The following is a 69,334-nucleotide window of genomic DNA, read 5'->3' as shown; positions in this document are numbered from 1 at the left end:
GAAGTACAGCTGTCTTTTGGAAAATGTATGATTGTTTGGTACAAAAGCCTAGTCTGATTGAAATAGCCAGTTTGGGCCAATATGCAGTTATTTTTTCCTCAGAAAGTTGTTTATCTATGAAGACTTAAATTAAAAGACTAAAACCAGTTTAGACATTTGAAATGTCTATTTCTTTTTGTCATTTGTTTTTATGTAACGTTGTAGGCCTATGTCATGTTTTTTTTTTAATAATATTTAAAACAAAACGTAAATGTGTGCCACATGCTCTAACAGTTATTCAGCAGCACCTTGAGTTCTTGCATGACATTGTAAAACGTAGCGAACGCAAAGTAGGACTAACGTAGCCAATTAAACTGTTTTGTGAATCATCCACCTGCAATACATTTTTTAAGTAAATTGTCACAAGGCCTTAATATATTGTGCGTAACCATTCAACATTTTCGGCGCATCTTTAAAAATGTGTGAAGCAACACTGTGATTTCGACTACCCTAAAATATGAACCAGTCACAACAAAAGTTTTGCCGGGTGTGCGCAGCAGTCAATATATTCCTAGGCAGCGCACCACGAACCCGGAGGGCAATGGCCTCGCAGCAGTAACATTTATCCAATTTGGCTGCACTAACAGATTGACACGATAAATCCACACCAATTTACATTAAGATGCTATCATGACTAGCCAGAGGCCAATGGCAATATCCGCAACGAATACATTTCACAAGAGAGTATTCTGGTTAAATATACAGCCTCACCTCTTTGTTCTGTACGCAAGACAGTGGGTTGTTCATAGCATTTAACAGCTTGATAAAAAGGCAAAACCTACTATCAGGAAGTGTCAAAAGAACATACAGAAGAACACACACACACACACACACACACACACACACACACACACACACAGTGCCTTACGTCCATGTCAGGGCTGATGATAAATTAATGGCCTCGCAGTTGAAACCTATTTGCACCTACATTAGACGCCGACCCAACTGGGGATCACCATGCATATTTCACAGAAGAGTTCTCATACATCTCCGCCACTAGAAGCCTTGGGGCGCTGAAATTTGGTGCCGCTAGAAAGATTGAAAGAAACGGGTCCGATTCGGCTCAAGTACTTGGGGAGCAAAGCAAATGTTTAGCAAAGCACCTTCTGTCCAGGCGAATTAAACTATTCCCTCATGGCCTTCACACGATCACACCTGCATTCGGTTAAGTAGGGACAGGCACACCCGCTCTGACATTTTGCAGGAACACTCATGATTATGTTCATGGGTAGATGTTTGTATCATATACAGCATGTTTTTCACTAAGTTTACTTTTAAAGATCATGCAAGAGGCGTTTTTATTTGTTTTTTAAACAAATGGATTTAGGTTTATAAAAGGAATTGTGTCTCTTGCACTGGGCAGACTTCATTGCTTTAATTCCAAAATGCATCAAAATTACATTAAATAAAATATCATCATAAATAGTAGGCTACACCTACAATATTGTGACTTTTCTTGAACATTTTTTTTGGATATGTGGATATTATTTTACTATTATATATCATAGTTTATCATAGAGTATTTAATATTATTAGTTGTAGTTGTTTTCAATATTCCATGTTTGCGCATAGAACCAAAGGCCCGATTTCAACAAAAAAGTCCAGAACAAAACAGAACTATACATTATATCGTAATGTATCTTGTGTCATTTTTTTCAAATGCAAACCCATGAAATATCTTAATTTGACCAATTACCTATTAAAGAGTCATCCGCTTTTGGGACAGGGTTGAATTAATTACCCCGTTTTCCTAAGTTAAAGAATGGAAGGCTCTCCGTGGATAAATTAACATAGAAATGGGAATTATATCCTGAAAGAGAGGGATGTGTCAAGGATGACAATAATTAGACATACATAGTTTAACCCCTAGTATAGTACTTAAAAGTAAAAGGAGGAATAATAGCCCATACGAGATTTTATGGATTAGTTTATTAATTCCACAAACATGGAGCGCTGTAGGACAACTTGTAATTCACATGGATATAGCCTAAATACACCAATTTTGCCTCGAGCGGTTCCGGTTGGTTTGCTACTGGAAATTTTAAACGCTTCTGTATCGTAATACATTCTTAATCATGACCTGCAGCAATAAAAACCTCTCTTCAAAAATATATTCCCATAGCGATTGTAACTGGGGTTTATGGGTTATTACGTACTAAATGATGAAGTATGGCAATACAATTTAGTAAACAACATGGCACGGGATCTAAGCATCACTTTGTAATTCATATACCGGTGTAAATTTGATTATAGGCATAGTTGCTCTATATTATTATTATTATTATTATTATTACTATTTACCTATTATCATAATTATTTGCTGTTGTTATTCCACGTATGTGTATCCGTTATATTAACGAAACTAATTATAAAGGGTTTTAGTCTAGTCCACAATATACCAATTTATGAAAGTCATGACTATTAAATGGATTGCTCACTGCTGATATTTGAAGAGCGAATTTTAAATGTATCGCAATATCGTGGAGTATGCCGGCCTTTTCCGACTATAGCGTCTTTCATTTCTTAATAATGTAGGCAATCAGACCATTTATAATTTTTCTGCACAATTATGCATACACCTTATTCATAACAGAAAAAAAAACTGAATCACCCCAAAGCAAGAAACTGACGTATAAACTGCTTTATGTACTTTGTAAAGCAGACAAAAAAGAGTAGCTGATTAAGTTGATCTTAATTGCTTATCTATTTGCGTAAGTTGCACTGCCACATCAGTATATGAAAATTATGCAGAGGGGAATTCCAGCAAACATGACAGACCGACTGATACAATGTGACTTAATTGTTTCCTGCTCTACAGTTCATCTTGACCAGCAATCATGCAGCATTACGGCGTGAACGGCTACTCGCTCCACGCCATGAACTCGCTGAGCGCCATGTACAACCTTCACCAGCAGGCCGCGCAGCAGGCGCAGCACGCGCCCGACTACCGGCCCTCCGTGCACGCGCTCACCCTCGCCGAGAGGCTAGCTGGTAAGAATCTGTTGAACATCCTCACTGTGGTGCCTCCAGGAAATAGCGGTACACTTCAGAGGTCAAATGCATTTAGCGGCCCTGTGGAGAGTGTGTTATTTAGGTCTGAACAGCTTGTTTACTGGCAGGGGCCATAGTGCAAGCAGTCTCCTCAGGAATGTGTGTTATTTATTCGAGTTGAATTGAGTTTAAGATGAAGTAAGATTGCTTACAAAAACCTTTGAACACACAAAATGACTGCACACCCCTTCAATCCATACATAATATTTTGAATGCAATTGTGATTCATGTCTTATATTTCTTGTACTGTTTTTGCATCATTGAACATCTCTGAAAAGACACTGTGTCATGTGACTACAAATATTCATTCAATTTAATAATAAAAAAAAAAAAAAAAAAAATATATATATATATATATATATATATATACCACAACTGAAGAGCAGGCCTATGTGCATAATCTGCATCTGCATGCATCCTGTGCCATTTCCCCCTAATTAAACGGGCCATCTTTTTTGTCTTTCAACGGCTGTACATTTCAAGACATCATCCTGGAGGCCCGCTATGGCTCGCAGCACAGAAAGCAGCGTCGCAGTCGTACCGCCTTCACTGCCCAGCAGCTGGAGGCCCTGGAGAAGACCTTTCAGAAGACCCACTACCCAGACGTGGTAATGCGAGAGCGCCTGGCCATGTGCACAAACTTGCCCGAGGCTCGTGTGCAGGTAGGACCACTTCACCTCCCACACATAAGAGAGTGCTGAGTGAATTTACTTTGTTAACATATGATCCTGAACTGCTTAACAATGTCTTAAATAATAGAAAAATATGTTGTTGATATTGTTCCATGAGGTTTACTTAAGAAGTAAACAGGTATTATAGCCCTGACAGTATATATAGGGGTATCAGTGGCCACTACTAATTAACCAATCACTAATCTTTAATCGGATGAAATGCTTAGAATCTCCAAACTGCCAGGGAATCAGAGTCGGACTCAGACTTAATGGCAAGCACAATAGTGCAGTCATACACAACACAGGCTGTAATTTTATATGGAGGCTTAATTATGTCCTCTCATATTTCAACACATAATACAGGTGACGTAATTTAGGTGCTATTGCTGTTCATTTCCATAATCCGACAAACTATCCTTTTTCCAACAGGTGTGGTTCAAGAACCGGCGTGCCAAGTTCCGCAAGAAGCAACGCAGCCTGCAGAAAGAGCAGCTTCAGAAGCAGAAGGAGGCATCAGGAGAGGGGCAGCAGGAGGACGGCAAGGTGGAGCCTCCCTCCGCCACTGCCACCACGGCCACGGCCACCACCGCACTCCCCGAGTCCCACACCCCACCTCCCCTCTCCTGCCCCTCGTCCGTGTCCGAGGCCGAGCAGTCGATGCGGCCCCAGCCGTCCGAGCTGAGCGTGGAGGTGAACGTCACCTCCCCAGAGCAGTCGGGGAGTGAGTCGGCGGCGGAGGACAACATTGACCGGGAGGAGGAGCTCAAGTGCTTCAGGGAGGAGCCTAAGGGGGAAGTGATCCCGTTGCCCGGGAACCGGTCCCCCCCCTGTAAACACCTCAGCCCCAAGTCAGGTGAGTCTGCAGTCTTATGCTCCGGCAACATTTGCCAAAAAAGTCATTACCGCCCTACGATGCGGGATAACTTGTTGCGGCTTGTAAAAAAATAACAGGCTTGACTGAGTCTTCCCCTCTCTGTTGCAGACTCTCCTCTCGGCTCTCCTGCCATCCCGTCCTCCAGTGGTGTGAGCAGTGGGCTCGCCCAGAGCAACTCATACGCCTCGTCCCCCCTGAGCCTCTTCCGCCTGCAGGAGCAGTTCCGCCAACACATGGCCGCCACCAACAACCTGGTGCACTACCCATCCTTCGACATGGGCACCCCGTCCTCCTTACCCTACCTGGGCATGAATGTTAACATGGCGGCGCCGCTGGGCACGCTGCCTTGCCAGTCCTACTACCAGTCCCTCACCCAAGCCCAGCAGGTGTGGAACAACCCGCTCCTGCAAGCGTCCGGGACGCTGCCCAGCCTTAACAGCAAGACCACCAGCATCGAGAACCTGCGCCTAAGGGCCAAGCAGCACGCCGCCTCCCTGGGCTTGGACACCCTGCCCAACTGACTCCGAAGGGGGGACCCCTCCGCCTGCCTCTATTAAGTCAGAGGCAGAAGCAGCCTCGTAATCACCTCATTTCTGGAACCAAACACTCTCTCTGTCTCTGACCCCAGGGACAGCTGCTTGGGTCCAGGATCTACTTCTACTTCAACACAAAATATCCTCCAAATCGGCTGATCCCAGGTCAGCCTGAAGTATTGTCTAGACAAGCGCAATGCAGAAGGGGCATGGTTTCAAAACCCAAAGCACTCATCCTTCCATGTGGATAAACATAAACATACAAGACCAGCTTTCTTTTATGTGTACGTGCCACCACATCTGTCTTGAGTGGACTGTAAAACCATATCTAATATAACCATGTACCAAGGAGGAATGTGAAGAAAGAAGTTTATTTAAATGTGATTTAAAAAAAAAAAAAAAACAGTATTCTGTTTGGCTATAAAGGAATGTTCTGCTCAGAAATGTTGAGACTTAAAAAAAAACACAATGTTGTTCGTCCATGGATTCGAGTCATGTAAATAACTCTCACCGTTTGTTCACATCACCCTATTTAGTCAGTGGTCCTGTGTTACTTTTTGTACAAAAAAAAAAACAAAAACTGAAAAGAAGAAACTTTAAGAAGATTTAAGATATTTTTAAAAATGTCACTTTGTGATTGTGTCCAGAGGCAGTTATGTATAGGGAGTCCAGACTCGACAAAACACGGACATCAGTGTGGACATTGTGCACGTCGGAGGGAGGCCGTAGTCACAGCATCAAAACAAATAAGTGAAAACCATGTTATGTATTTTGTCATTGTAGATCGCAGACATGTATACCTTGATTGTTTAAATAAATGTGAGTAATTTATCTGTTAAATGCAAGGGAATAAACCACAGTAATAATGAATCCCAACGCCCACGTGTTAAATTCTTTAATTGACTCTAATTCATGGATTTCCCAGATTTTCCACACATTTAATTAACAATCTTAAGCAGCGCCTTTGAGCCTTTGAGATCATTCTCTAGATTAAGTCATCATCCACTGTGATGCAACATCCTGCGTACTGATATCAGCCGTGGGATTCAAATCTCTTGAGGACCCCATTACTGGTCCTTATTAAACTAAGCTCATCTCCAGAGGGGGATCTCATAATGATGCCATTCTTTACAAAAGGGGGGGGGGGGCATGTCTGAAAGGCCTCGGCCAGGGCACACACAGGTTTAACAGGCTGTGAAATGCCCGATGGAGTGCTCTGGCCCCTGCAGATGGCCTGGCCCTGGGAGAGCTCATGGCCGGCCAGACAGGGCGGCTACTGAAGGGGGACAAGCACTGTGGCGAGGAGAGGAGCAAACTACTGAGGCACAGCAGATCACACAGCTGGAGACTTTAGGTGTGTGAAATCACTGCCACAGCAGGGGGGGGCTGTGGCCTACAGCACTCAACAAACACACTCAGGCGCCGTGCGCACACACACACAGAGGCACAAAGACAGACAGACAGACAGACAGACAGACAGACACACATGCACACACACACACACACACACACACACACACACACACACACACACACACACACACACACCACACACAGTCAAAAGTAAAAGAGTGAAAAAATAAAAACAAATACAGCACTGAATGTATTTAAAGAGCATACTGATAAATTAAAATTGAAGAGCTATTTTCACGAAATAAATAAGACATAATGTATATGTAAGGAAACATACATTTGTTCAGTTAGTTATACAAACAATCAATATTACTGCTTTTCAATTTTCTTTAACTTGTGTTTCATTCTACAGACCATCTGAAATAACCACAATATCTGTTGTCAAATTTGATTATCACTGTCATGTAATTTTATCCCACCATTTAATCTGCAAATCAACATGGAGTCCAGCAGAAAATAATTCTTTTAAATTTCTATATGGAATGAAACATTCCTTGCAATGTGTTACAGTCCAAACAAAACAACTACACTCTTTCGTCATGACAACATTATGGCAATAGTTATCACACAGAATTTAGGATGAAGCAATTTCAGTCACACACAGAAAAAGATGTTACATTTCTTGCACTAGTAGTAATTATAGGGAGCATCACTCCAAAGCCAGAGCTTTTAAGATCAGACACATAACTCCATATCTAAATAGCCAGCTGTCCTTTCTCTTGACCACTGAATACACTTTACCATGCCAGGCTACATGGCACCCTAGGTAACGGGGCCGATATGTCTGGTGGAACATTTAACACTTATCTTCTTAGGTGGCAATGCAACTCTTCCTGTCCTTAATTAAAACCTCACCACAAAATCACCATTTTTTCCCACCGTAACTAACTCTCAGAATAAATAGACAGTGCACATTGTGCCTTTTACTTCGCAACATGCAGGCAGAGACAGAAACAAAGAGAGTATATAAGAAAGAGAAACAGAGAGAGAAGTGAGCAGTAAGATCCCTCTCAAAGTAGGGATACATTTCACAGCCATCATGCATGCTAACACACACACACACACACACACACACACACTTGCCACTTGTTCCTGTATGGTACGTATGGTGGCTAATCCTGAGTGAGATGACTCAAGCCCAGTGGCAGTCTCTACAGAGGGGCCGCCAGTCTTCCTCCTGCAACTCTCTCGCTCTTCCCCTCCCCTGTCACTTAGAGTTTGGCTGCACCGAAACAGAACGCTTTGCCATAAGAAGATTACCCAGGGTGGGGATACCGCTGGATTAAGTAAAATAGAATAGAGTGAGATAAAACTAAAGCTGGAGGAAAGGTCCTCACTGTTGCCAAAGTTCGGACACCTGTTTCTCCTGGCCACTAGCACCGCACCAAAGCCATCTTGACACTATTTATGTGGTCAGTGTTTTTTTTTCTCAAAAGAAGTATCAGTATGTTGGGCAGATGGACATAACCACCAGGGATATGCTGGAAAAAGAAGGGAAAATGCTAAATGCATTAATGAAGGATATTCAGCATGGTCATGGCAAGTGTCTACCTGAATGTGCGAGAAAAAAAAAAGAGTGTGAGAGAAGGAGAGAGGATGAGAGAGTGAGAGAGGATGAGAGTGAGAAAGTATGAGAGAGAAAGTGTGTGTGTGTGAGAGAGAGAGAGAGGATGAGAGAGTGAGAGATGGTGTGTGAGAGAAAAAGAGAGAGGATGAGAGATGGTGAGAGAGAGACAGAAAGTGTGTGTATGTGAGAGAGACAGAGAGAGAGGGAGGGAGACAGAGAGAGAGAGTGTGTGTGAATGAGTTAGAGTGTATTTGTCTATGGCGCTAAGCAGCTGAAGGTTTCCAGGCGCCCTTTGATGTGTATCTGGGCAATGCGCTCTTAAAGGGATTTTCCAAGTTGACAGCTTGGAGAATATGTGGAGGAATTGCGATGCCAGTGGGCTAAAAGAATGCTAGGGATGGGATTAGGATCATATTCTGGCAGCGCCTGTCACTTTATCAATGGGCTAAGGTTCCCTCTGTGACAGCTCTCCTTTGCTGCGCCGCTAAAACCTTTAGTGGGACCATAAAGAAGGGGTGAAAGAGGAGTGGGGCGGTTGCGGGGGGAGAGGAAAAAAAACAATGATTGAATGGTGTGCTATGATTTTTGTTCTAGGCTTGCTGAGAAAGCACTATGGAGGGAGGTCTGGAGAAATTAAAGGGGCAGTGCAGGGGTTTTTAACCCAGAGCCAGGTCAGAGGTGGGTGGGGCTGACACTTTGCCAGTCGCCCTCTCCTCTCCTCTCACCGACAACCAACACCCCCCCCTCCTCACACTAAAGGTTAACCCAAATCTCTTTTGTGGCCCACTGAACGTAAGCCTGCAGTGCAGTGCCAGTTTACACACCGATGTCTGGCTGTGTGTGTGTATGGAGGAGCGGCTGTGACTTATGCAGTTTGTGCACCTACGGAGCGGACAGGCACTGTAACATGTGCCATTTCATGACTGAGAGGCAGCGTGTGTATAATCCGCCAGAGCAAAATAAAGAAAGGTGGGCTGATCTAAGCACCTTTACAGTAAGGTGTAGTGTTTGAAGACATTCTACCCTAGTGTGCGCTGTTGATAGATCTCGCCGTGGGAGCTTATAGGGGTACATTATCGAACCCTGGTGAGTGTGTGTGTGTGTGTATGTGTGTGTGTGTGTGTGTGTGTGTGTGTGTTTTCTACCCTCTCACAAGGCTTAAGCGTTTTATTTAACTCTGCTGGGACCTGCTTATGTATCTGCTGAGCAAATCTAACATTAAGAGAGAGAGAGAGAGAAATGGGATGGGGTGGGGGGGGGGGGGTGTTGGGTGTGCGGATCGGGTTCGTCTCAGGGGGCCCTGGAGTCCCTGAAGGGAACTGGAGAGGCTGATCCCGTACTTCATATGCATGTCAATGAATCTAAAGCCCTGATTTTCACAGAGCATGCTGCGGATTAGCATGCTGACCCCACCATGTTGCACGGTCTGACATCTGAGATATGCCAATGGGTAACCAGGAGCCGGGTCAAGGTCGTCATCGCCACAGCCAACGCATCCCAGCGTCCCCCTGTTTCGCCTCGTCCAGCCGAGGCAGCTGGGTAATTGTGATTCGCTGGGAATTCGCTGGGGACTGACATTGCTAATGATGCATGGGGACCACTACCACTAACACCATTGTAGCAGACCAGGAGGAAGCACAAACTTAAACCACTTAATCCAAAATACCAGATTACTCCCTGCTTCAGCACTGGCAGACACATAATTGTCAAACTTTTATTCGACTTTCTAACTACCATTCACATTCATGAAGACTTCAGACAGGGAGAGAGGGAGAGAGAGAGAGAGAGAGAGAGAGAGAGAGAGAGAGAGAGAGAGAGAGAGAGAGAGAGAGAGAGAGAGAGGAGTGAGTGAGAGAGAGAGAGAGAGAGAGAGAGAGAGTGGGTGTCCCTCGCAACAAAGCTGTGAACAAATAACAGAGACTTTCCACAGACTTTTCTGAACTCTAAGCCTCCAGGATCCCTAAGAAGAGAAGCAGAGGCAACAAAAGAGACTGTTCGGCAACCAGAAAAGAGGTTTGCTCAGGACAGTAAGGAACACCATCCATATTTTGTCATCACATGGAAATCCAAAACGCTTCAGCAAAAAGCCTTGGATTTGAGAGGGTCTTATGCTAAATATGAGACCATAGGAAATGATAAATAACTGCAGCAGACCAGCATTCAATAGAGTAGAATAGGATTTACTGGTTGTGCACATGAGCTACGTGTGCTACAAGCATGTGGCACTGGGTAGTGTTAAAAGAAAAGTGATAAGATCGGTTGATATCCCCAAGGGTTGATTCTAACAAAATAACAAGCCTTCTTCACTTCACTTGAGTAATCTTTAGGTAATCAGCCTTTAACGAACCAAAACTTTCATTACTACTAGGACTCGCCACCTCAAGCGGATTGTGTCATGCCACCATTATTTGTCTTGTACTTAATGAACTATTTGGTTTTGGGGGATAAGAGTGGACGCGAGTGGAAGGTCGAGTGCTGTGTTGACACAGTGGACTACTGGGAAGGGCTGGAATGGAGACATGCTACACAGGTGTGATTAAATGGATTCATGATCTATGTCTTCTTGCCAACGCTATCTCCTCTTACCACACCACCCTTGATGGCTGAACATTTGAAAATACCTGGAGCAACTAAGTGAGAATGATAATTTGTCATTCTGATATAAAAGTTCTGAGCGAAGGCACATTTAATGCAAGTTTGAGGCTGTTTCTATGTGCTGTATTGATTGTTATCTTATTGTATCTCCGTGAAATACGCCCATCTCTTTCTTTAATTCATCTTCCTACACAATCAGCAGAAGTGAAGGCTTGGCTATGCCCAGTGCTGAGAGTGACTAGGAGACCTATAGCTGGGTTTGACACGAGGACCGTTTTCTCGCTCTCTCTCTCTCTCTTTCTCTCTCTCTCTCTCTCTCTTTCTCGCTCCACGTTCTCGCTGAAGCATCATCCTTCCTGGCTCTGCCGCCGACCTGTCTCTCCACTCCACTCACCTGAGCAAAACAATACTTTCACAGCGGACACAGGACATTCCCGATTGTTGGCCACAAGTTATATAATTCCAGGAATTACAGACTGGCATGCAAATGTTTAAATCCCCACACGACCCCCAACCCCACTCCTCTCTCTTTTTCTCCTTCTCCAGCGAAGTGGATGAGACGGGCTGTATCTGCATGCTTCACTCTGGCTCTTCAGCTTTTGTGAAACACTCTCCTTTCTCCCTCCCCCCCCCTCCGACTTGGGCGATAATCCTGACACGCACTGTCTGCATTTTTTACTGTACGTCTTTAAGCGCATTTGCACAGCATTTATCTCTCCAATGTAAACCAATTTGGTTATAAGGGCCGCGGGGCAAGTGAGCCAGCACGGGGAAGAAAGGAAACCTCAGACCTAGCAGATGCACAGTGGGAGTGCTGGTGACGCGGCGACGAGAGAGGGGGTGGGGGTGACCAGGGGGGCCACAAAAGAGAGACGAAGAAGCGCAGAAGTCTTGCAGGGGTGTGGGGGACTTGTCCAGAGGGTGCGCTTTTCATTTGAAAGGATAAGAGACGCCGAAGCCTCGGCAAAACCTGGATGAGGTAATTGTTGAGTCACAGAATCTCCGAAATCATCATTTTATCGCCTAATCCTGCCATACACAGACAGACTTTAATGCGTGAGCACACTCTCTCTCTCACACACACACATACACACACTCACAGCTGCAAAGTCCGCTGTGAGGAGGATGTAGCACAGTTTGTGACGGTATGCCTGGGTCCCTGTATCAGCGCTCTCTTAATCTCTGGCTTGAACAGGCGCCATGTCTTCATTTTGCGGCTTGAAGAACAGACCCCATCTCTTACCTTCTCCCATCCTCCCATTACAAACTCGCTCTCTATTTCTCTCTCTCTCTCTCTCTCTCTCTCTCTCTTCTTTCTCCTCCATCGAGGTGTAATGGCAGGTGAAATGGAGCAGATTTTCCAAAGCTGCCAGTGTTTTCTCTCCCTGATGTCCTCCTGAAAGTGGCTTCTCGGATGCATCAGGGAGGAAATGTCACTTTTATCATCTGGGGAGGCAGGAGTCTTGCTGTGACAAACGTTATTACCTTCAACCATTAGGACCTGGTGGCTCTGTGGCCCCTAAAATGACACATTAAGAGAGAATGATCCTAGTTTAGTTGAGGGGATATCTTCCTTTATGTGGTTGCTCGCAAGTCGGCTGTGAGTGCCTTGCAATGGCTTTTAAAGTGCCTTATCTTATGTCCTGAGGTGGAATGGAGGGTCCTGGTCTTTTATTAATGAGACGTTACATTGACAGAGCTGCCGGCGTGATGTCTACTTTGTGGATCCAGCAGGCGCATCTGCTGACTACGTCAACTCGTTTGACATCCTGTTTGACAACTTTCACCGAAATACAGACAAGCAAACTGCTCTCATTAGATGAGCACAGGAATGTTAAATGGGGTCACGAATTCACAATTATAAATTAGATCTACACTTATGAAGTAGACAGGTTCTTCAAGAACCTAGACCCTAGAAGGTTCTAAAAGATTCTCCTGTAGGGTACCTAGAATACCTACCCAGATGTGTTGCGCACCTAACCACTCTCAAGTCAGGTTATCCAACATGAGGTCTTTGATCCTATGAATCATGTTTTAATCTTGTGAAAATCATCTGTTAAGTTCTTGAATAAATCAAAGTCAGATATTTTTCAACAGAATCATGCTGCTATAAACCTTTTAGACCTTCCATAATTCCATGCCTAATTTACCATCCTATAAGGATAAATGGATCTCAATTAGCGAACAGCTCACAGAGGAACCGCTGAGTGTATGTGTGTGTGTGTGAGTCATATACAATGATGATTATTTGCAAACACCATGGTATTTTCAGACCAACAGGCCTGCAATTAGCTATAATTCCCACTCCCGCCACCTAAACATTTTCCATTCTCTATGCGCTTAAACTATTTGTAATACTGATATAGCAGTAATAACAGTAATTTTGATAATAAACTCAAGTCTATTCCACCATGCTGAAAGTGGTATATAGAATAGGCTATCTTGGCTAATATTGCGGCACATAGGAGCTAGGGAAAGAGAGGGTGCAAAAACAATGATAGCAGGAAAAAACACTTTGCCCTTAATGGTCTTCCATCCCATGGGAGTTGAGGAAAAAATGTAAATTTATGTAAAACCCAACGGAAACACATATTTACAATATGCCAGGGTAATCACTAGATGCCGGCATGGCAAACTGGGCTCGCCACTGTAAGCTATGTGTCATTAAGTCCAACTATGGCATCTCTAAACAGTTGCAGCGGTACGCCAGCCCTGCCAGCGGTACAGTAATCACTCACAAGCGCGCTGCAAATGATCTCCACTCATCTGTGGCACGGAAATGAAAGAGCGAGGAGCGCAAGGCGAGGAAAAATATCCTATTCTCGCCCGGCCCCCCATCGACAATCACGCCAAGACTCGCATTTCCTCTCCTCCCGCCACCGGGCGAAGTCAGAGCAAACGACGTGCGGGTCTTTTTCGTTTTCCAACCGGAGCTCGGGAGGTGGAGCCCTGCCTCCTCTTATCATTACGACACTGAGGAACACAATTGCTCCTGTTAATATTAGTATACCTATTCACGCTCCATTGACTGTGTCAGGCAGACAAGTAGCCTAGCGCACGAGAGGCGCTAAAGAGGGGGGGAGAGTGAGGAAAATAAGACATCATCTCTTATGAAAGCACCAGCCATAAATGAATAGCTTCGCAATGAACAGCCGGACGGAGGAAACTATTTAGAAAACATCAATTTATGTCGAATTAAGTTGTATGACCACCCCCCCTCCCCCAACTCCATTGTGAATATACAAAAAATACAGATAAAACACTAACATATGAACACAAAGATAGTAAAGTGTATGATTGTAATTATGACACTTATGTTATTTGACCATGGTTTTGTATTTATTAGTTCACTGTGAATTAAATGAAATTCAATTAGTTGAAATACAGAGGTCTTGTCAGAGGAGTGTTTTTTTTTTTTTTTTTTTCCCTGGCGATCACTAAATTAGTAGCCATAGGCCTATCAACCAAATGATACCTTAATTGATGCTGCAGCATTTCAATTTAAATATTTAAAGTATCACATTTGAGAGTACTGTATTATCTATCTGTTCATTATTTTAAATTTAAACATTTTCTCATGGCATGAGAAATGTTTTATCAATTAAATCAAAATCCTGCCCTATAATAGCTACAAAATAATTTGGAATGAAACAGAGTGCTATACAATGTGCGTTATGAGAGGTATCAATGTCAAGAAAAATAGGATAGTTTAAATAGGATAGTGTAAACTCTTACTCTTACAAACAATGCTTTGTTAAGAAAGATTTCTAGTATAAATATAACATGAAATTCATCAGTCTAAAGTGATAGGTCTTATTTACATGGTCCTCTTCTCATGTTAACCACTTCTTACATCTAGTTCTTATATCAGTCTAAATTTACTGTGTACAAAGTAATCATGGATTCAGTGTGACTGTTCTATAAGGCACTATAGCTGCAGTGGTGTGACTTCACTTCGTTCTCTCTTTAACTAGCTGTTCCACCTCTCTCATGAAGCGAAGACAGAGTTCCTCTTGCCAGGGGAGAGCCACACACTGCACTGCAACTGGAAGTCCTACGGCATCTCTCACAGCCTACACACACACACACACACAAAACAATTATAGAAGTCATCATAACATTTCATCATGTTAAAAAACTCAGATATCTGATACCAAAGGAATCTAGACTGAATAGGGACTCATGCTGAGGGACAGAACACCGGGTTGAAACCACTGGGGATGTGTTGCCACCTGGTGGCTATAACCGGAAGTGTCTATATTTCCCTTATTTCCCTTATTTTTATGCCAATGAACCCCAGTTCATCTGCAATATTGACATTAATTCAAAGTCTGGTATGCAACAATTTAAATCTAATTAATTTAAACTATTAGTAGGTTAATATTTGGCAAGGCTTCTAACCTGTTTTGCAACTGTCCCATGATGGCACCTATCATCGTTGAATCTAATCGTTCTAATGAAGCTGGCATAGACTTCTGTGTAAACATACTACATTTGTGTCCCCATTCCACCCCCCTAAAACCAACCTTGACAAAGAACTTGTCAAATGGGTCCCCAAAGTTGCCCTTATGGCTCTCGAGCTGGGCCTCGTCATCTGCCGTTACCATGGACACTGGCACCACTCCCGCGGGGAAATTCAGAAGGTTATACAGCGTCGTGTAGGAGAGAGCACCTGAGATAGAGCACAGGTACACATGAGGACAAAGATTTCAGTTATAAACAGAAAAATATGTTAAATCCCTTGTATTATTGTTTGGGTACTTCCCACAGCGGTCGGTGATTAAAAGAGTGAAAAAAAATATGGATGTCTGACATAAAAGGTTTTGGAACAGAATTACAAGTCTAAAGAGAACAATGGACATTTCTAAATCACTTGCTTTTGTGGTGTCTCAAAATCATTATTTTAAAGGGTCACCAATAGGTAACTGTGCTACAGTGGAGACACGCAACACTGAGTGCATGCCGTTGCTGGGCAAATGATCAATGTGTGGCATGAAAGCATGGTAGGTAAATATGCTTGTCTTTGGCCTGCTGTGTTGCAGTGATCTGGTCACAATAAGCTAATCTCTCAAGCAAGATAAGGAAATTAAGTAAAACACAGCTGGCATGCCAAGCTGTTAGACTGATATAAAAAAAGGATCTACTGGAGAGGTGAAAGGGGGAGAATTGGCCATACTGGTGAGCTTTCCACAGTAGTTGAAATTATAAGCTGGCCCAAGCATTGGAGTGAGCAGCACATCCATCTTCAGTCTCCGCCATTCAGACATGAACTCATGGGTGTAATCCTGAAAACACAGGACACACAGACTCAGTTCCTTGACAAAACCAAAAACCAGCCTGCCTGCCATTTTAGAAAAAAATGTGATCACGGAGGTAGCATTATTGTCATGGTGTAAAATAAATACATCCTTTTACCTCAACACTGGTGTGTTGTCTCCATAGATCTGCTACAGAGCTTTAGGAACAGAGACGTCAAAGATTAGACCTGACTGTGAACAACCTGACTCTAAAAAATGAAAACAAGTACAAGTGCATTTCCTAAAAGGCAGAGACAAATCCGCACCTGACTCCAGCCGTGCCACCCAAGCTGGCGGCAATGCGAGGGAACTAAAAGGAGGAAACAAATTATACAGATGACATTTTATTTTTTTTTGTAGTTAGAATTTGGTTCTTTTTTTTGTTTTGGTTGATTTTATTTTAATAACTCACAATTCCTATGAACACTAGGTGGGTTAACATGAATACTTTTAATCTGATTTGAATTGGAATAATGGCTCAATAGGAAAAAAATGACACATATAAACACCTTGATCGGAATAAAACTGCCTATCCAATTGGAATTTTAATCAGAATGAAAGGGGTGGTGTATTCCGTTCTTATTCTGATTGAACAGCCATGTTTACAGTCAATTGGGTTGCCCGCTGTAGCTTCACAAGTAAAAGCAAAGCAGCAATGGCTATTCCGATCAAAGATTATAAAGCGCTTGTCAGCACCTGATCAGACTAGAATGTACTCCACATAAACAAATTACATGAATTTTAATTCGGAAGAGTTTAATCGGAATGACAAAACAAACTGTCCATGTAAATGGGGCTACTGACTCCTTTGCAAGCTAAATTGCACATAGACAAATTATCCTTTAAAACCAAGATAATATAAAACTGTGCACTTGCAACCAAAGTTTATAACTTAGTGGTGGTATTCTGGATCAACCACAAAATGTGAAAAGTCAAAAGTTTCACATTTTGTGGTTGATCCAAATAACCACCACTTAGCTATAAACCTTGAATATGCACAAGATCTAACTTACAATTGGCCGGAGGATGACTGACAAGGTTTTCTTCAGCCAGCGTGGGAGACGGTATGGTATGATCTGGGGCAACAAACATGGGTCAACAGGTCCATCTTTCCTGCAATAATGAACCACAATCCCATGATCAATCAATCGAATCAATTAGGTAAAACACTCCATCATCTCATAAGAAAAGAAACACCAAAATAGAGTATAGGTCAATCCTGTCATAATGTGGTACTCACACACTACCAAGCAGTGTCTCAGCTCCATCAGCAAGAATGCCTTTCACCACCAGCTCATGCATAGCATAGACAATTTGTGGTGGAGTGAACGGCACAAACTGCAGAGAAATGAGAGTAGTGTAAGGTTTCTAAACTGGAATGATAATTTATTCCCATAATAGATTAAGGATTACAAATAAAGAAACACTTGGTTATATCTGTATTTACATGACAAGGACCTTTGATGGCTACTACAGAGGAGCAGAGACACTCCTTTTGACCAGTTAACTAAACAAACAATCTACCTTTTGATATAAATATAAAATATAAGTAGCTGAGTAGCCATCTTGCTACCTGCAACCTTATTGCAGCGTGTGAAAGCAGTAAAATCACAGTAAACATATAGTGTAAAATCATGTGTCCATCACATGAGTGGGTTTGTAATGGACTCTTTAGAGGACATCAGAGAGAGAGAGGGTGAGAGGGTGGAATAAACACTTATGGTAGGGTGCTCTGCTGACTGGGAGACGTACCGTGTGCCCTGCTCTTTCCAGCAACTCCTTAGTCTCCCTAAAGGCCCGTTTCATACTGGGCGAGGGCATTTGGTAGCCATCATTCTCATAGTAGCCAATCCGAAGCCGTTTGGTGCTTAAGTACACCTATGAGACACCAAGACAATAGCTTCAGTTGGATGCAAAAGAATATTTGTAACATGTTAATGCTATTGCAGATGACCTACAGGCTAAACATGATGCTGTATGCAAACTTATGAAAGCAGGTAAGGTGGCATGTATATAAAAAGAGACACAGACATTATAATCAGCTCTCACATGACATGCACACTATATGCTGTACAAACAAGTAAATCATATGGATGCAAAGAGCATTCATAACTGCCCCAATTACCCCCAATGCCCTAAATGCCCCAATACCCCCAACCCTGTAAATGAGGACCATTAAGGGGAGTTCTGCTGGTTCTGTTCAGAGCAGTACCTTCTCATTAAAGGGCATGGGTGGCACAGTGGGATCCAAGACAAACATGTCCTCACACAGCAAAGCCTTCATGCACAGGGCCAGACTGTCAACGTCTCTGGCCATGGGCCCAATGGCAGACAGCACTAAGCATAAACGAGTGGTTAGATAGCTATACAAATGGCCTGGTTGTATAGTTGTATGTGTTTTCCATAGTGAACTACTATTGCATGTTTGTATTATTTCTGTATGTAATATGGATTTTATTGTGCATGTTGGTGAATACATTTTGTAGAGTGACTGGAAGTCACTTTTGTAAGGCTCTCTACCAAATGACCATAAACTTGGGTTTAGGCGATTGTGTACAAACTGACCTGATTTCTGTCCACGGCAGACGGAACTTAGGCCACGTAGGCTGCACAACAGATAAAAGACTGGAATCACATGACGATCACACAAAACAATAAAAGCCCTGTGCCTCTGCCCAATGAAAATGTGATAACCACGTGAGCTAACACACATGCACACAATTACTCACAATGCACAATGATGCACCTACTCACACTAGTACACATCTACAGTATGTAGCTCATAAACATGTATACATTCTCTAACTTATCTTATGAATAAAAAAACATTAAATTTCAAATCTGGAGAGAATTGTAAAATGGGATGGGGAGGCAGGATTTGGAAGACTGAAAAGGGCTTGTGTCCAACAGTACTCTCACGAATGTCCAAACAGAAGACACCCACCTGATTCTGTTCGATGTTGGCTTGAGGCCACATATCCCACAGAACGAAGATGGGATGCGGATACTTCCTCCGATGTCTGTCCCGATTCCCAGGATGGAGCCGCCCCCTCCAATGAGTGCGCCCTCCCCCCCAGAAGAGCCACCTGGAGTCTTCTGAAGGTTACGGGGGTTAAGGCTCTGCCCATACAATGGATTACTGCAGTCATAGCTGAAACAAAGCAAGCAGGCAATATAGCAATTACAGAAGAGAGGACTGAAAATTGAGAAAGTCAGTATTATAACATCTTTTATTATACTTTTGAGGTGTGAGGTGTACACTTGGAAGTAACAAAGGTCACATAATTGCATACTGTTCAAGAAATATTACATAACTTTTAAACTTCATTTGACACTGCCATTGTAGCCGTGAATAAAAAAGAGAAAGGATAGAATAACTTGAAAGACGATAGAAAAACAAGTTTTCATCGATCATGTCTTGTGTTTTCACATATTCAAGGATTCATCACTATAACTCATTATTCTCAAAATAACTGCAATTCTAACCACTTTTGAGGGTTGCTGCAGCAAATCTGACACTAATGGCCACAACAATCACAACTGATTGTATTACTATTATTCCCATCCACTATTCTGATTCATTTAGGTATGTACATGCAGAACAAGAAGGTAGCACATTTGTGTAAAAAAACAGTGCACTCCTTCATGTGATAATGACCTACTTGAGAAGGCCTTGAGGGATGTTGGTCTTGACAAAGGGAATTGCTCCCTGTCTTTTCAGCACTGTCACCACCACACAGTCATCCTCAGCGGGGTCATCCACCTTACCAAGCACTCCACACGTGGAGTCATGACCCTGGCCAAAGACACATTACGGACATTAGAGCATGCTTCATTTTCATGAAGATATTAACAGTGCAATTCGAATTTTCACATCTGGCCCTTTCAAAATAGTAAAAATGCGTTGTTTAATGCAAAGTAGTATCCAATGGATTGGACATCTGAAATAGTATATTTTAAACATTTTCATTCCTCCTCGTTCCCACTAAACGGTCACTCCATATTCTGTTTCTTTTTCTCTGTAGCATTAGAGTAGAAAAACAGCAGAACATGCATCACTGAAGACAAACACTTTTTGTACTCCAGTGGTCAGTAGCACCCAGATTTTTCTAGGCACGGACAATTTGCTCCGCAATCCATTTTGTGCTGCACTGCAAAGCAAAACTATTGTAGGAGACTGCTGATACAGAGTTGATGCGAGGATAATGGATAGATTGGAGGGTTGGATCATTTTAGAGTGATTGATCCCCCAGACTGCAATTCTACAGCCTCATAGCATAGTGTGATGTTTACATCTGGATACCTGTAATGGTGCATTCACATGCTATACATTACTGGTGATGGACAATGATGGACATAGATGGACAGTTAGTGATAGACATTGATGTGTAACTGGAATTGATGTAAGAAAAGTACCATCATTCATTGTTAACTACTGAAAACCTATAAACGATTTCAGAGTCTGTTAGTTTGTTTTGAATAGTTCATAGGTCTATCTTCCTCTGCACATTTGTGTTGTAGAGAAAACAACATCAATGATTTTGTGCAGAATTGGTGATCGGATGTCAACTTTGAAGCCCCATCTTGGCATTATCAAAATAACAGAAATTCAAGAAATGCTTGCGCAACAAGTCTATTCATCAGAGGCTTAGTGAGGTTTCTACGCCATCTTGTCCTACTAAAAGTTCTGGAAAAACAGGCCTATTAAGAGGAAATGTAAATCTAGCATTTCGAGACATTACTTGAAGGGACATTTCTTTTGTGGTCCCAACATGCAAACCTGCTTTCAGAATTCTCTCATGTTGAACTGTTATTGCCTTTTCTGTAGCAACCTACCTTATATCCCACGTTATCTTTGATGCTGACAGGGACGCCATAAAGAAGGCCACCTCTGCAGTTCTCTATGTTCAATAATTGTTGCTGGCTCTCCAGTAGAAAATCTGTGGCACAATTCAGTCTCTTATTCACCTCCAGTGCCTGGGAATCAAAGTACAGTATTTAATGACTGAACACAGACATATGTTGAGGCTGAAAAAAACACCTTATGCAATATCCCTGTGTCTTAAGTAATACCAGTGAAGAGGATATTTCAGTTAATGATTTGCAAACTATGCAAGGTTAGTCAAAGTTGGGAACCAATCATACCAAACACAAGCAATGTGCCAGCTGAAGGCTACCATGCCTTACAAACCATGTAGACCACTATGCAAGAATAATAAAAACACTTCATGGGAAATTCAAAGAATAATTTAACCTGTTGAGGAGTACGGTCACAAATATGTGATCAGATGCAGGTGGGCCCCTGGGAGTACGATCACAAATATGTGATTAGAACGTTTTCGAAAAAGGTTCTATACCATAACGCAACAATTACCTTCAGGGACTTTTCTACCAATAACACTGAAACTAGAACGTTTGCGTAGAATTCTAGAAGGTGCCAGGAAAATAATTCACTCTCTGGGGAATGGCATTGTCTTAAAGAATTCACTCCTCAACAGGTTAAAGATAATCAAAAGATAATCAATAATATGTTACCTTTTCCATATATGCATGGAGAACTGCACGTGGGCTCAAAGAACCTTCTTGTAGTCTTTTTGTCAATTCTGTCATAGACAGTGAGACAATATGTGCATTTTCAGAATCAGACTTCTGAGGGCAATAGAAATCAGAAATAAATATTATGTATGTACTGTATCTCAATACACTTTCATTCAGGTGGCTATAGCCTCAAATGTCTCAGGTCCACTCTAATGCATACCTAGGTTACCTAGGAACTATACAGCACATACAAATAGCACTCTTAAACACTCTGTCTTCTGTACTAAGGTTACAGAGTCATTGGCTACTGCATTTGTTATAATGATTCTGACAGCTCTAAGAAAAGCATTCCTTACTGTGGTACTGAACTGCTGAACCACCTGCTCAGCTTGCTGGAGCGATGCATCTCGTCTTGATCTGGCTTTGCGAATTTTAAGTTTCATTCGCTGACTGTTGCAGTATCTCATGAAGAACAGCAGTAAAGCACCTCCGCCTGCTGTAGCGGCCAGAACTGATATACAAGTTGGATCCATTTCTGAAAGAGAAAGTTCCGTCCACTCCATTGTGACACCGTGCAAGTTGTATTTAGAGATCAGCTGTCCACTGCAAGTTTAGCGGGAGGTGGTGGTGGACAGCGGAAGTCCTAGCAGTCTCTCACACGTTGCCAGATAATGACAAAAATAATCTAAACAAATCAGACTCTGAGGAGACCACATATATTTTGTAATTAATATTGAATATGTCTGTTTTGAAGTCTATTTCACATCCTAACAAGATTGGAAATGTTTTCCTCCAGTCAGCGGTTTAAATGTAGATTGTTAAGCCTACATTCAAGCAGATAAACAGTTGCCAATAAATAGGCACAGAGCAGATGTTACATTATCCGAGCATATGTTATTATCTTTTGTGGGCAATTTTTTGTAGAATATTTTGTATTTTTGTATGCAAAATATGTCCTTTGTTTTTTTGGTTGATTACTTAGGCTTCAGATTTGTGGGTTCTTTGTTGTCTGAAGGTGATGATACATGGAGCAACTTTTTGGGCAATGTGGCTAACAACCACATAACCAGTTTGATGGTTTCAGATTGAGTGATCATGGCAATTTTCATATGATTAAAGTTCTCTAAAAAAGAAAAACAAAGTTCCCCAATATCAATGGGAATATGCCAGAACAACAATACTCAGGAACACTGCCTAGCAACATTGTTGCCTTGTGTATCATCAGTTTGAGAGGCTGCATTGGTGTTACATTGAATGTAGAGCTAGTTTGTTTATTTGCATTGTTTTTTCTGGGTCCAAACGGCTTATTTAAGTCATGTCTGGCAACCCCCTAAAACATGTCTCCAGTCCTGTTTGAATTCCACGCCTCTAGATGGCAGCTTACAATTAATTTCTAGACTAGAGAGAAGAAGAATTTTCGTCTCTTGAAGTGTCACACTGTCCTTCGACATATCGTAACAGCGGCTACTCTGGTCTCGTCGGGTTAGCAAGGGACGCAACAACTGCAATCATGGTCTATGAAGAGAAGATGATTTTGAATGGAGACCCAGATGAGGTAAGTGATTGACTTATTTATGTGGCGGCATATTTCCAGTTGACATTATTGCCATTGTACGGTCGGTTAACCACGAAACTGGAGGATTCCAGCTAACGTAACCTGATTAGCATTGCTATCTCGGGAGCTAATGTTAGCTAGATAGCAGGTTGTCAGTGAATTTTCTTGACGTCATGGACATGGATTCAATAAGCATTTTTATTCTGTAACATCTTAGTAACATAAAAATGAGCAAGATATCGCCACGACTAAGTTTTAGTAAATAAAGCTATTCTGTTAAGTAACAGTATGAGGTCTCAGGGTATATACCCAGGGTGTCTAACTTCTCCAAGAAGCTATCGCTGGTTAGCTAGCTAGCTTCTAGGTAGCTACATTGTCCTCGTGAAAACGTTAGACTCTAGAATAATCCTCTGATGTTCGCATACAATGTGGGACCTACTCTTTATGGTTTTCCATCGCAGGAAGGTTAAGAAGAACCTGGCGGGGTAACCTAAAGAGTGCTCTTTCATTCTTCAAGAAGTTGTAAAACAAAAATGTTGCTTGAAGAAGAGGTTAGCACTACTGTGGGAGCATTTCTACATCATTATTATTAGTAGCTGCTAGTCATCTGTGAACGTTGATTACAGGCGTGCGTTCTTCGAGTTAAATGTCTAAGCTGGTTAGCGATGTTTTCGCCAACACTCTTGATCCCAAAGATTCTAGAGCGCTACGAATCTTTGCTTGATATGTACATGTACGTGTGTCTGTCATCCCAAGTATAACTAAGTGCCAACACGAAGGTCAAGGATTCTATTATCATGGAGGATTAGCGCTGTAAATGACATGTGCTGCTGGATGTAAACATCTGTAATATATGCTAATGTTCCTCCTTTTATGTTCATATCTGTGTTAAAAGGAGGAGGAGGAAGAAGAGGAAGAGGAAGACATGGTGGTAAGTGTTACACTTATAAATTGTCATCCAGTGACCTTGTAAGAAAATCACCTATTAGGGCCATCTGAGTGGAACTCAACCATTATCCTTATCTGACCAGGACCCCCTAGACACCGTCAGGGAGAAATGTGAGCAGACTGCACACTGCGTCCACGCACGTGAACGGCTGGAGGCATGTGAAAACAGAGTGGCGTCACGGTCGACTGAGGAGGACTGCACAGAGGAACTGTTCGATTTCCTCCATGCTCGTGACCACTGTGTGAGTAGTTTGATGAACATTTTTGTTTTGAGATTATAATCTTGTTTTTTGTATGCTGCCTGCTGGCTTCTCTAATCCACTGAAGCTGTGGCATACTTATTATTGGTCTCAGGGATGCTCAACCCTGTGGGACAAGAAGTGCAAAGTAATGCTACACATTAAAGAAAGGGAAACAAAAATGGCAAATCTATAATGAGGTCAAATTGGTTTTAGTTCAAGACTAGTGGCTTTCATTATGAAATGTGATAGCATTTTATATTGACATCAAAAAACACCAAAAGATGAGTTTTGTTCAATTAAATAGCTTTTGGTGTTTACAAACTGAATCAGTGATTAATACATATTCTGAATAATGTTTGATTTTCTCTTGCTCTTTCTTTTCAGGTGGCACACAAGGTTTTCCATTCCGTGAAATAATCTCAACATCCCACTACTGCAAGTTGATGTCCATTTATCTAAGAAACAGATGCTTTGCTCACATTTATTATTGTACGGAAGCCTCCCTGTATAAATTATTTGTTGCCAGGGATGCTGTATTCATGTGAATATTGTGAATAAAATGTTATCTAATGTGATGCAGACTTCAGAGAATGATTGAAACTATCAGTGTTGGATAACCACAAATAAAGACAGTTAATTTTATTAAGCTCCACTGAAAGCATTTCATTACAGTTATTGGAGTCTCAAAAGGGCAGCTTTTGTCTCAACATGCCATTTCAGCATACTCTGATGACTTCTTTTTAAACAAGTGTATTTATAAACTGTGTCATCTCTGTGGTAATTGTTTTCAGGTTGTGTAGGGGGAGGTTTTTCATTTTGAAACTTATCAGGAAGGATTGTATCAAGATCTGAAATTAAGTTCCCCACTCTTGCTATGTTTACCTCAGGTCAAACTCTGTAAAGTCTTAGCATTTTCCAATAACTCATAGTTTGTTATTCCAATACCTTGAGTTATGTTGCCTAATCACAGAGCTGACCTAAAGACTTTGGCAGAATAAGTTAATTTGTGTAATTACCACTACATTATTGCTTAAGCTAGGCAGGTTAACTCCACCTGCCTCAGGTGGTGGTATTGTGCATGGCAATACTACACTGCTCCCAGTGTGGTGAGGCAGTGAGAATTAATGAAAAGCCCTTTCCCTTGCAAACTGATCAATAAAGATGACTTAAGCCTCCATATCTAGATATTGTCCTTTTCTCACATGAATATGAAATTAATCCTTATATTAAGAATTCATAAGTTCATGTGATGTTATTTGTAATGCCGTTCACCCCAAGTTGTGAAATTCAGGTGACTACTGCCTCTGTTGGCCCAATTAACTGCTATCCAGCCCATTGTTTGGAAATCTACAAAAAACATTTTAGACGTTGTCCCAGGTAAATAAGCTACTGAGTGGTTTGAAAATGTCTATCATATTACATAAAACATGGGTCTGATCTGTTTTGTTGAGGTCAGAAAATTACAAAAAAATAGATTTAGGCAACCGCATACCATGTCCATGTCTTGTACAAAAATATATATGTTTTAAAACCACCACATCACATCCTCACATTGTGTATGAGAAAAGGGGTCACAAAAAATAGATTTAGGCAACCGCATACCATGTCCATGGCATATATATGCAGTCTAGAAAAGGTACCTCATTAAGACAGGTCTATAAAAACAGACAAAGACAAATGAAAGTCAATCTGCAATGAAGAAGTATACTACTGCCATTATGCAGTGGTATGTCTAGATTTTTGCCAGTTTGTGTTTACCTGGGTCTGTACCTAGGTGTATGTGTGAGTTTTCACATGCAGTGAGACAATTCCCTGTGTGTGTGAATGTCTACAAACATTTGTGTGCCTGTGTGTGCATTTTAATATTTGTGTGAGTGTGAGTGTCTGCATGCATGTATGTGCTTGAGTGTGAGTGTTTGTGTGTGTTTAGAGCACCTACACCACAAACAGTGATCATAGGACACCAAGCAGGTATTAAAATATGAAAGTTGCAGTGCCCCCTATTGGTGTAATTGTAATAAATGGTGTGTGCAATGCAAATACTGTGCCAGTGATACGGCATGTTAAATTTCAGCAGCAGCAGTCATAATTAAGACATTCCAGGAGAAGCAATTTGCAGTGGAGTTTGGTAAGATGGTTAAAAAATCACAATCTCTCTACAGCCTAGCAAAAATGTTGATTTTAGCCTCCAGGATATTACATTGATTCACACATTCATCTTAAAGAAGATGAATTCCCTGAATTTGACAAAAAGTGTATTTGATTAGAGTTACAGACTGCACCTATAGTAAGCCCTTATGGAGGGTTTGACTTAGAGTTAACATATAGTGATGATGAAGACCATATTTATTTTGGTGTGATATGTGTAGTACATTTCCACAATGTGAGAATGCTCCTGAGTTCAAACTGGATTAGGGCTTGTCCAAACATGTCGATTTGACTGGCTCAGATGTTGTGGTGGTAAAGACTGGATTTGTCTTTGTGAGTTCAGGAGACACTGTTGCTATGGCACTCTGAGACGTAGGATGTGCATGTGAGACTGTTTGTCCGTTGAGTCCCAGCAGTGTGACACTGGCATTCCACAGTCGCTCAGACATTCTCTCATCAAGTGCCTGTGGGGCCGGATCCTTCTCAGTCATCACATCATAGTAACGGCCAGAAATACCCTCCAACTCCTTAGCAACGGCTAGGTAGACACTAGACTGAGCCCCAAGTGTGGGAGACTTCACAAACAAGTAGAAAAACGGTGCTGCACACACAAAACAGAAAAGCAATATGATGAAAAAACTAAACATCACACTCATACAGTATTTGTGTTATGTATAAACATGCTATGTCTCTTCTTTACACACATAGCTATTCTTCACTCACAAAGCACTGTGCTGGAAAGCTGTGACTGGTGCATGCCGGTGTGTCTCCCCAAGTCTGTGCCAACTACTCCTGGATGTAAGGCATTGACAGTAACACCAGTACCTACACAAAATAATGGAAAAGAAGATAACTGTTGTTTTGCTGTTCCCTCTCAAATATAACTGTATATTGACAAAGCAAATAAAAAATGCATACAAAAAAGTTAATACAATAGCTAGCTACACTGCAAAGCAAAGGGGTGCACTGGATTTCCAAACAAACAAAAGCATTGTTGCAAAACAAAATGCAGCAAAATAATAATATAATATAATTGTAATATTTTGATAATGCTGTTTTCATAATCATTGGAAGTCATAATTGACAATTCATAAATTTCATTAATTGCACAGCCCTGACACATACCCTCTAATCTCTTAGCAAGCTCTCGTGTGAAGAGTACAATAGCAAGTTTGCTCTGGCTGTATGCTTTCCTCGTGTCAAACTTTCGGCAGTCCCAGTTCAGGTCATCGAAGTCCACCTCCCCAGTGACATGAGCCACAGATGACAGGTTAATGATCCTGCTAGGGGTGGATGCTTTCAGCTTATCCAGTAGGAGATTGGTCAACAGGAAGTGACCTATGAAAGACGTGTAGCATATGCATAAATTTATGTATGTACATGTTTATGCTTCAGTGTGAGGAAAAATGCATGCTTGCCAATTTCCAATTTCACCAACCATCTTACCGAGATAGTTGACCCCAAACTGCATGTCAAATCCATCTTCTGTCTTCCATGCCGGACAGCGCATTACTCCTGCATTATTTATTAACACATCCACATGTTCCTCCTCTTAAAAAAACATAAGACACAGAGACATTAAACATATTTCACATCTATACTGATGAACAATTATGACCTATTTGCAATGCATTACTGGTAATATGCATCTGATCACTCTGCACAATATAATGTAGCGATTAACAATGTGAATCGCCACCACAAAAACTGAAGCTGCAAAGTTTGCACACACAACATTTGTGTCTCTGCCAAAAATGTTTGGCCATGACTGTACATGTATCAACATCACAATGAATCACTCATGGTGTGTTTAGTTATCAACATACGTCTCACCCTCCTTGATCTTTTGGACAAAAGCCTTTATAGATTTGATGGAGGCGAGGTCAATGTGTCTGGCATACACATGTTTGTTCAGTGTCTTTCCTCTGATCTCACGAGCTGCTGCTTCACACTTCTCCATGTCACGACATCCCATAATAATCCTGCCACCTGTTTACAAAGTTGACATGACAATATCAATATGAATTGCAATGTTAAATACTAAACTGCTTTTCAAACCTACTTGTACTATTGATTTCATGAAGTTTTGATGTTCTGATGCCCTCTGCAGGTTGAACCGGTTGAAAGGTGGTTGGAGAATAAATTCCCTTTAGGCCCTCCCCCTAACCCCCTTTGGGTTTATAAGCTTGTATACCCTTTGACAGGTGCAGCCATGCATCCTACTCACTGTGTCACAAGCAACCATGCATTAATGCTGGGAGAAACTGACGAAGCCAAGGGTACAAGGGGCCACACAAGACAAAGCTGCAACGTAAGTCTGCAAATTCTGCAAACTCATGTTCTTGTGTTCTGAGTCAGAAGGCGTGGAGAGACTTTCAGTCCAGCTGTTTCCTTATATGTAGGCTAGCGTTTAGTTTTATAGGGTTCTAATTCTGACTACAGGTCAATTCAATTGTAGTAATACTAGAGGCTACTTAAGCAAGCAGAGTTCCTAGATAAACTCTGGAACCAAATCCATCAGTGCATAAGCCATATGGACAGAACCCATATCATTTCCCCAGTCGTGCATGCAGGGTAGGCCTACCATAATCAGTTCTAATGGTCAGTCACTAGTGTTATCCCTAAAAGAGACCTAGGAGCCTTGCTTGCTTATTAACACAGTGGGTAGGACGCAACCCTGCAACCCTAGTGGCCACTGTATGCAAATTGTCCCTTGGGATAAATAAAGTTGAAGGAGGCATCACCACAATGTCTTTGCTATGTCAACCAACCCACCTCTCCTGGCCAACTCCCGGGCAGTCTCCTTGCCAATGCCTGTGTTAGCACCTGTGATGACAATGGTCTTCCCAGGGATCTTGGCTTTAGATGGACATGGACCCCCAGTAACATAATTCCTTAAGAAGAATTTAAAGGTCACCTTTCACAACCAAAGTCTGTGAAGTCATTTTTCTCAACCAAAACCACTATGTAAAATCAGACGACTTTAACTTAAAACTGACATGCTCAACCAGTTCATGTGCAGCAGCATCATCATCCTAAGGTGACTGTCAGAATCATGTTGACATTGTTTACTTACTGAAGGAGAACCGCACAGCCAAACGCCGTGCCAAACACTGACACGGGGAGAATGTATTTGCTCATATTACAGACAACACTAGCAGACCAATGGTTACGGGTTTGACAGTAATAGGTCAATGTTAAATAGTCCCACTGTAAGGCTTATAAAACTGATTTACCGCAATACTACTCCTACTGCCATGAGCACTTGCAGCAATTTCCGTCGTCTCTGGATGACGTAGAGTTGCATGTGCGCCGATGTATACGAGCAGTGGTTGATTGCTATGGTTTGGGAAGACTACCCCAAGTCAAGTCTGACTGATTGCAATGCTAAAGGGTTTAATAACATTTACTAGGAGTCTCATGTCTTACCATGGAGTGGACAACGTCGAAAGAACATTTACTTCTTGCCACCTACATCAGTTTATTAGGGCAGAGAAAAATGGTTTAGCTAGGTCTTTCTAAACTGGCTAGCTAACTCAGATTGTTAGCTAGCGAGAATCGCCGAATGAATAGGTTAGGTTGGACTAGTAAACTCTCTGGAAATTGGCTTCACAATGGCTAAAGTGGAAACAAGTGGAAAATCTGCAGCTGTTGAAAGCCTGGTTCAAACATGTATCAAACTTGTTTGTCAGCATATGTCTGTTCTTGAGGAAAGGATTTCGGGTAGGTGCCAATATGCAAAGCTATTGTGTGTCACATATACTTGGTTAACTACTACTGCAACAGTGATAACACGAGGAATTTAACACCCTTATAACCCTTATTTTGGACTCAATTCTATCTAGATTTACCGGCCAGCCTTCTTAAAGACATTCTTCCTCATCTTAACATCGTTTACCTCGACAGAATTGAGTCAGCAGTTCAAAGCAAAGGTGATTGATTTTTAGCATCATTTGTTTATTTAGAACAACGGTGATGTTAACGTTACTGTATTTGACACTAATGTGCCTGTGATCTTATATTTTCTTCTCTCCAAGGAATTTCCACGTCATTTGTGTGGGAATTCATATTCAAAGATCTGGTCAAGACTTGGCGTTGCAGACCAATGGTATGCTAGCAGCTACTAAAATTACCATTTGATACAGTCGACCTAACAACACTTTGGTTAAATTAGTGAATTAATTTACTAATTTACTTACTTCTGTTTTGTTTTTCTCACTTAAGGTTTCTCAGCCTTATTGTGACTGGAAGCAGAAATCCCTGGAGAGGCTCTTCCATGTAGCACTGTACACACACAACAGAGGGGACAAAAAGTATCTGTCAAACCTCAGTGAGCAGACTGTCCTCTCCATGACTGTCTCCTATGTCCAGACTCTGTCAGTCGTGTCCAGGAAGGTGTGCCGGCTAGCTTCTGTGGAGCTTAAGCCCATCTTATCTGAGCTAGAGAGAGGAGCAGGGTGTCTCAAGCTGCTAGATCGTTGGAGTCCATGGACTGGAGTGGAGAAAGACTTGCTGTACATCCTCCATCGCCTCCTCGACCACGGCTCTGTGAAGGACGTCGAGATGGGACGATGCTATGGTCTTGATCTTCAGAACTGGATTACCACCAGGTGTAGAAGACCTGAAGGAGTGGGACCACTCCATTTAAGCCAGGAGTCCGTTGAGCTGCCTGTTGCAGGCACCTCCTCCAGCATCCAGGTCACACAGCCCTGTGGTTCAGACGCCAGCTCCACTGGCCTCCAGCGCAGTGGCACTGCCATGGAGGAGGTGGCATGTAAACGTCGGAGGATTACTTGGCTCTGGGACATGCCCACGGAATTCCCCTGTGACACGTTTCTGCCTAAGTGTGGCCCCATATGCCCAAAAGGACAGATAAACTCGCTTGACATGCAAGTGACCCCCTTTGAAATCATTAATGTGGTGTCACCATCCCTACCCTTCTGGCGCTGTCTGCACACCCTTCATCTTCACAATGAGAGTATGTCATGAAAGTGTTCACAAACATATAGAAACAAAGTTTCATTCTGATAAGATATTTGTAGAAATATCAATCGATAGGGAAGCTGTGGCAAAAATGGTAGCATTTTTACCACATTTGGGTCCAAGTGCTTCCTGTCACTCTTCACTGTCCAATCGAAATAGAGACAAAAAGCCCCAAAAATATTCTTGTAAATTATGCAATTGACAATGTTGACAAGTCTTGCTGTTGATAGCCTGGTGGTGATAGACTTTTCAAGTCTTGTTGATAAGTCTGGTGCTTTTTTGCAGGACTGTTCAAGGACTCTGATCTGCAGGTGTTGGTGAATTCTCTCCAGATGTTGTGTAGCAAGCCAGGCTGCATCCTCCAAGATCTTTCCATGGCTGTTAACGACCACACGCCTGTTGATGCAGTTTTGGAGGCCTGCCCCTCACTTAGGTCTCTCTCTCTGGACGTCTTCCCTCCAGCACCAGGCTCATGCAACAAACTTATACCTATGAGGGCCCTGAAGCCACTAGAACCTAAAGGTATAGTAAGGCATATAATTATGTTATTAAAGGCCTTCAAGATTCTGGTTGTGTATGTTTTAAGTGCTCACTATAGATTACATGATCTCAAACAATTACAAACTTTCTTTTCACTTTAAATAAACAACTTTCATAACTGCTGGATATTCAAGATATTGTCTTTGTAGAAAATGTAACTTTCCTTAAAAAACCTTACTTTGATCTGAAGAGTGTATCTCTCTGTCCCTTTGACAGTGTTTTTATTGGAGAAGCTGTCAGTGAAATCTTCCCATGGAAAAGTTCAAGTAGATATGGAGGGCCTTCTGACTACACTGAGACAAACACCAAATCTCCGCAGTCTCCATGTGTCAGGGATCCACCCGGCTTCACCTATACTCAGCACACTGGCAGGTAAGCTTGTCTGAACCATGAACTTTATTCAGTACGCTTTTAAAATTTCAGTGAACTGCTCCTCACAGTCATCTAGCTATATGTTCTGTGTGTGCTCACAAATATCTGGTGCCTGTAGTCTTTGCTATGCACATTGCTTCAAGAGCATGAAAGGAAAGGGTGTAATTTGATCAGCCATTGAGCTCATATCAAAAATCTCAGTAAGGGACTGTTCGTTATTTATAAACGGGTCCACCGGAGGAAAATAGGGGAGGGTCATGTCTTTTTATTATTTATTAAGGGGAGGGTCACCTAACTTTTTTTTTTTTGTCTAGGAGGGGGGGGTCACCCATCTTTTGTATTAATGAAAACAGCAAAAAATCAAAGTGGCTTGTTTGATTGTTGATTTCTGTCGCCATATAATGTTCTCTTTCGTTCCATAGCTCTGTCAACATTGAACAATGAAAATAAGGAGATTTCGGGTTTCTCCGCATAAAATCTGATGGAAAATGTCAACATTAGTCCCCATTAACTTTTGAAGGGTTGGAGCAACAAAGTACCCTACTTTATTCACGCCTAACAGCCTATATCCATTTGGTCAACTTTATCCTGCCCTAAAAAAGCTCAATTTAACTTTGGTTTACTTGTAGTTTACCGTGTAGCCTAACTTTAAACAGTGTGCATGCCTAACATAAAGCATACTTGTGCTTCATTCATCCACACATCCAGCTCCTAACGTTTTGACAAGCATTTCTACCAATTGACCTTGTTCCTGCCCATCTCTAGCTTTGCTGTCTCCATCCTTTCTGTTTTTGTTGTTTGCAAAAAAATATATAGTAGGCCCTATTTATTGGTAATCAGCAACAAGTGCAATTTGTTAATCGCTGTCATTCTCTCTCCTGCCAACAAAAATGTGTTACGTTCCAAGTAGCAGTGCGTAATTCTGCTTCATAAAGTTGAACAAATACATTGGTCATATAAATAGCCAGTTTATGGTCTACAGTGTAAAGTTGGTAAGTTATGGTAGGCCAACTTGGAGTGAATATACAGGGGGAATTCTTTGTCTACTCGTAGGCTAGCTGAGTAGCCTGGCAGCATGGGCGGATTATGAACTTTCGGGCCCCTGGGCCCAGATGTATTAAGGGCCCCCCAGTAATTGTCGTATATGTGGGAGGGTTTTTGTTTTTTTTTTTTATTTGTTTGATGTGATTTCCTGTATTCTGGTGCATTTTGGGGATGGCCAATACTAAATTCAATCAGATTCATAGCCTACATCCTACATCCTGATTTGTTGATATTGAGGCAATGATTCCATGCGAAGGCTTGGGCTTCAGGGCCCCCTGACCCCTTGGGCCCCTGGGCCTGGGCCCGGTAGGCCCGTGCAGTAATCCATCCCTGCCTGGCAGGTGCACACGTAGACATAGCCTACGGCCGAACACTGCAAGCGCCAATCGTGCGCTCACGACAACCACGTCGTTAACTAAAATAAGCCTAGGTTAACATCACTCTGAGTTCGCATTCAAGCAAGCAAAACGATGATTTGAATACATCTGTTTCACTGGAAGGGCAAGGGGTAACAACAGGACAACACAGAGACAGGCCAGAATGCAGGACTAATGTTATGAGAGTATTACAGTAATATGGGATATTCTACGGGAAAATAATTAAAACGGCAAGACAGTGGGGAAAAGTTAAAATGATAAACCCGGAAAAAGTTGGCATGTTAGGTATTTTTCGGTCCCTGTGATTATTTGTGAAATTGTGCAAACGGCCTTTTCAAGTCATTTGAGAAGGAAGGAAGGTAGCAAGCTCCCAAATTGACGCTTGTCTGAGAAATTGAGTTTTGGATAATGTTCAGCTTAGGCAGCTTTACAATGACTGAGTAAGCCTAGAGACGAGTCCATAGCAACAAGTTCATGTGTTGAATTTGTTATTACCCAGTGTGCTTTGTTGAATGGTCTCAATGTTTTATTGTTTTATTTCATGTGAATACTAGAGGAGTAACTTATTTCAAGTAGGCTAATGCAGTTGCAGGAAGTGTGCATTTAGTTTCCATGCTTATTGTGTTTCCACAACAATGTTACAACAATGCTACTGAAATGGCCACCATCTTGGTGAAGTGCGATGTGTAAGATCAGAAAGCAGAGGTTGAATTTAGAATGGTAGCCTAAGCCGATGTGTTTTCATAGCGCTTAAAAGCGTGGGCGGAAGGTATCGACAATTAGCCGGGGAGGGTCATGTCTTATTTGAAAATACTGCTGGAGGGTCGTTGAAAATTTTCTGACAGGCAGGGGAGGGTCATGCAACTTTTGATTGAAGCACTCCAAATTCCTCCGGTGGCCCCGTTTATAAATAATGAACAGTCCCTAACGCTTCCCTTCTCAGTGTAATGACTGATTATTTATCTATGTGTTATTCTTGCCAAGTACTAAGTAATGATCTTTACTTTCCCACTTTTTAATGTGACCGTTGACACATACTGGATTGTTAGGTCAGGCCAAGAATATTGGTGTAGCCAGCCATCTTGAATACTTTAAACCTTAATTACAGTTAAGAACAAAATGATTCATACCACTGGCAAATATTGATTTAATATTGACCAATATGATTGTTCTGGCTGAAAATGACCACATGCCAAAAGTTCGTAAGACAATATGGGAGAAAAATGGATAAAAAAAGAAGCGTTTTCATCTTTTTAAAATTTTATGAAAAGTGGCTTGTCCAAAAATATTCATACCCTTTTTAAATAGTCAATGGAAACATCTTTATTTGCATTAACAGCTCTCAAAATGGTTCATATACAGTAGTACCTACCTAGCCTCTCCATGTCTCCATAATGATTCTAGACTGCATCTTATTAACAGCAGTCAGTGTTTTGAGGTAGGAACGATTGTTTGCCATCACTCTGGCCTTGTGCTCACTTAGAGTGGCCCAGCCAGACTCCAGACCTCAATCCGTCAAAAAAGTGAGCGCAAGGCCAGAGTGATGGAAAAGAATCGTTCCTGCCTTAAATCCCGGATTGCTGCTAAAAAGGTGCGATGTACAATCATTGTGGAGACATTGAGAGGCTTGGTAGGTATAAGAACCAGTTTGAAAGCTGTGAAAGATGATTTAAAGATGTTTCCATTATGATTTAAAGATGTTTCAAAGATTATTTAAAAAAGGGTATGAGGGTATGAATAGTTTGACATGGCATTTTTCATAACAATTAAAAAAAAAAGGTGAAAATGCTTTCTACCACATTGTCTTACAACTTTTTGACATCGTCATTTTCAGTCAGAACAAGCATAATGATAAAGACAAAATCAACATTAGATCAATATTAGATCAATATGAGGGGTATGAATCATTTTGTTAACTGTATATTTTGTGCATTCTCATTTTTTAGAGTCAAATAAAACCTTGAAGTCACTTACATTGGATGACATCAATTTGGCCAGCTGTCATTGTGAAATTCTTCATCTCTTGGAGAACTCTTTGCTGCAAGGTAATTTTTGGTTAAAAGAAGTTTGGGAAGATTGGTAGTAACAAATTAAACTACTTTATTGCTGAATACTGCTGATGACAACATTTGACATAATGTTTGTTCATAACCACAGACATATGCTTGAAAGACTGTCAGCTACTTGACAAATGCACTACGAATGAAGACTTTCTTGTGCCCTTTGTGAAGACACTCAAGGGGCTGTGTTCTCTACAGTCTCTTGCACTGCCTGAAAATCGACTGGGTAAGATGTCAGCCCCTACTTGATCCTGACCAGAATCACTTAATGTCAGTAATACAATAAACTAAAGATGTTTTCATCCAACAGCCAAAAGTGTGAAAGATTTAGCAGAACTATTCTCAGGAAACTCTCCAAGCAGTATACTGAAACTGGATCTCAGGTAAGACAGACAGACATTATTGTATATTTTAAAAATATTATCAATCGTATCATAATAATAATCTGATTTTCACTGAGATTTTTTTTTTTACTGTTAACGAGTGCATATAGTGGCAAATTACTTTTCTTTGGGTTTCCTATTGATGTTGAAAGGGTTTTATATACAGTATATCTTTACACAGCTCAAATTACATCTTGCCTGCTGACCTGCTTGAGTTCAGCACCTTACTAAGTTTACATAAGAGGTCCCACCACCCCAGTTCGAGACTGATTCTGGACCTCCGGTTAAACCCATTGGACCGGGATCAGGATGTGAAGGAGCGAGCGCTGAGGTCTCTCATTCCCTTCTGCCACATACTCACAGACAGCTGGGACTCCAGGTCCACCATGGCAGATCACATTAGTATGATGTAACCAGGGCCACTGTGCTGTGGCCAAACCGAGTCTACAGCAGACGTGGAAGTTGGAACGGTGCACATTTTCAGCATCTAATTTTTGTACGTGTTTGAAGAAAACATGAATAAATCATTTTTACTTGGATTGTCATTTATGGAAGAGCAGTGCATCATTTAGTTATTGGAGTCCTAAGAATTTGGATGTTGTGTGTTTGGAAATGAACCCATTACAAAGTTCATGCAGTTTAAGATGTAAAAGGTTAAATTGGAAGTCTTGTGCACCCACAATTAATGATTTAGTCCTGTAATGCTTTGTTTAAAATTCAGGTGGTAAAACAACAAATAACAAAACCTACTGTATGATCGTAAGCACACTTTATCCATAACTACTCTAGTTATCACAATAACATTTTTAATATATGCATTTAACAATGAAATATTTACAGAAAAAGACACATGAATGCTGAGCATTCACACAATAAATACACAAAAAATTCAATGGAAAACAGCACAAATAATAAAAATAAAAAAAACGAATGTACAAGCGCAAAACAAGTAACTTAAGTACATGTCAAAACCTCAAGTCAATTTCTGGGGCGCCAGCAGCCTCGGAAATATTTGTGGTTTGGAATTTATACATACTGAGGTTGGTATAAGTAATCCACTTTTGTTCTGGCTGAGGCATGGCCCTGCTTCCCCTAAACAACCGCATTACCCATAATGCACATAGTGTCTCTCCAACAGCAGTCGATAGGAGTTTACAGATTCCTTTCAGAGAGAATTGGGGTTTGTGGTTTAACCTCTTTGTCTCACAGTAAGTGGGTCACACCACTCCTCTTTGGTCCTCGTGAGAGCGCTGGTGGAAGGCGAAGGAGACGGCCGCGTCCCAGGCGGCCGAGAGCATCGAGTCCTTCAGGCCCCTCTTGTCCGAGCAGTGCTGCCAGAGGGACAGGTCACTAGTGCAGTCTGCGTCCTCCGGGGGAGGCCGCACCTGGCGCCCGTTTACGCAGCGCTTGCAGCGGAACCTGAGGAGATGATCATATCATTGCTCAGCAAAGCTCGGCCATGAATCAATGGATAACTCCCTAATAATGCAACAGGATAAATGCCAGAGAGGTCTAAAAGGTATTTACTTAAATACATATAAAAGTATTTAATGGTCATGTGTGTGCATTGTTCCCTTAAATATGTGGTAGAAAAGGAATGGGGACTGCTGAAATGGGTCATTTAAAGGCAAAATGCCATTGCAGATGTGTCTTTTTTGTTATATAACATGTTTAAGGGACAAGTTATTTTGACTGTTCAAGGTCATCCAGTGATAAGACAACTACTGACATCTCTAAATGGCCAAATCAGAAATAATTTAGACTATAACTTTTGTTAACCAAAGTAAACCACTAAATTCATATTTCATTTTGAGTTATTAAGTCAGATTAACAGTTTATGGTACTGTTGTGACTCGTACACCTTAGGTGACCAGTTAAGCAACATGAAAAGCATTTTAAATCATTACTTTAAATCGCGACAATAATAGGTCCCTACCGGTCATGCGTGTCGCTGGTGGTCTCCTCGTTGAGGGAAAAGAGCTCTCGCAGCTCTCCAAGGGAGAAGTGTCTCTCCACGTCCTGCTCCTCGTCCACCACACAGCTGCTAAGGGCCTTCTTATGGGCCTGCCTCTGCAGGATCTTCTCCTCAATAGTACCCGTCTGTGTGAGCACACACACACACACACACACACACGCACACAAAATGCAGGCAAAGACCTCTATGAATGCTGGAAAATTAAAAAAAGGATAGTCAGTCAGAGTATTCATAAAGTTTTTTAACTCACGGAAAGCAGCCTGTAGATGAAGCAGGTCTTCTTCTGCCCATCCCTCCACACACGGGCCATGGCCTGTTCGTCATTGGCTGGATTCCAGTCGGGGTCGAACATCACCAGCCGGTTGGCTCCAATCAGATTGAGGCCACATCCTCCTGCCTTGCTGCTCAGCATGAAGATGAACTCGGGATTCTGAGGGAGGGGGAGATGTGAGTGAAGGAAGGACTTCAGGAGGAAAGGCTTTTACTTTTACTTCATTCAGGCATGACAGAAAGGATGATCAAGATACTTACAGAAGGACTGTTGAACCTCTCCACTATCTTTGCCCGTTTCTTGATAGACATGGTTCCGTCCAGGCGAACATAGAGGTATCTAAAGTACAAAGACATTTTTTCAATGCTGATGTACAAAGCAAATGACACACAACCAAACAAGAAACATCTAAAGAAAAAGTCTGAAGAGTAGCCATGAGACAGGTGCGAATTTCTCCCACCTTCGAGTTCGACATAACTTCTCGAAAAGGTCCAGAGTTTGGGTGTAGTTGGAGACCAGTACCACTTTATCGCTTGTTGTACTTTTTGTCATCGCAAGTATGTAATCCAGCACCAGCATTTTCCCTGCAAGAAAAACGATTACATCATCAGTGTTTAAGCATTTGTTATGGACAATGCATGAAAGGCCTGTTTAAAAATAAGTAAAAGCCACAGGTATTTCACAAAGTGACCAAGCATCCCTTGCACTCAGGTATTTTCAACAAAATCTTAACATCAGTCAGATCACTACTAGGACCTACAACAGACTACAGCAGCCATGAGCCAGAATGTTTTACCATGACATTAAAAACTCATGTCAGTCAAAAAGGCTAACACTGCAAAAAGGTTTACCAGAGAGCTGCGGCTCCACAGCCTTTGTGCTGTAGCCAGATGGGAAGAGATCCAGGGCCCCCTCAAAGCCCTCCTCTCCCTCCACACACTTGTCATAGATGAGAGAAGGATCTAAGAACAACAGAGGGAAAATACACTAAAGTATGTTCCGTTGGGCTGATCAATAGTTCAAAATGAAGCACATACATATTATAAAAAAATAGACAAAGAGAGTGAGTGAGTGTGTGTGTGTGTGTATATGTATATATGTATGTATGTGTGTGTGTGTGACACTGTTGTGTAAGTGTGAGCACTCACGGTTGCAGAGTTTCTTGAGCGAGGTGATGGAGGAGAGGGAGGAGACACTGATCTTGCCCCCCTGAAGGCTTTCCACAGGCTTGGCCTGCCGCAGGAAGCGCTTGTACAGCTCACTCTGCAGAGGGGTGAGTCTACAGGTACACAGGACACAGGACGTGTTAAAAAACACAACCCAATCCCAACCCAAGTGTCAGGGTCACGCCCCCACTTATGACTACCGGTATATACCAAAATGTTTTGCTTCTGCTCTTCATTTGTAGATGTAACTTTTATCAACTTGTACCATACATTCAACTTGTACCATACATTCAAAGGCATATTTTTCCAAATGAATTAGATTTGCAATGTACACCAGTCATACCTGCAACAGACAACCTGCTCTATCTTCACTGGGAGATATTTGGAGAGTATGTCTGAAGTCCTTCTAATCAGGCATCTGAAAAACACACAAAAAAAATCAAATCAAGCCATATTTCCCAGACTCGAGGACTCACTATAGCTCCAGAGGGGAAAAAATATGCTATTCTTCATTAAAGCAGGAAAGACCCTTGTTCAGCCAAAAGGAGAGAAGACTGACCTGTTCACAATGCTAATAAGCTCTTTGAGTTTCTCCTCTCCAGTGGCCCTATCCTTATCGCTGGCGTCTGCATCACGACCCTTCAGGATGGGAAGCTCAAAGCGCTTCTTAAATTCCTGCGCAGTGCCTGAGTGTGCCAGAGGAGCAGGGAATACATGAGAAACAACACCAAAGACTGCAAAGAATGGGAGGGTCAAAGGTCACTAGTATTTGCCAAAGTTGGCTCCAGACTCAAACACACAATGATTACTTACCAAGGATTCCGGCATTGACAAAGTGCACCAGGCTGAAATATTCTAGCAGGTCGTTCTGAATGGGAGTGCCAGATATGAGCACTCGTCTCTGGGAATTCATGGCATTCAGTGCCTGGTAGGTCTGGTTGTCTGAGTTCTTCAGTCGGTGACCCTAACAATAAATCAAGCAACCGTTGAGGTGATGCTGAGCATTTACAGTTAAGGCTGTAATTATTTATACCCACGATGCCAATTTTGTATTTAATTTGATTTCTTAATTGAACAAGAAAACACAAAACACAGGTTTTTTCATTTACATATGCTGAGCATGTTAATGTAGTAGAGGAAACTGAAGTATGGAGCTGTTTATCCAGTGTAGTAAGCAGGGGAAACTAGCTTACCTCATCGCATATGACCAGGCCGACTTTTCCCTTGTGCAGGACTGCAGCGTGCAGACGGAACGTTTCATATGAAATGATAAGGATCGGAGAAGGCACCCTCAAGCCATGCTGTGCATTGAAGCGCTCTACCAAAGTAAAAGTAAAAGTCACATTTACACACAAAACACATTAGAGGCCACTAAGGGCCAACCAGCACAGTCTGCAAATCTTTGCTGGTGACTTACCTAGTTTGCGATCAATCTCATCTTTTGAGCCGCCATCAATAGCCAGCGGCTGAACACGTCCTCCCAGCCATTTGCCGACTTCATTGTACCAGTTGCGCACCAAGCTAGAGGGAGAGACCACGATGGCCTTGTCTATCTCTGGTTTACAGTCTGGGCTCTGACGCAGCAGTGTCCACAAGAGGGTGATGCACTGCAGAGTCTTGCCCAGACCCATCTCATCCGCCATGATGCAGCCAAATGAGTCAGGGATACGTCTCCCTGTCACGCAGTCCCAAAGGAACTTTACACCCTGTTAGATCAAGCAAAACGGTATATGTTCATATTTAAAATGTGTCTGAAAATGTCCTGAAAGCCTTGAATGTCCTGAAATGGCCTTAAATGTGAAAATCAGCCATGACAAATGTTTACCTCTCGCTGATGAGGCCTCAGTACTTTGCCAAGCACTGGATCCACAACAACGTGAACAGGAAGTTTGTCTCTGCAGAGAACACATATGAAATAACAACTTACGTCACTGTCATCATAACTACTAAATGTCCTTACATTTAGGATGCTCATCTCTCTCTCAAACTTTTAAAGACAAAACACAAAGAGATCAACATAGATGTGTGATACAAACAAGAGAAGAGCAATAACTCACTTGTCAGCTTTGATCATGTCATGGGCACTCAGAACCGGTGGCTCATAAAGAACCAGTGCGTCCACCTCAAATGGGTCATGAAGAGCCTTCCTGACCCCAGCCCGCTTCAGGCCCAGAGCTCGTATTCCCAGTGCACCTGCAAAGATGCCACTGAATGACCTCTCAATGCTGATAATACATCAGGTGAAAATTCACATTGAGCTGAACTGAACTGTACAGTGAGGGTGTATTGCAAGTACCTGTGTAGTTGGCTATGGGAATTTTGAATGGCCTTGAAAGGATGCTGCGAATAAAGGCCTCCTGCAATAATCAACAAAAAATGTAAGGTATTGTGTTAAGTGCCTGCACACTGCCCCAACAAATGCCAACAAACACCAAGTGTCAGAGTGCAACATCAGTCTGTGTTTGTTGGATGGACTTGTTTGAGTTTGACATGTCAAAAAGTAATTCTTGTCAAATTATTGTCTGTGATGTGTGAAGACGGAAGTTGGTTATTGGTCATTTTAACGACTGCAGTCAACATGTTGAGGTTTGTTGAACATTGTCTGGGCTGTGTCCAAGCCCCTTTCAAAAAAGGACTAGCGAATCCGATCATGAAGAAATCATACAGAATACCACATTTGGACAACTTACGTGCTGACCGCTGTCCACACATACTGGTCGATTGGTTAACTGTGTGAGAGGTTTTCTGTATGGGGAGATTAAGTTCTCTCGGCAGTCCGGATCTCCCTTTCTTCTCTTCCTTGTCTGCAATGGAACAAATCATTCTGCTCACTGTCATTGTCTAGTGAAGAATGACGTGTAGCTGTGCTACAGAAAGCAAACTTGCAGTGTGTTTAACTTGTCGCCAACACACTTACTGTTACCTGTTCAGGATTCCAGTCCTCGTCGTCGTCGGAATCACCACTTCTTCTTTTGGCAACTTGACTTGGTGCTAAGCTTCTTCTCTACAAGACAATGATCATCACTAAAACTCCTGATCAAGCTGACTTGATGTGATGAGTAACGACTGATTTTATAGTTTTACCAGCTATGCTAACTTTGAAATGTAAATGTAAAATGTAAATCAGGTTTATAGGCCAAGTAACATCATGCAAATTAAATAACAACGTAAAATGCCCACTTACCATATTCTCTGATTATGAACTGAGACACACTGAGCGAGACACAAAAACAGAACTTAAAATGTTTTGTCGCAAAGCTTTATGTCCAAATGGGATGTTAGCTAGCTGGTTACCAAGCTTGTCTTAACATAAATTAGCTAACGTTAGTTGGGTTAACTAACGTTAACTCTACAAACATTGCCTATGTAGTCGACCATGCCTCTTAAAATAACCATAAACACAGCAACACAAAACAACGTTGCAATTCTTCGTTATACACGATGAGAGAGGCAAAGAATAACTATACAACATATCAGGAGATTAGCACATCGCCTTCTGTTTACAAAACGCTGTTGAATCTGCCGCGCGCAAACCTGGTTACGGAAACTTTGATGGCTCAAAAGACATTTCGCGAAGTGCCATTACAATGTTACATTGTTACATCAACCTTTTCCTCTTTTCGTAAGCTACTAGTAGATTCACCGTTACAATACAATGTAACGTTTACAATGTGCTGTGTAAGCTATTTATCAAATATGGCAATATTTTTTTCACGTGTTTAGTCAATAGACTGTATAAAATAGGCTTAGTCCCCAAAAATATTAAAGAGACGTAGAGTCTCTTATTGACCAACAGGGGGCACACACAGATAAGATGTTCCATAGCCGTATAGAATCATATTACTGTAATATAGTAAAAGTAAGTAAGTAAGTAAAATGTATTTGAATAGCACATTTATACATAGCTTGTACTGACCAAAGTAAATAATAAATAAATAAAGTAAATAAAAAATAAAATAAAATAAAATATATACAAATAAAATACACATACATCTACACATTTAACAAGGAACAGCAGGGCACAAAAAGCAAGCATAGTATGTTAGAGGGCAGAGAAGGCCAGAGGGTACAGGTGGGTTTTGAGCCTTGAATTAAAAGCAGTGATGGAGGGGACAGTTCTTATATCAGGTGGCAACTGATTCCACAAGCGTGGAGCAGCGACTGCAAAGGCTCTGTCGCCTTTAATGCTTACGGCTCTGAGATATTACCAAGCTTTATTGTAGGCCTATTGGAGTGCATTTTCTTTTGACAAACGTGAGCAACAAATACCTATGTTACCTAGCCAAGTCAATACATTTATGACTCTATGATCAGCTACTTACATGTAGAATTCAGAATTACTTGTTAAGTGCATTACAACATGTTATTTGTCATATATTAATATGAAGTTTTATTGCACCTCATTGACCTTAAGTAAAAAAAAATTCTGTGCATTTGCACGTTTTTAGTGACTGGACAATAGCCTAAGGTACTGCAGCTAGATAGGTTTTAAACCGTGATCATCTGTGTGAATAGACATCTGTGTCACGCTTGTGTTGTGCTGTGCAGCAGTTAATGTTTCAGTTTCTAAAAGGCTGATGGAGATTGCCCATTCAGACTGCTGATAAAGCTCACAGTTTCCATAAACCAACAGGGGTTTCCCAGCAACAACATTTCTCTATATGGACCAAGGCCATGGAATGCTGAGAGATGTGATGGGCGTTGATGCAATCAAGAGGTAACCCTCGTCCTGCCCCGCAGTGGTGTTGCAATGTTAGGCCAGCACATTGTGGTCCTGCAAAAGACACCCCCACAAGATGTTGAGCATGCAGGTGAAAGTGCTCACAATGAGAGCCAGTGGCACGATACGCTTCAACACTCTGGCCCTTATCTCATCTCTCATCATCGGGACTAAATTCCATCAGTGTCATAACCTTCCATATATAAAGCACTGCGTGCGATGGGGAGATATGAAGTCCTCAAGTGGCCCATGCAGTGATCAGGTCTGATTGTGAGGATGTGGGTTTTTTTGGTCACCCTAAATTTTAAAACAGTGATCCCTCATTGTTGCTGTCCAAGTGTGGCCAGATGTGAACGCCCATCCTCTGGCAAAACTTGGATCAGTGTATGTGTGTGTGTGGAGGTAGGTCTCCGCGACTCATTCAGGGCTTGGTTGTTTTGTTTAACCTCACTTGTAACAATAATCTATGTGCTTGGGAGGCCCAGGGCTTTGTGCAGGCCATCCTTCACCCTCCATAGAGAAGCCCTTGAAGCAGATGTTTGGTCACCTGTGCCATGGGACAGTGTTGATAAACAGTCTCTGAGGCAGAAGATCGGAATCAAGTGCTAATGCCCTCTCTCCACACCAAGCCCCTTCTCTTGTCTGTGCTTTGTATAAACAGTGTATCACATTCAGCTCAGGGCCTGGACGGGTAGGATAGTGTCGTGAAGCGTCACCAGAGTCTCTGTCTGCCCTCCCAGGTGAGAGGGGTGCCTTATCTGACAGGCTCCGACAAAAGAAAATACTGCAATCAGAGTTTGATGGTGTGCGGATAAGAGAACAAAACGGGGCTTATGTGGTAGTTTACAGAGACGTGCAGAACCGCGTGTGAGCTTCGCGCTTCAGAGAAGGCTCTGTGTGGGAACTCCTTTCTTCAACGGGCCACATCTATAGAGGAGCATGTTAAACCTATGGCACATTCCAAACCCCATGTCAAACTAAATAAAGACATACCCACTCATGTTTTGATGGTGGACCATTGATTTATTGTTAAGAAACAAGAAGTCTGTGGTTGATTGGAAATTCACTACGTGATGTGATAAGAAACAACATACAAGGCTACTGTTCTCAACACGTTTTGAAGAAGGCTTTATTTGCTGGTCATTTTTAAATAGCTTGCTTTAGACATTTCTCGGGAGGGAAACAGCAATGTATCATAGTGTATATATGTGTGTATATATATACACACACACACACACACTTTGGAAGACTTAAATGGAACCTCTATTGGTCTCTTTGACAACATGACACCTCAAGGCATGGCTAGTTAATGTAACATGCTTATGATATGCATGTACCCCATATTTCTCATTCGTTATGCTTTTATAGATGGATACAAACACACACTCGATTTGTCTCTCAGGATATTTTAGTGTGTATTCTACAACAAGACCTTGGTGTCCTATTCCCTAGTCATCTGTCAGTAAATATAGGCTTTCAGTCATGTTTCTATGTGTCTACCAGCTATTCTTGTTAATTTGTTAACCACACAACCTACCTCTTTCTACCTGTTCATTCATAAAATCTGTTTTGAAGTATTTCCTTTGAACACTGATCTTTTTAATAAAACTTTATTCCTTTATAGGAGAAAATAGTATAAAAATAGAGTTCATAGAGAACTTTCACAACAGTGAAATGATAACAACAACACCAATAATAATAATAATAACAATAATAATAATGAACACTGGAGTTATGAGGTTGTGAATGACATTTAACTGTGGAACAACAAGGCTCCTTGTGATGGTAAAGCACTAACTCAGATTAGACATGGCCCTCGGTTGGGCTGAGGTGTTTGGTCCCTGATGACAGGGATGTCAGGCACAGTTTCTCCACCCTTGGCTTTGTGCTTTGGCACTGTGGGAGAGTGGCAGAGCTGGAAGAGACCTAGCCAGTGATATTTGCACCATGTTAACTTTCTATTAAGAGCCCAGTAAGAACAGGAAAGAGACTGTGGAAAGTGTATAAAGCAGACCCAGGTGTGCTGTTTGTGAATGCTATTGATGGATGTGAAGTTGAATGAATCATTGTCCCTCTGTGAATGTTTCGGAAGTGTTGCTTTATAAGGATCTTGCTCCATTAAAAAAAAGAATAACAAATCTTACATGGCCATTTCATAAATAATAGACATCTGATGTTTGTAAGAACAAGTCCAATACAAAAACCATAATAAATAAATAACTTAACAGCAATAAATACTTCCCCCGGTTGCATAATAAGGCGAAGAGATGCATAGCATCTAATGGGGGAGCTATCTTATCAAGAATGACAGACTTATTTACATGAGAGAAAAAAATAAAACTTGAACCACCCTCAGGGCTGAAGACTGGATACGCCTAATGCAGCAGACCTATGCGAGCCTCCTCCCGTGTATACGAAAAGGAGCCTCACAGTAAACAAGTGTATACACTCAATCAGAACAAGCACAGCCTAGCCTCTAAGCCTTGGAGCAAGGCACAGCTCCAAAAGAATGAATATACATAGGTTTCCATATGTTTCAATGAAATCGTTCACAAAATGGATTGTCTTTTTTGTACTCTTCAATGAAAGGGAAATCTCCACCCGATCTCCTAATACATAAAAAATATGAGGTCAATATGTATCTAAGTGATATTATGGTCAACAATGAGTTACAGTAAAGCGTCCTGAGAAATAAACTGAATATACACAGACAAACATACACAAGATTAACCAATAAAAAAAAGACATTGTAAATATTAAGTGAAAGTTCATGGAAACCACAACAGTCACAGATTTGCCTAGCTATTTTTTGATGATGCAAACAGCAACAGGTCAAACAGTTACTGGGTAACCAGTTAAACTCCAGAGAGGGGTAACAATTTGACCTTGCATGTTTTTGCCCCCCTTTTATTCTCATGCAACATCACTAGTCAAGTGTTACTGCTTTTGGAGTATTATGGGCTATTAATGTTAAATTGAATACTAGCTCAAGCACACACATGCTTAAAATAGAGATGAGGCCTTGAACATGGAAGAGATATTATAATCTCTGCAAAGATATGCAGCCCCAGAGCTAGTACATTTCCTTGTGGTTTACAAGACGTCCAGGGACCTTTTTAAAACCCCTCTGTTACCCACATGTACCTCACTTCAAATAAACCTTCAGAGAAAGAGGTTCAAGATCATTACTGACAAACTGCTCCCCACTGAGAACCTCTAATAAATCACGTGTTGAAAGGCTGTCAACAAGATTGTTTACGGACATGTAAACTAGTGGTGTCAAATAATGCAAAGTGTCTCGCAGAATTCATCACTTGAAAGCAAATAAACCCTGCATAACCCTTTTCCGGGGTGACTTGAAACAAAATTAGCCTTTTGATGTAAACTGCTCTCATGCTCAGAGATTGCTGCACAAAAGGAATAAGATCAAAGCCCAATGGGAGTAAATGTTCTAAATGGTTAAAGTTTTCATTGAAGTTTGAATGGAGAAAATCACAGTAATTGCAGTCTCTGTGTGCTTGGCATTATGTAGCCCGAAATGATAGTCCCCTTGACCGATTAAGATAACTAGTGACAGTTAGCTTAGGCCATACACATGTGCCACTTAGTGTTTCTGTCTGTCACTGTATTGATAGGGCTAATCTTCAGATTATGCCAAAAGTGACTGGTCATTTCATTGACATGCTATGATAAAAGTAAGCAAGAAGAAACTATATAAACAAATACAAAGAAAGAGACACGAGTCAGTTCAATAACGGGGCGGGGCGGGATTAACCTCCGACATGTCTACAGGAAAGGTAGACTAACTCTTGGCTTCTTTGTGTCATGGCCTCTTGTGACCTATTAGTGACCAAGCTGCCATTGAAGGAAATATACAGATGGAACCACACCAAATAATTCTTGGTCTGATAAATGCAATTACCCCAACTTTGCTTCATTTTAATGTTTCAAATGTAAAAGTTGTTGGTCTTCAAATTCAATGTCTGCATGCCCGCAGTTTTTCTCTCCTTGTTTAACTTAATGGCAGCGGACATGTCAGGAACAAGAGAATCATTTTGTAGCTCTATGTCATGCTAAAGGCACATGAAGACTGTCAAAAACAAACAAACAAAGTGATGACCAATGTCCTATACCAGAGCTCCGTGTTCACACAGCCGGTTACTCTGTGTTACCTTCCCTTTCAGGCTGAAGGCCTTATGACGCGTGAAGGCCCGGGCCTGTGGTCGAACAGAAAGCCTTTGGGTGTCATTATGGCTAGCAGCATTGTTTCCTTTATGTCCACATTGCCTCGCGCGGCATCACCACTCAACCTGAGTGCGATGCCCCCATGTTTGGAGAATCAGGGACTTTCACGTCGCACCCCATCACGTCAATGAGACAGTGGACTTCCCTAATGTCCGCACCGCGTTCCACGCCATCTGTCTAGTCATCTCAGACCTCCCGTTCTCCAGTTTCCTCTTGTTTCTGGAGCTTCTGATTCCGATAACTTCCGATTAGCCGGTCATCCGGCTGCCTGTCTCTCCCTCTCCCTCTCATCACACACAACTGCAGTTGGCGGCGGACAGGTGCTTGATGGTCCTCCAGGAGGTCTGCCTGTCCATGAAGGACACCGTCTCGTACTGAGTGGGCCGACAGCATGGGTCGGAGCCCACCATGTGGCTCGGTATGCTGCCGTTCTTCATCAGGGTTTTAAGGGCCAGGTCATAGTTCTTGCGTGCGCTTAAGCACGTGCCAACGCAGTACTTGAAGACCACAATCTCGTCCGAGTCGTAGGCGAAGTCCAGGTCACGCACCTTCACCTCCTTCCTCTCCATGCGGCAGTCTGAACTCTCTTTGCTTTTCCCCCTCCGGCCTTTTTCCCCCTTCCCCCTTTGCTTTTGGCCCTTTTCCTTCTTGCGGCGGTTCTTCTGCGGACGCTGGGATGTCGTGTCGGAGGGGGAACGCTGCCATCGTCTTTGGTGATCCTCGGCCTCCTCCAGAAGTGAGGGACTTTCTGCAAGACACCAGACACATGGGAAAATTATTATGAGAAACATACACAAGCCTTTTAGAAAGAACATCAACAGTTAAGCATATACAGAAAACCATTTACAGTATTCAGACAGAAGAAGCAATGCAATTTTCTTGTTTGTAAACAAATTTATTGTTTCCCTTTGAAAAAAAAAAACGGTTTGTCCCAGGGGAATCTTTAACAGGTTAAGGATATGCCACATTTCTATGGAAACATTTACTTCATGAACATAAACACTGCCTCCAAAAGTATGAGTCAAAATGTTCCTCAGGCAAAAGAGGTTATAATTGGCTCACCTTAACATCGATTTTTGCTTTGTTAAAACTTGCCATGCTGTTTGTGATGTGCGTCTTACAATTACAGAAATATTCCAAAGGGATTTAGGTAATGGTACCAATCTGATGGTGTTATTAGCAACTCAGTTTCTGATGTACATAGTAAAAAGTAACCATTTACTGTCAGCAGAAGATAGGGAGTGACTATATTGTATTCTTGAGGTAATGTTATCTATTGATATCATTAAGTGTTGTCATAAGTGATACTGACTGAAAAAGTCTGACAACAAACAGATGGGTAAGGTCAGAAAAGGTCAGAAAAGAGCGAGGAATTTCAACTTTGAAACATTGTTTTAAGAAGTATTTTAACCTCGTCTGATGGAGGACGACACTCTGGCCATCTGCAAGTAATAGCCAGCCCTGATACATGTGAATATATAGTAATGCCAAGGTTACTGACTATCAATAGCTTTTGTGGGTGTCAACATAACCCTAACAATGTCAAGACATGAAGTAATTGGTGCAGTTTGAGATCACTTTCTCATGACATCCGAAACTTTGACACTAAATTACCAGTACATATTTCCCAGTGGATTTCCAAAACATTAGAATTTTTATGGGAAACTTCCCATAAATTCTCCTCTCTTTACAAGATAAAGTCCGCTAGCTTGGACCTCTTCGCATCCTTGATCCGGTCCGTGGTGCTGCAGGGGAGGCAACGAGAGAAAGGCAGAAAGGACATGCTTTGGGATAAGGGTCCAGCTCGGTAACCCTATATCAGATCTCTTTACATCTGTTTTGAGGCCCGGATCAGTATTCCGGGTCCCAGTGTGTGATACACCTCTCAAGCGCGGTATTGGGGGGCTCCAGGGAAGCCGAGTGAAATGAATATCGGGCTGATGATTGTTTCCATCCATGCATGGACTGGGAGGTCAGACTGCTCCCCTCACCAAGGCCATCTTTTCGCTCTCACGAGCAGAGCCGACCTGGTACTCGTCCAGGAGTTAAATTCGTTGTATGGGAGTGACAATCTGTGTTTTATGGCGGTCAGCAGCCAGGGCTCAGGCTTGATTTAGACATTATTGTTTTCATGGGGCAAAGGGGAGGCCCGAGTGCATTCAATTTATTTGATTTTTGATTGCCAATGTCCCTCAAAACAACAATACTCTCTCCCTGGATCTCAGAAGTATTAAAACACTTAGTGAAACTCAAATATAAACACACACACACACACACACACACACACACACACACACACACACACACACACACACACACACACACACACACACACACACAGACACACACACACAGACACACACACAGACACACACATACAGGATGTGGGCCTTGGAACAGTGAGTGATCCATATTTAGCTCTACTTGACAACTATTAGCTCTGCTGAAGAGATGCTTTGTTGTTGGACTGACTATCTGCACACTCACCAAATAGCGTGGCCCAGGAAGTGCGGTCATCAGTCTCCTCCTCTTCCTGTGCCTGCGGGTCATTGGCTGGATGCCATGCCATTCTCTCTGAGCTTCTTTGCACGGCTGGCAAAGACTCCTTTCTGTCCCTCCCAGCAACAGATCCATCAACTAGGGCTAGCAGGGAGGCTAGCACCCATAACGTCACCTGAAAAGATGGGGAACAAATCAAATCAACATATAGTGCATAAGTACAAATGTATATTTATGTGAAAACACAACTCACTGACTGCAGGAAATGGACATTAGAATTACCCAAACTTAGAGAAATACATTTGAGACAAATAAATAGCCTACAACTCATTCACAAATTTAAGATACTAAAACAGATGCCAAACATGTGTAAACAAGTACGACACTAGTGTACACAAATGCAACACAGACACTTACATATACGTTCCCCAGTAAATCCCCTGAGCACCCAAACACACACACACACACACCCACACCCACACATACAGATGGAAGTTACTTGTTTTACACCCATTGCAGTATCTCAAAACACGACCATTCACAAAGGCCGCCAGCATTTCATGGCTTTTTGCAGCAGCTTGGAAATGACTGAACAGTCTTGTCGACACTCCCAAACTGAGCCTCGAGGCCAACTTAAATCCAACCAGCTTTCTTGCAAATTTCCACCAGAAGTTTTCAAACCTCCCTCCCTCTCCCTCCCTCTCCATCTCTCTCTCTCTCTCTCCCTCTCTCTCTCTCTCTCTCTCTCTCTCTCTCTCTCTCTCTCTCTCTCTCTCTCAACGATGTGCCCCTGCCTGTTTGCTTGCGGCTCCCTCACATCTGATTTGCAGCGTGCATTACATAATACCTACAGGGTGCCGCGTCTGGACTCAGAGCCGTGGAGAGAAAAATGATCCCTGCTGGCCCACCACTGAGGTGGACACACAACATGGAAACAACTCGCGTTCACTCCGCACCGGGGGTCCCGGCACCCCATGTCCCCTGACACCCGGGGGCCTCCACTGCCCCATGGCAGCTAGGGCCAACACCTTCGCCTCTTTAATTACTTAATCGACACCTGAAACCCTGGATGGCTACAGGCAAGTAAATATTTTAAGGGTGCTTATTAGCTGAGCGTCTTCCAGACAGCAACACCAAGGGTAGATCGGATTGTGTGTGTGTGTGTGTGTGTGTGTGTGTGTGTGTGTGTGTGTGTGTGTGTGTGTGTGTGTGTGTGTGTGTGTGTGTGTGTGTGTGAATGTGTGTGTGTGAATGTGTGTGTGTGTGTGTGTGTGTGTGTGTGTGTGTGTGCACGTGTGCGTGTGTGTATTTTATGTGGGTGTGTGTATGTGTATGTGGGTGTGTGTGTGTGTGTGTGAGGTGGCGTATTCGTCATGAGACAGCAATGCAGTTGCATGGCTGACACCTTTCACTACTGATCAGGCTTTCATGGAAACGAGTAGTGTGTTTGACAGGCCTGTTCACAACACGTGTTGTCATAACAGAGATGTTGACACAGTGGGTTGGATGCTCACTCACCCTCCATGTTCTCAGGTGACACTGGGCAGATGACATTGAAGGAACCTCCTGCCTCCGCCACCTTTTGCCATCTGGAAAAGAGCAAAAGAATAACGTCAACACACAACCTTAATAAAGCCACATCCATCAAAAAAAAAAAAAATCTACCTCAAAATCCAACATAAAAAACTCAACTAAGTGCTGTGTTCACAGAGATGAAAAGGGAAGTGTAGGGCTTGGAACTGAGTCTTGAAATGGAAGTGTAGGGCTTGGAACTGAGTCTTGAAATGGACCGTGTGAACTGACGACGTAAACTGAAGTCCTCCACCACTGCCACAGCAGCCTAGTTGAACCGAGTCCAAGCGCCCACTTTGTCTGAGCCCATGGGACATGGCCACAGGTATGCAGGGCCACTGTGGATCTCTCAGTGCCAGCGGCGCGGTGGCAGCGACATTCGCCCGCTCACTCGTTCGGTGTTGGTTGACATGGCATGCCTGAGCGTGGCATGATCACCCTCACACGTCTCCCTCGGCTCGGTGCAGCCTCGACTCAGTCGTGCTCGCGTCTGTCTGCCCTGCGCTGAGGACAGCCCAAAGGGACAGAGGCCAGGTAAGTGTGTGGTAAGGCTGAGTGTGGCCGGACAAAGTTCACTAAAAGGACCTTGTGTTCCACGGCCCATTTGTCTGGTGTGTTTCACACACCATGTGTTCCAAGATGGAGGAGGAGGTACGCTAAAAACCTTATCGCCCAACTTCCCAGCATGGTCTCAGAGAGAGATGAAAAACAGACCTAAGTAATATAGTTTTATTAGCACTCCTCAACCCGTCGTAGGGTCCAGTTCTCAGACAAGGTACACTGCCTTTTAGTGACTTCTACAACGGTCCTTTGTCACATTGTTAGATAGCAGCCAGATAAAGAAATTCTACTTCCTTTACAAACTAACAATAGATAACGGAACAGACACTTGAGCTGTGTAATTACATTCCAGGGAAGGCTTAAAATACACAAATATGCTACTCGCTGTTGGGACCAATTCAAAGGTAACTGCCATAAAGCAATTAAACAATATTCTACCCCTCCGGAGCAGCTATAAATAGAAACATAAATCAAAGGTGAGACAAGGAGATGTTTTATCTCGTGCCTGAAATATCTTTTTCAATTGCCTATGCTTCTAAAAATATCCCCATCCCAGGCCCTTACCTACATATAGCACCTTGACACAGTGCCTCGCACAGTTTGGCTGCCATGCGGGCGGATTGAACAGTACAAAGGTTAGAAGACGACTGGTGTATTATTACACAACACAAAGAGGCTACCGCCACAAGCCGTGCATGTAATCAATACCCTGTGATTGGCATGTAAATTAGGACGCCCGAGATGAAAAACCACTAAAAGTGCAATCAACACAAAAGGCCAGCAGTGGAGAGAGGATCTGGCAGAGGAGGAGGTGGAGGAGGAGGAGGAGGAGGAGGAGGAGGATGAGAGCGGTGAAGCGTGAGGGAACAGTATTCCTGGGGCCTGGACTGGCACACTGGTGTAATAGTACACGAGGCCAGGACTATGTGTGGCTTCCCCGCCATGCCATCCTGTATGCTAAATTAAAGTTGTAAAGCATCCTAAACTCCTCTGGACCAAAATGGAGTCTGGACACCGGGACACGTCTGATGAAAGGAGGCTTGCAGGTGCCATCCCCCCAGAGAGGCCACACACTAACACATACATACACACACACACACACACACACACTAAAAATACACACACATACACACACCGACACACACACACACACACACACACACACACACACACACACACACACACACACACACACACTACACACCCACACATTACATACACAATCACACTAAACACCACACCCACACACACTCACAAACATGCATGCATCTACACATACACACAAGGATGGAGTGGTGTTTGTGACTGCAGTTTCCTTTGTCGTAAAAGTGTAATGAATCAGTGGGGGGAAGGCAGTGAGAAGAATCACAGGTCAACCTGGATGCCACATATGCCAGTGTGTTCAGAATTCATCCCTCTAACAGGCGACACAACTCTATTACAGCATTGCTGCCCACCATGAGTAGCATTGTCTGCGGCTCATAAACAAATACTTCTCTGCCCAAGCCTTGACCTGAGCTTAAGATGGGGTGGATTGGAGTCATGCCAGAGGTTTAAACCCATTGCCTGGAAATGTTCTGCATGTCAAAACCAATGCACTGCCACCTTTGACTCCCCCCCCCCCCCAAACCCCCGCTGCAGGATGGCATTGGGCGAGAAGCAGAATCTATCTCATTAGTTTGATCCTTTCACCAGAGCTCTTGACACACAAGGAGAACCACGCGCAGACACAGATTAGACTGCTGGACGGGGCAAAGAAACTGCCTTTTCTTTCCAGAAGAAAGGAACGTCCCTTGTGCGCAGCCCAGCTGCACGGCCATAAATGTCTTTTTCTGGTTATCATTTAATTGAGTCAGTGTGGTGTTTACACAATAATTCCGCCACTGGGATGTTGTAACAAATAAAAAGGCAAAATAGCCAACCGTCCTGGCTGGTCAGACACTGCACGGTGCATGAAGTATGTGAGAACAATATGTTTATGTTTAAAGTGTATGTTTGTAAGAACCGTAATGCATTGACAACAAATCCTCTGCCAAAAAGCCAAATGCTCCAAATAGCTATCTTGTTTATTCACCAGTCCGCCAACGCCATGTACTAACCAGCAGTATAGCATTTACTGGTTGTATATAGTAGAATATACATGCAAACAGGCAGTACATCTGGATTACATGTCCCAAAGACACTGGAAAAGGGTGACATGGGGTTTTGTTCTGCATGCTCAACAAGCTGAGGTCTTGCAGCTAGAGTTATGTGTTTTCCAGGTTTCTACAACAACCAACCCCACTACACAGAACTATGACTTTGAGAAGCAACACATGAGTCAAAACCTTTTTCTCAGATATGCTGTGGTCTGCTCCATATGATATACTTATGATATACTTCTGAATTTCATCCCAATCTGATTATTCAGCTTCCCTCCATCCTCGCCTGGCTAAACTGTTCTTGATAAAAACGCTTTTTTATATCCCTTTGTTATCATTGCACAGTAGATGAACATTATATCAACAGCAGATCATCAGGCAGGACACCCAGTGTAGAGGTTAAAAATGACTGATGCCCCATCCCAATGTGCCACTGCTGGCTTCAAAGAGATCGGATGTGTGCTAAAGTACCAGGTCACCTCATGGCCGAACGGAGGGCCATGTGAGTCCGGCCTAACAGGAAGCTGCAGTCGATAGGAACCCCTGTAACCGGGTTGTCATGGTTCACAATTGAGGATTAGGATTGTTTTGCCACTTCCCCCCCGTTTAAAACTAGCAATTAGCGAGAGTATCCTTAATCTCCGCTGTCACAGTGAATGGGAACTTGTCAAAGCATGTTTACACAGAGAGACGGGTGCCAGTTTTAATGATATGACCAAAGAAAGTGAAAGAGAGTCAAGCTCGGGCACCAGGAAACCATACATAGCAGCCTGGAGGAATAGAGAGCCTCGGATCAAGGCAAGTGGAACGGCCGTTTGCTGACTTGTGTCAATCTCAGGAAAAAGGCACACTACTTCCACTCACATGAATCTGCAGCCAAATTCAATACAAACAGAGAAAGATGTATATCGGCACACTGATTGCACTGATACTGATATGGGCCCACTGTTGTGGCCACCTTTCACCAGTTGTGATTCGTTTCACTGTCTCTCTGGGACCTATTGTCAGTACTGTGACTTATCCCAGCCACTCTGCTGACGCGAGAAGACGCAGATGCACATTCGTACAATAATAGGTTGTTTATCCAGATGGTCTATCTGCCTGGGTCAAATCATGTACCTTTTTTTTTGTCTGGTTTCATGTGAATTCTGGACAGAAATGGCATTAATGAGAGCCATGGAGTTTTAGTACAGGGGAGCAACTGAGGACATGTTTCCACAGCGCTACACTATACGTCTGTTTCTCTCACAGAGAAACTCAGGCAGTGTTACACTCACTCACTCATGGGCCACTGCGGCCACAGAGCACTGCCACTCAGTCCACTTCTGTTAAACTGCAATCCCATTTTTGAAACTTGAATATGTCACTCATCAGCAAAGGCTGGAAGATGTTAAATCCCCCCTCAGTGCTTGTTGAAAACTCCTGTAATCTGTTCACTAAGGCGAGTGACGTCAGTTAGGTTATTTTGACAGAGCCACTGAGTTTAACAAGATACATTTTTCACCAAATGTTGTTGTGTGACATTCAAGACACTGCAGAAAGAAATTTGGCCTCCAGTGACCAACACTAGTTGGGAGCAGCAGGCCTGCTGACAAGCTAAATACTGGAGTTTGCTTTTAAGAAATCATCTCATCTCTCCCAGTCCTGAATGACCTTTACTGCAGTGTTAAATCTTTACCAATGTGCATTCACACAGAAGGGTACATTGAATAGCAAACTAGCTTTTCACTGCTGGCATGAAACGTTCTGCCCAAATGGCTTGTCACTTCAATGGGTAACATCAAAGGGTACAGGCAGCCATCCTCATCTGTTCAAAGCACACAACGCTCCTCCACACGCCACTGCCTGTAACTCAGGAGTGTACTTCTCTTCTCTTCTGTCCGTTCACTCCATTTTTCATGTCTTGTCAGTGTAGCCCCCGACTTAAATCATACTGTACATTAGTTTCTTTTAAGGTTTCTTTTAGACCCATTCAACTGAATTCTATGAGCCTACTACAGGATTACATTATATTCTTGTCATATGGCACAATGTGGAGGTATGTTTGGGGTTGGTTCAGCCCCCAGGTAAAGGCTGTTGATGAATGTTGAGGTGCCTGGTGACTTTGCTTTTAACAAATGAAGTGGTGCCTGTTTGCATTCCCCAACAAGCCACTTCCTTGTTGAGCGTGTCTGTGCTGCTGTACAGCAGGTGGCCAGCTGTGCTTTGGGCACGCTCTCTGACTGCCCCGACACCACCGCGAGCACACCACTCAGGCTCTCCATTTCCACCGCAGTGAAATCCCCCCTTCTCTGTCAAAACACCAACTCAGGCTGACTCACTTAATTCACCGGCGTCTCTTATCTCTGATTTCGAGTTCAGTGACTAAGTCAAAAGTGTTGCAAGTTTTTACAGAAATGTCCGTGATTCATCCAGTTTGAAGAGGTTGGGGGTTACGTTTGTTTACATGGATGGCATTGCACTGCATTTTCCCAGCCCTTTTGTTTACAGCCTTGTGAGTAGCAGGAGCTGGTTGCTTCTCTGTGAAGTGAGAGAGGCGAATCTTGTTGTCGGACTGCCATCTGCTTGAGCCAGTCCACCTTTGTTGTGGGTGTCCACGGTGCAGGAATCGCACCGTTTGATCTGGGCCTCAAAGCGGGTGGCCCCCTTCATTCCGCGCATTCTCGCTAGTAAAACCTGATACATTTGGACACACCACTGTGACAAACTCCTGTTTATCATGAACGGATGTTTCGTCCCTGCCCTCATTCTTTTTTTAATTTAGCACAGAGAAGACTCTCCCTTCCTGCCACCCACGGACTAACCAGGTCTTGCTTCAAGATTTTATCACAGTTGTACGATAATTAAATGCCTTACCCTTGAATCATCACAGAAAACTGGTGAAAATGTCATTTTGTAAGCGCAGTATGGGTGGCGGCTGTGGTGGTGCTCTACTTGCCTTTCATCTATAGACTTCAGTTACCTAAAGCTCATGACGGTGACAATCACTAAATCCTCGAGTGAAAACGTTCACTGATGTTAAGCATATACTGCTGCTCCTGATTCACTTCACGTGGGGAGCACTTCATCTAAGAAGCTGTGTGCCAACGGCCCCTGGCCCCGGGCCCCTAATGTAGCTTCAGACTAAGATTAACTAGGTGACAGTGAGGGTGACAAACAGGCTTTCGTTCCAACTGCAGCGACCGTAAACCACTATAGTGTCTGCAGCGCAGTGCCGCCGCTGTAAGCCGGCACCATAATGTCAGGGCTGACCTGACCTCAGTGAGGGCTTTAAGGTGTTTCTCATTAGGGTGGGAGAGAGTCGGCCCGTTCATTAGCCATCGGAGCAGTAAAACATATTGCTGTTATTCTGCCATTCGGTGACTTGAGATCATAACTCATCCTAGCACCACTTTGCTGCTTCGGCCAAGGGAAGTGACTCAGTGGAGCTTTGTCTGGCCCCAGAGGTGGCTGGCCCTTTGATGGGTCTAGGTATCTCACAACAGAAGTGTGGGGGCGGAGGGGGGTGGCGGGAATGCGTTACTGTAACTTAGATTTATGACTCTCACGCAAGATTTGAGAAGGAAATTAAAATCCCAGTTCAGTTGAGGAAAAGAAACAGCTTGCTCATAAATGGAAATGATCTGGTCAAAGTCATCTGGAGGTCAACTGCATGAAAAAAGTTTCCTCCTTGCTGCTTCAGAACAATATTGTTAATGGCCTAATCTATGTTGTTATCTGACAAGAATCACAATGCATTTGAGGGCACACGCATGGTCATAAAATCTTTCCTGATCCCTGTCATTTTGCTGTACAATTTTCTGTACAAATATAAGCCTAAAAAAGGGTTAGTATAAGACAGAAAAAAAATCTCTGTCTGACTTTCATAACCAATCCCTTGGAGCCTAAGTAAGCAGAAAATCGATTTAAACACAGATGACTGACTGCTCAATTCAGAAACTATTCTGAGGCGATTTTTGAGTTCCACATGTGAAAGAAGGGTAAGCCGGCTTGGCTGTGAGGTGCGGTGTGTCAGGCCCACACCAGAGAGAGAGCCTCAAGTGGACTGGACTGTGATAAAAATGACAGTATGTGTCAAATATTTTCTCTTCACACCATCACTTAAGTAAGCAAAGTGCAGAGCCGATCCGGACGGCCTGCAGTGACGAGTGATGCCGTCCTGACCATTTAACAAGGTGGAGCAAAGGACCTCTCACTCTTTTTTTTCCTCTGTGAAATACTGCGGTGAAAGTCAAATGTCATTAGGCCTAAAAGCAAGAGTTCAGGGGTGTTTCTCACTGCCACACCAGCAAAATGTGTAACGCAATTAAATATTGTGACTGGCCTGACCACATAGACAGGCTTGCCTCGGTGAGACCCTTTCTTCAGACCTATCTGTGCTGAGAAGATAAGAATATTGCAGCAGGGGGAAGCAGACATCAAGATAATCAATGTTATCTTTTCTCTGACCTGTAATCTTGTGAGATGGTTCAGTTTTTCCAAAAACAATTGTGCAGTGTCTCTGCTCTCTGTCTCCAGTGATAATTTAGCTGGAACCAAACGCAGGATTTAACTGCGAGGATGTTAATAAAAAAAATGCCAAAAAAGTAAAAGCACCCATTCCCACATTGTAACACATGTGAAAACCATCACTCTATTTTCCGCTAATAATACAATGCTATTCTTTCCGAAACAGACCTTCCAATCAGATAAACTGCAACTATGCAATCAGATAAGCAATTGTTTCATTGTCAAGTGGCCATTTAATTCAAAATTAAACTTCTTAAAGCCCACTCATTACAAATCAAAAAGAGGGAAAAGGCACAGCTGGAAACCCAGGCATACAACTGCCAGCTCATACTCCCTCTGTCTAAAACTGATTTTTTGTTTTTGTAACAGCCATGGCTGTACCTTAAGTTTCAAAGTACAATAAATACAATTACTACAGACTAAGATCTAGTAACAATCCAATTCACCACACTTGCAGCCACATATGGTAGTAGACAATGGGCCTATTTAACATTCTTGACACATTCCAATCAAATACCTTAAAAGGACACTTGGACACAAAAAAAGGGGGGGGGGGTAGGGTGGGAGGGAGGAGGGACGGGGGTACTTTTTTAATGGCGTGATGGTGATTTGTTCCAGCTTTAAAAAACTGAAGATAAACTGATCCCTGTCTGCGGTGCACCTGGGTAAACTTAAGTTTTCAGTACTTTTCAATAGCTGAATTGCACACTAATAGATGGAATGTTCAGTAAAATAGACCACTACACTGTGGAATTTTACTATGGCATCTAATCAAGACTTTCCCCTAAACCCCCAAACACAACAGCCTAAATACTGACAAAAGCAGAAAAATAGAAATGCTATAAATTTAGGTGTTTTGTCTCATGCAAATAGCATGCAAGATGTAAGCATAGTGTAGTTGACAAATCAGCCTTTAAAGGTCTGTGTTAGTGCAAGCTATTAGAAATCAACTTCAGTAAAACACTAAGACAAGACATCAGCTGAAGAGACATTTACAGACACGATAATTACAACATGATAATGTCCATCAGAATGTCTAATATCTATCGCCATCCTAACATTATTGCTATATGCTTTAACTAATGTAGAATATGCACAAAGGTGTTTCATATATGGTTAAATATTTTTACACTTAAATATAGCACTGTGTTCATTAATGGCATACAAATTACCAAAATCCACTGTTTTTTTCCTGAGAAGGATCACACAACAAATGGTAGACTCAAACCAAAACCATTTTGCATATTCTCTGCTTGATCAACTATCTGACAAAATGTCTCGATGGAAATTATTGAAAAGATATAAACCATCATCTGTTCTAGAGATAGATTAGTAACAGGTGCTTTTGTCGCCCTCTTCGGCAACCTCTCGCCAAATATCTGGGTACTTCGTGGGTTTACAAACAGCCAGGGAGACATAAATAATTATTATAAACAAACATGAGAGAAATCTGTCAAATGCAGAAGAAAGGGAAGAAGACTGATCAACACTAGGACTGATCTGCTCAATGACCATCGGAGGTAAATACCTCCGTCCCTGAGATACGCATCTCAAGGGAATGACAAATCCATGTCATGTAGGAAACGAAAACTCTGAGCCCCACGCTCAAATGCAATTACACATGCTAAACATCAACTTTGGCCAATTTATTGATTGCCAGCTATGAGTCCTCTCAGCACCAGGCTCAGCTTGAGCATGCATGGACAACATTTGAGCTTCGCCTTAAGACTTTCATGTTCTGCAGATTTTTGCATTATGTATGGGCAGAGGCACTCTGGGGTGAGCTACATATAGGTATGAAAGATAAACATAAGCTTCCTTGGAAAGGAAATCCAATCCAGTGAAGACTTACCCCATAGGCATAATAATAATAATAATAATAATAATAATAATAATAATATTATCAGGCATTTATATCAGCAATGTTATTTATAATTTCATTAATTTGTATGATTTCATTTGAATGTTTCCAGCTGACCATGTTGAGCTGGTCAAAGATTAGATGTGATTGAAAATTAAGGGGGAAAAGTTACACACTGTCAAAGAAAAGACATTTATACAATGTCAAAACTAAACAGCACGGTAAAAATATAATACACGAATTTGGATGTAACGGTAATGGCAATAACTTACCTTTTCTGACTTGGACAACCTCTCCGATCATGGACGTGCGCGTGCGAAATGAGTTAAGAAGCACTTAACAGATGAAAACAATCCAAAGGTGACGGCGCTCTATTCCTCTGTAGACTTTGCCTCGATTTGTCTCTAAAATACGGTAGCATAATTTTTGCAATCCGAGTTTCAGTTAAGACAGCAGCCACATGGTCTTGAAAACTTGAAACTGGTCTTGAGTCGTCTGGACCCAGCTTGTGTCTCCCTGCGTCTCGTTCTGTACAATGTTGTAGACGCGCAGAGACGACTGCGTTTTGTAACAGAGGCTGGAAACACTGGAACTGTAGAACAGGTAGGTAGCCCAACGTCTTGAGGAAGCTTCCAGTCCCTAACGCTTATCCTCCTCGACCAAATCCCTGCACCTTAGTGTCAAATCAAGTACAGCGCCATTTACAGATGTGTCGAACCCCACCAGGTGTCAAATTCCAGTTTGTATCACATGATTCAACTCAAAGTGTACAGGTTGTCAGTGATAGCCTAATTAGCATGACTATTGTCGAAACTTCCACAGATATTCTTCTTGGCTCAGTTTTTCTCCATTTGACAGACTGGTGAAGTGTTATTTTTTTGTACTGAAATTGAAACCTCTGAATGCGATTAGATGTTCAGCGGTCATATAAGATCTTACAGAGGTTTCACACAACTGACAGTGGCTGTTGGAAGCGCAGTCAGTTACAGCCGGATCGACCCAAGGAACTCCCAAGATTGCACAGTGCGTGCTATTGCTGTTGATTGATAATAGGCTACCTAATTTTCCGGTCTGTTGTTTCAGGTATGAAAGCATGTCATTATAACACAAATAATTTAGCCTGTAGAAATAATCCGAATTTAAACGCTGCGTAAAAGTATCCAAATATCTTAGGTATAACTATTTAATTAAAAAGAACTGGAATGTGTAATATGAGGGGAAATTACATTTGTTGTTGCAGTGATATCAAGGTCAAACAATTACTCAGCCAAATAGGCATAGCTAAGTCACTGGCACAATCAGCATTCCCTTATCAGTCATTACGTCAAACAATAGCCTGTATCCCAAATCTCATTTTTATTAGCGATATAAGCACAAGATTTTAGGGACTGACGAAAGGACAAGTACAACACAGGTAATCAACCAATTTTCAACTTGAAGTTGGCTGAGAACCCACTTCCAAAATAGTAATGGGCTCTCATGGCCAAGTTTCCCACAAACACCACACTGTGATCACTGGCTTTTGGGGACTTATCAAGATTGGCAGGGAATCAAACCCGGCTAAGCCGGCCTCAGACCCCGTTCTCCGATTGTGGATCAGTGCCCATGAGCACAAAACCATACCATCTGAAGCCCTCTGCCAAAGAGCAGATTAGAAAGCCCTCAAGAGCCTCAATTCCTTCTTTGGGCACCGGGGGACTCAGTGGGAGGTAGCCGAGCCTGACCTGCTTCCTATACCCCTGACCGCACACCCAGGCCAGCCCGAGGGGCTGTGTGGCAGCTGGTAGCCCGTCAGCTCTGCTGGACCAAAGCCCTACACAAAGGCACTAGGAGTGGGGACATGAGTTTGTAGTGGCAACAAGGTGTAGCTCTGCCAGCTATGCTGATATCCCTGGGGGTGGGGTGGGGGGTCACTGAAGAAGGGGAACAGCCTATCAACAAGCTTGTATCTCAGATGAGTTTGTTCATTAAACTGCTTCAAGTGATAATAATAATGATGATGAGCTTCACCCAACAGTGGGTTACTGCCTCTGAGGCTGTAAATTGCTATGAGTTAATCATTAGTCATTTAATGAGTTGTAATTAAGTTATCAAGTTTCAATTCACTGTTTATCTATTTAAAAATGTAATGTTGTCAATGATAAGACAATCTTACTGTAAATAGACATAAAATAGCAATGAAGAAAAAAAGAAAAAACAAGCAGCCATGTATAGTTTTCCCCCCCCGCTTAAGCCATCTACCTAGGGCAGGTCAGTTTAAGTGTTGCATTACACCAGGAGAGCTTCACGCTTCAGTTCAGATGGTTGAATAGACTGACCCAGAACTGTCATAGGCTCTGACACTGTACCTGCTAAGACAGGGACAGAGGGCAATGGGGCCAGTGTACGCCTGCTGATTTTTGACATCAGCAGGAATGTGGCATCCCCCCCAGTGTTGATATAGGCCTAACTGTAAGATTAATGAACCTCAGGACTCATGTTTACAATACACAATAATATTAAATAGGGCTCATGTTTACACTACATAGTATTTCTACACATTTTTCTTTTTCTTCACATTTATCTGCCAAGAATATGAGCTGCTGAACACTTTTTGTAATTAGGCTTTTGTGATATTTTTTGAAGTACATGCTTTTACACTGGCATAGTCAAGAGGCAGACCTCTTGACCACCATGTTCCCTCTCTCCCTCCCTCTCTCTTTCTTTCTCCCTCCCTCTCTCTTTCTCTTTCTCTCTCTCTCTCCAAGACGATTAATGGCCAACCCCAGCAGGCCTGCTGCTTGAGCCAGATCTGCCACACAGTGCGCATAGCCAGTGCCTGACCCATAGCAGGGAACCCCCCAGACCTGTCTAAACCCAGGGGCTCTGCACAAACAGCCTCCCACCTGCTCCAGGGAGGCTCCACCAGCCAGCCAGCCCCACAGCCGCTGCTGCTGCCCCTTCCTCTCACCGCCTCCAGGCCCTCCAACACGGCACTGGACCCCAATATGTTAGCGCGTTGTCTGACTTCTCACTGTACCACACTGTATGTGTAATGAATAGTAGTCAGCGCCAATAAATCTGCATCTTTCTTTGGTGTCTCTCTGGGTACCCCAGTGGATATCATTAACTTTTCACATTTAAATAACGAGGGCTTAACCTCTCAAATTGAATGGCTGACTGATACAATATTATTTCAATGGCTATTTAGACTCAAATTGGCCTCTGTCAGAGTGATGTATTTTCAGGCATATATTATTCAGCTGGAAAAACAAACCTCTTCTCAGCCGCCCTAATGGACAATATGCAGGGAAAGTCAGTCCCTGTAGAGAGAGCAATAACCAAAACCTGGACCTACATGAAAACAGCTGTGAAGTACCATAGTTACTGCCAGTTTCGGTTAGATATTTATTTTGCAGTTGCAATTTCTTTGCTCTTGCTATTTAAACAGTGGGAAAAATGGCAAAGTGACTTACAAGATTTTAAATTATTGATGATCACTGTAATCACACGTTATGGTATATTCCTGGCATGGGACAGCATCTAAAAGAACTTTAAAAAATAAAAAGATAAATACAAATACAAATGTAATTGAAAATGACATTGATGAAAAAATAAATGTATTACCAGACTAAAGGAGAGCAGAGCAAGTCAGGACTGAATCAAACACCAAGGGTTACACCACTACAACCTTAAACAACTCCCTAGTATATTTGGAAAACAAACAACAAACAAAAAACATAAAATTCAAGCAAAATGTTAATAAATAAAGTGCATCCTTTTATGAGCTCATGGAGAAACAGAGCATGAAATTGGGGAGTGAGTCAGACTCCACCTGACCACCTGACACTGGCCCCAGTGTTCAGAGGAGAACATTGACATGTGGTCAACCAGCCGTTTGTGCGACCGGCTAGTCCACCTCGTCCCTGTGGTCATCCAGGTCCTGGGTGGCCACTTGTGCCCTCAGGCTCCCCTGCTGATCCCACTATCCGGTTCCTGTGGAGAGGCTGATGGAGGTGAAGGATTCCACCCAGGGATAGCATTCCTGTACAACAGCACAAAGTTGCTGCATTCGTCTGTCCTTCGTCCATCCATCTATCTAGCAAGCCAGCCAGCCAGTAAACCATTCATCTGAGGGTGCCTAAACTTGTCCCACCCCCCCTCAGACAAAAACGTGTCCGTCATTAATGGGCCCCAGTGACTTAAACACACACACACACACACACACACACAGAATGGTAGCTTCTGGAAGGAATCTGCTCAGAGCGATCATTTGTCAAATATTCAGTTACAGCCTTATTCTCAAACACAGCTTAGATTTTGACAGGGTCACAACACTGCAGTGCCAATCAATCTAAGGTTCCACGGTTCTTTACACAAAACAAATGGCAAATTGAATTCATCCATTTGCTGACTACAAAACATAAAGTGTTTAGAGGAGGAAGAGTAAGACTTAAAGGCCATCTAGTGTCCATTTTAAAATGAAACTAACTCTGACTTGGACAAAGAAACACACACAGTCACCCAGTGCAAAGAGAGTTCAAGCAAAACAGCTGCAGTTTTATTACAGGGCTCGGAAAACACAACCGAATATTCTATTACAAACCCAGAAACTCTGTTCTGTTTAGGTGTTGAATTTGTAGGACGCATATGGATCATAAAGTAACATGTAACATATTAAACTGCATTAAGAGCCTCCTTTTTCTTTGATGTCGTCTGTCATGCAGACATTCGGGGTCTACCATAAACAGTCAGTGATGAGACATGCTGTGAAGGAGACGGGGTATTCGCAATGAAGGGTCGGTTTCAAACACCTCTTCATCTCTTCATTAGTCTGTTTAGGCTTTTGTCTAAACAGCAGCGGAGCGAAAACTCCCCAATCCATCCTGTGGCCCCTCGGCAGTGGCGTGGTACAGAGGAACATCAGGCTGCTCTTCTCCTGGGGGGCTGTGTGCGTGTGTGTGTAAACCAGCGCAATATAACACACACCTCTGAGGTTTATATTTAGCCTCTGTGAGTAATCAGGGGCACACAAACACCAGCGTTTGCCGCAGGGTCCCGGATGTATAACGGCAACAAGAAGCACCCCGGACCCCCTCCCCATCTATTTGATCCAGTCAAAATATTTTTGCACGGTTTGATTACAGATGCCGAACTTGAAATCATGGATGTTGATAATGACGATGTTTGAAAATGATGATCCAGTACAAGGTGACTGTATTCAGGTCAGCATAGAGCGTTCAGTGTTACGGTCGATGCCTGTTTCACGGACTTCGCGTCAGGAACACATGAAGGCTCTCTTGTCAGGAATGAGGAGGGCTATAGGCTTGACTGATCCCAGACTGGTGTGTGTGGGATGATTGGGCCGTGAGACGGTCACAGTGCTGGTGAGTTTGGGCTGCGCTCTCGTCCCGCTCCAGAGACTGAAAAATAATACACCTTCGGCACGCCACTCTGACGCAGCAGCACAGGAGGCCCCAGCTGTGAGGCGCTGAACAACTGTATGACATCAAAAGGTCCCAGTCCGCCCCGGCCACATTAACAGCATGTGTATAGTGTATGTGTAGATGTGTGTGTGTTCGTGTGTGTGTGTGGGAAAAGATGCAGGAGGGGAATGGAGACCTGACAGAGCTGGGAAAAGCGGGTGTGAGGAATATTATTTTCCCATCTGCACAAGTTCCCATGCCTCCCGGTTTTTTTGGGGGGGTAGTGGGGGTTATTGTGTGTGTGTGTGTGTGTGTATGTGGAGCTGGGGGAGGGCAGTGAGACGCTCCTTTTTTCTTGGGGAGCTACATCAAGGCGGCGTGGCGTGGTGCGGCAGGGCAGGATGAGGCAGGGCCTGAGCTGCAGTCCGAGTGCGAGGCCTCGGCCCCGGCCCCGATGCAGAGGCACTGTCAGAGGAAATGAAGGGGAGAGGGAGGTGAGGCAGTGCAGGCTCTCCCCCTCCGAGGCTCAGGGGCCGTCCCTGGCGAGCCCACACAGAGGCTGGGAGGGCCGCGTCTCGCTCTGAACTTAATTAAAAAGCCATGGCTCCTCCAGTCCTCACTTCGGCGAGAGGCACCGCGGAGGCTGGATAAGAGGGGGCACAAAAGAGAGATGAAAAGAAAGAGAATAGACAAGAAAAGGAAACACAGAGAGAGAGAGACAGAGAGGGAGAGAGAGAGAGAGAGAGAGGGGAGAGTATCCCTCAGTGCAACTGAAACCAGACAGGCCGCGAGCGGTGGAGTGTGAAGACCCTCCTACTCTGGCGACCCCTCTGTGATGGTGTTGTCACTGGGAGGCCACCTACATGGAGTAGACCACCTGTCTGCTCGCGTCGCAGGCCCCTCTGCCTCCACCCTCTCTCACACACACACACACACCCTGAGTTCCTCTCCAGGCCTCCCTCTCTAAACCTCTGTGCATGTCAGGTCAAGGATCCTCTTTAAATAGGAGCCACCTGCCTGTTGTGTCCATAGCTGAACTGTCTGTGATCTCACACACTTTCTAAATCTGTTTGCTATTTACTGCACTCAAAGCACATTAAATGTTTAGAACACAGATCGCAAACTGCAAGCAACATCATTGTGATGCTTTTGGTCACCTCCAAGGTTGACCTTTAACACAAGTTCACACAAATGTATAATTAATATATGGAACTTGTGTTTCTTTTCAATTGTTTGGTCTTTGAGAAATGAGGCAGCGTCATGTGATAAGACTCAACAAGTATAGCCTTTGAAGGGAGCTTTACAAATTGAAGACGCACAGCCAGTATTTCCAAGGTTAACATAATCAGACTGTTAATTTAATTCAATTCTGAGTTGTTACCGCTTGCATGCATTGTTACAACACATGAAATCTAGAGTAATCTTACCCAAAAATGGAGGCGTTGAATTCCCCTGATAAAACTACTGGCGCACAGCGTGGAATTGCATTTTCAAGGAGCAATCAAGAGCAGATGTTAATATAACTACGCCAAAGCAAAACAAAACAGAGGACACACACACAGACATGCACTTATCTGGTTTGGACATTGAAAAGGCAGAGCATGATTCAGTGTTCCTTCAGGACCTCCTCAGAGCCTCATTACAATGCTGAGAAGCTAGGCTTGAGTGGAGTTCAAAATTAAATATCTACTTACAACAAGGAACCTATGGAACTTATGAAACGATCTGAGGCTGCACAGGCAGATGCAATATCAGACTCTCTTGACCATTCAAACCAAAGAAAACTAATGTGACAGACTGAACAGCCAGACAAAATGATTTAATTATGAAGAATGGCATTTGGTAGCAATTTAAGATTTGTCCAAAGGGCCTCATCACCATTTCCACTGTTTTGAGAGTCATTTGTTTGAGTTTTTTTTTAATGACAATTACATCAATCAATAATTCCATTTCCTAACAAGGCTACATCATTTTCCAAATCCCTTCAATGTAACGGATATTTACACACTGGCCAATAAAGACAGTTAAAAAAATAAATGAAAAAAATAAATGGTAAAAATAAAACCCACATGAGAGTGCCGACTCTGTGAGGCCAGCCGCTGTTAATGATTCATTCTACACTTACATGCATCTCTGAGTCTGGCATGGCTCCCCAGATGACGGCTCAGAAGAGCGCAGT

At 42.7% G+C, this 69,334-nt stretch overlaps 7 protein-coding genes across 11 annotated transcripts in view; 3 read left to right on the top strand and 4 right to left on the bottom strand.

Annotated features, from left to right (window-relative positions):
- Window positions 1-6,038, top strand: part of dmbx1b (diencephalon/mesencephalon homeobox 1b) — an 11,676-nt gene extending 5,638 nt beyond the window's left edge. Inside the window, exons 3-6 of one of the 2 annotated variants that reach the window (XM_048252752.1) lie at window positions 2,858-3,029; window positions 3,558-3,752; window positions 4,191-4,614; window positions 4,744-6,038. In XM_048252752.1, coding sequence (XP_048108709.1) covers window positions 2,877-3,029; window positions 3,558-3,752; window positions 4,191-4,614; window positions 4,744-5,156 — 1,185 coding nt within the window. In that variant the 5' untranslated portion in view covers window positions 2,858-2,876 and the 3' untranslated portion in view covers window positions 5,157-6,038. Of the gene's footprint in view, window positions 1-2,857; window positions 3,031-3,557; window positions 3,753-4,190; window positions 4,615-4,743 lie in introns of both variants that reach the window. The other variant, XM_048252753.1, reaches the window with a different exon arrangement.
- An 8,022-nt stretch (window positions 6,039-14,060) lies between these two features.
- On the bottom strand, window positions 14,061-23,601 carry LOC125301100 (vitamin D3 hydroxylase-associated protein). 3 transcript variants are annotated; one of them, XM_048253369.1, is made up of 16 exons: window positions 23,573-23,601; window positions 21,935-22,113; window positions 21,576-21,689; window positions 20,877-21,017; window positions 19,703-19,836; window positions 18,985-19,191; window positions 18,606-18,646; window positions 18,253-18,377; window positions 17,793-17,918; window positions 17,281-17,378; window positions 17,054-17,153; window positions 16,307-16,350; window positions 16,159-16,198; window positions 15,920-16,028; window positions 15,270-15,415; window positions 14,061-14,816 (listed from the first exon to the last, which is right to left on the bottom strand). In XM_048253369.1, exons 2-16 carry the CDS (start codon window positions 22,109-22,111, stop codon window positions 14,694-14,696), a joined length of 1,725 nt encoding a protein of 574 aa, XP_048109326.1. In that variant the 5' UTR covers window positions 22,112-22,113; window positions 23,573-23,601; the 3' UTR covers window positions 14,061-14,693. The 3 variants fall into 3 exon arrangements, with proteins under 3 accessions (XP_048109326.1, XP_048109323.1, XP_048109325.1); XM_048253366.1 differs by lacking the exon at window positions 23,573-23,601 and having other exon boundaries at window positions 21,935-22,193; XM_048253368.1 differs by lacking the exon at window positions 23,573-23,601 and having other exon boundaries at window positions 21,576-21,686; window positions 21,935-22,193.
- LOC125301101 (cytochrome b-c1 complex subunit 6, mitochondrial) lies at window positions 22,856-24,965 on the top strand. The gene is made up of 4 exons (XM_048253370.1): window positions 22,856-23,133; window positions 24,029-24,064; window positions 24,165-24,323; window positions 24,708-24,965. The coding sequence occupies exons 1-4, from the start codon at window positions 23,089-23,091 to the stop codon at window positions 24,738-24,740; spliced, it is 273 nt and encodes a 90-aa protein (XP_048109327.1). The 5' UTR covers window positions 22,856-23,088; the 3' UTR covers window positions 24,741-24,965.
- Window positions 24,966-26,231: 1,266 nt separating this feature from the next.
- LOC125301063 (retinol dehydrogenase 13-like) lies at window positions 26,232-29,753 on the bottom strand. Of its 2 annotated transcripts, XM_048253324.1 has the most exons (7): window positions 29,548-29,753; window positions 29,247-29,365; window positions 28,305-28,460; window positions 27,918-28,022; window positions 27,597-27,809; window positions 27,195-27,296; window positions 26,232-27,072 (listed from the first exon to the last, which is right to left on the bottom strand). In XM_048253324.1, exons 1-7 carry the CDS (start codon window positions 29,610-29,612, stop codon window positions 26,735-26,737), a joined length of 1,098 nt encoding a protein of 365 aa, XP_048109281.1. In that variant the 5' UTR covers window positions 29,613-29,753; the 3' UTR covers window positions 26,232-26,734. The 2 variants fall into 2 exon arrangements, with proteins under 2 accessions (XP_048109281.1, XP_048109282.1); XM_048253325.1 differs by lacking the exon at window positions 29,247-29,365 and having other exon boundaries at window positions 29,548-29,617.
- A 31-nt stretch (window positions 29,754-29,784) lies between these two features.
- On the top strand, window positions 29,785-36,775 carry lrrc41 (leucine rich repeat containing 41). The gene is made up of 10 exons (XM_048253322.1): window positions 29,785-30,194; window positions 30,317-30,403; window positions 30,509-30,579; window positions 30,696-31,449; window positions 31,740-31,976; window positions 32,211-32,366; window positions 35,734-35,832; window positions 35,945-36,073; window positions 36,158-36,230; window positions 36,412-36,775. The coding sequence occupies exons 1-10, from the start codon at window positions 30,086-30,088 to the stop codon at window positions 36,641-36,643; spliced, it is 1,947 nt and encodes a 648-aa protein (XP_048109279.1). The 5' UTR covers window positions 29,785-30,085; the 3' UTR covers window positions 36,644-36,775.
- A 267-nt stretch (window positions 36,776-37,042) lies between these two features.
- Window positions 37,043-43,163, bottom strand: rad54l (RAD54 like). The gene is made up of 18 exons (XM_048252749.1): window positions 42,827-43,163; window positions 42,566-42,646; window positions 42,333-42,446; window positions 41,939-41,999; window positions 41,700-41,835; window positions 41,468-41,537; window positions 41,060-41,348; window positions 40,836-40,960; window positions 40,456-40,606; window positions 40,202-40,328; window positions 39,986-40,060; window positions 39,625-39,755; window positions 39,328-39,438; window positions 38,937-39,060; window positions 38,737-38,815; window positions 38,456-38,635; window positions 38,167-38,330; window positions 37,043-37,649 (listed from the first exon to the last, which is right to left on the bottom strand). The coding sequence occupies exons 1-18, from the start codon at window positions 42,827-42,829 to the stop codon at window positions 37,448-37,450; spliced, it is 2,223 nt and encodes a 740-aa protein (XP_048108706.1). The 5' UTR covers window positions 42,830-43,163; the 3' UTR covers window positions 37,043-37,447.
- A 2,943-nt stretch (window positions 43,164-46,106) lies between these two features.
- On the bottom strand, window positions 46,107-62,383 carry LOC125300693 (glial cell line-derived neurotrophic factor). Its single transcript, XM_048252799.1, has 4 exons — window positions 62,023-62,383; window positions 52,625-52,695; window positions 51,095-51,281; window positions 46,107-49,355 (listed from the first exon to the last, which is right to left on the bottom strand). Exons 1-4 carry the CDS (start codon window positions 62,051-62,053, stop codon window positions 48,898-48,900), a joined length of 747 nt encoding a protein of 248 aa, XP_048108756.1. The 5' UTR covers window positions 62,054-62,383; the 3' UTR covers window positions 46,107-48,897.
- Between the last annotated feature and the right edge of the window lie 6,951 nt (window positions 62,384-69,334).

Source organism: Alosa alosa, chromosome 9, assembly GCF_017589495.1.
Source record: "Alosa alosa isolate M-15738 ecotype Scorff River chromosome 9, AALO_Geno_1.1, whole genome shotgun sequence".
Classification (NCBI taxonomy): Eukaryota; Metazoa; Chordata; class Actinopteri; order Clupeiformes; family Clupeidae; genus Alosa; species Alosa alosa.
Note: the sequence above shows the minus strand (reverse complement) of the source record. Positions and strands in the feature narration are given on the sequence as shown.

Excerpts from the sequence above, each read along its gene's own strand:
- LOC125301100 (XM_048253366.1), bottom strand. The coding sequence starts at position 22,141 with ATGGAGTGGACGGAACTTTCTCTTTCAGAAATGGATCCAACTTGTATA. Across the intron at positions 19,837-20,876 it reads AAGATAACGTGGGATATAAG|GGTCATGACTCCACGTGTGG; the intron begins GTAGGTTGCTAC and ends GTCTTTGGCCAG. Across the intron at positions 15,416-15,919 it reads CTACTGTGGAAAGCTCACCA|GTGCTCTCTCCTACACGACG; the intron begins GTATGGCCAATT and ends GCTCTATCTCAG.
- LOC125301063 (XM_048253324.1), bottom strand. The coding sequence starts at position 29,612 with ATGAGCAAATACATTCTCCCCGTGTCAGTGTTTGGCACGGCGTTTGGC. Across the intron at positions 28,023-28,304 it reads TGTCCAAAAGATCAAGGAGG|AGGAGGAACATGTGGATGTG; the intron begins GTGAGACGTATG and ends TGTTTTTTTAAG. Across the intron at positions 27,297-27,596 it reads GCTTGCTAAGAGATTAGAGG|GTACTGGTGTTACTGTCAAT; the intron begins GTATGTGTCAGG and ends TATTTTGTGTAG.
- lrrc41 (XM_048253322.1), top strand. The coding sequence starts at position 30,086 with ATGGCTAAAGTGGAAACAAGTGGAAAATCTGCAGCTGTTGAAAGCCTG. Across the intron at positions 30,404-30,508 it reads GTCAGCAGTTCAAAGCAAAG|GAATTTCCACGTCATTTGTG; the intron begins GTGATTGATTTT and ends CTTCTCTCCAAG. Across the intron at positions 32,367-35,733 it reads TATACTCAGCACACTGGCAG|AGTCAAATAAAACCTTGAAG; the intron begins GTAAGCTTGTCT and ends CTCATTTTTTAG.
- LOC125300693 (XM_048252799.1), bottom strand. The coding sequence starts at position 62,053 with ATGATCGGAGAGGTTGTCCAAGTCAGAAAAG. Across the intron at positions 52,696-62,022 it reads GGTTGTCCAAGTCAGAAAAG|ATGGCAAAAGGTGGCGGAGG; the intron begins GTAAGTTATTGC and ends GCTCTTTTCCAG. Across the intron at positions 49,356-51,094 it reads TTCCTGGGCCACGCTATTTG|AAAGTCCCTCACTTCTGGAG; the intron begins GTGAGTGTGCAG and ends GGTGTCTTGCAG.
- rad54l (XM_048252749.1), bottom strand. Across the intron at positions 42,000-42,332 it reads GTGTGGACAGCGGTCAGCAC|GAGGCCTTTATTCGCAGCAT; the intron begins GTAAGTTGTCCA and ends TGATTATTGCAG. Across the intron at positions 40,961-41,059 it reads TGAGATTGATCGCAAACTAG|AGCGCTTCAATGCACAGCAT; the intron begins GTAAGTCACCAG and ends TTACTTTGGTAG.
- LOC125301101 (XM_048253370.1), top strand. The coding sequence starts at position 23,089 with ATGGTCTATGAAGAGAAGATGATTTTGAATGGAGACCCAGATGAG. Across the intron at positions 23,134-24,028 it reads TGAATGGAGACCCAGATGAG|GAGGAGGAGGAAGAAGAGGA; the intron begins GTAAGTGATTGA and ends CTGTGTTAAAAG. Across the intron at positions 24,065-24,164 it reads AGGAAGAGGAAGACATGGTG|GACCCCCTAGACACCGTCAG; the intron begins GTAAGTGTTACA and ends TTATCTGACCAG.